The following is a 72,089-nucleotide window of genomic DNA, read 5'->3' on the forward strand; positions in this document are numbered from 1 at the left end:
GGTCTAGTAATTTCTTTGTTCTACGATCTTGATTAGTCAAGAGGAAAACAAATAATTTTTATTAAGTAAATGATAGTGACGATACGTCTCTTAGTTTGTAGTCACTGAAGAGTTTTGATTAATCAACGAGGAAATCATATTGTTTCTTTACGATTTTGATTAGTCGAGAGGAAAACAAATATTTTTTATTAAGTAAATGATAGTGATGATACCATCTTTCAGTTGAAGCCCAAATACATTATAAACACGAAGGTTAATTAATTAGTTGATGTTCGGATGATATCAAACCTACCTTCAATCATTAACAATTCTCAGTATTCTGTCCACAGTGTAAGGTTGGGAATAACGATTTGAACGTCTTTTTTGGTTCACTCAAATTAGATATAAAACGGAGAAGTTTCAGTCAAAACAAGATACCCGACGTGATGATGTAGCAGCAAAATTGACATCGTGGACCAATCAAATTCAAAACAAGATAGTTGACGTGATGATGTGGTGACAAAATTGATGATGTGGTGACAAAATTGATGGAAAAGCGGGCAAAATTGAAATCATGGACTAATCGAAGTATGACATTTATAACTTTGGCCGAGTAACAAATGGTGGAATTTTCAATTGCTTTAAACTAAAATAAAAGTTGTTACTATTTCAATGAAAACTAGTTTTCTTGAATTTTAAAATTATTTAAATTATATTTATAATATTTCAATTAGAATTATAAAACTTTCTAATTACTTTGTAACCCACATGTTTTTCATTAATATTTTTTTATATTATATTATTACATACTTGGCTCATTATTGTCGAGATAATGGTATTATATATATATATATATATATATATATATATATATATATATATATATGAAACATGTGGTCTATAATTTTTTAAGATAAATTTAAAAATAAATAAATATTATTTTTCGTGTTTCACGTTAGTTATTGGTCCGTATCAATTTCTATTTTTACAACTTCATCCCTATTTAAACTCATCACCTCTTCATATTTTTCAGAACAAACACACACAACATGGAACATAATACACAATTTCCATAGTTTTCTCAACTTCATCACTATTTAAACTCATCAACTCTTCATATTTTTCAGAACACAACACACACAACATAAAACACAATACACAATGTCCATAGTTTTCTCGATCTAAAATTTTTGTTTAAAAGCCTCATTCTATTTCTCTCATCACCTCTTCATATTTTTCAGAACACAGCAAACAACATAGAACACAATACACAATTTTCATAGTTTTCTCGATCTAAATTTTTTGTTTAAAAGCCTCATTTTATTTCTCTCATCACCTCTTCATATTTTTCACAACACAACACACACAACATAGAATACAATACACAATTTCCATAGTTTTCTCGATTTAAAATTTTTGTTTAAAAGACTCCATTGTTCCTCTCTCAAAAGCTTCCAATTCTATTTCTTGTTTATCTTATTCTTGAGAGACATGTCTATTGTATTGTGAGAAAATTGTAAATTTATTACTTCAGAGAGACGTGTGGTGTTGCTCTCTCCAAAGCTTCCAATTCTATTTCTCTCATCACCTATTCATATTTTTCCGAACACAACACACACAACATAGAATACAATACACAATTTCCATAGTTTTCTGGATCTAAATTTTTTTGTTTAAAAGCCTCCATTGTTGCTCTCTCCAAAGCTTCCAATTCTATTTCTTGTGTATCTTATTTTTTAGAGAGATTGAGAGAGATGCTTCCAATTCTATTTCTCTCATCACCTCTTCATATTTTTCAGAACACAACACACACAACATAGAACACAATACACAATTTCCATAGTTTTATCGATCTAAAATTTTTGTTTAGAAGCCTCCATTGTTGCTCTCTCCAAAGCTTCCAATTCTATTTCTCTCATCACCTCTTCATATTTTTCAAAACACAATACACAATTTCCATAGTTTTCTCGATCTAAATTTTTTGTTTAAAAGCCTCATTCTATTTCTCTCATCACCTCTTCATATTTTTCAGAACACAACACATACAACATAGAACACAATACACAATTTTCCATAGTTTTCTGGATCTAAAATTTTTGTTTAAAAGCCTCTATTGTTGGTCTCTCCAAAGCTTCGAATTTTAAACTTATTTATCTTATTCTTGAGAGATATAGAGAGTTGTCTATTGTATTGCGAGAAAATTGTAAATCTATTACTTCAAAGAGTTGTGGTGTGTTTCGATCTAAAATTTTTGTTTAAAAGCCTCCATTGTTGCTCTCTCCAAAGCTTCCAATTCTATTTCTTGTTTATCTTATTCTTGAGAGAGATCTATTGTATTGTGAGAAAATTGTAAATCTATTACTTCAGAGAGTTATGGTGTGTTTCTATAAGATTTCAGACAGTTGTACCGGTTTGATCTTGAGTCGTGGAAACGATTGAGTTTGCTCTTGAACTCGTAAAAATAATGGTATACCAGTTTGATCCTGAGCCGTGGAAAGGATTGAGTTTGTTCTTGCACTCGTAAAAGGAGCGGTGTAGCGGTTCGGCTCGGGCTCTGATCCGAGGAAAGAGTCAGAAAGTTTTATTCAAATTCCCAAGAGGCGCTTGGGTAGTGGAGTATGTCGAGTTTGACCCAAACACTATAAAACTAAGGTGTTATATTTTCTAACCCTTTTCCTATTTAAATTCCTTTTTCTATTTAAATTCTAAATTATTGTTAATTTTTATGGCATGGTATCAAGTTTTATTGTTATTAAAAAAAAAAAAAAAAAATTATTGTTGAAACCCTGTTCACCCATCTAGGGTTGTCATATCGATCCAACAAGCTCTCCATACAAACTAAATTAAACAGAGGAATTTGCATCTCAATCATGTAAAATTGATGGAATGAGAAAAGAGAATAAGGAAATAGAAAGTTATCCTGTTTTGTTGTCGTTTTGGAAGTTCCCTTCCCTTGAGCTCTCACGTCCACCTCTTTGCCCTAATCAATCCTTGTTGGTCTCCTTTTTCTTCTGCTGTCAATAGTTGCTAGATTAGGATTTTCTTCTTCTTCTCTGGTTTCACAGCAGCGAACGCTGCTGCAGTCTAATCCGATTTCTCTCCCCAAGTGTGGCCCCTCCGCTGCTGCTGTCTAATCCGATTTCTCTCCCCCAAGTGTGGCCCCTCCCTATTTTAGGTATCCTTTTCCTTTTATAATGCTTGTTTCTTCTAATTTAGGGCTGAGAAAGGATAAAATTGTCCACCTACGATGTTTCTAATTTGGTAGCCAATGATCCACATGGACGGCTGATGTGGATTAAAATTTCCAGGTCATCCCCGAAAAGTTTACTTTCCGGATTGCTTCATCATCAAGGTCCGCAATTTAATTTCAGATTTGCTGATTACTTAAGCATCAAGGTCTGCAATTTATTTCTAGATTTGCAAGCAATGTTGTTTCCAGATTTGCTATAGCATCATGATTTCAGCATAAATGTTCTAGAATTTTACCAAATAGCTCAATTAAGCTCGATTTATGAAAATTAATCTTCTTTTCATATTAACCACAATTGGCTATTTCATGTATACTAATTAGAATGGAGCAATTAATGAGAAAATGGTGAGTATAAGTGCAAAATTAACTGTAAAAAGACTTGATATAACTCTACTTTTGGAGAGTTATCAAATAACGAAAAAAAAAAAAAGAAGAAAAAAAACAAGGTTGAAAATTACCAAAAGAAGAGACGAGGAGCAATATCATCGCAATAATGAAAGCAAAGTTGAGACTAAGTTTGTTTGCGATTATGTTGTATTGTAAATGGTTTGATGGGATGAGGTTCGTTTCATTGTTGTCCATCCCATTGTATAATCTTTGGGACAATATTCAATTAATTTGCTAATATGAATTTTAGAAATACAACATTAAATGGGATGTTATGAATTTAATACACTAAGATTACCATTTACAAACTTAATGTAAAGACCACAAAAGAGATGCAAGTAATGAATTGGGATCAAGTTTTTATTTCTTCCAAAGGATGGAAAGAATTAAAAAAAAATATATATATCATTTTAATCTCACCCCTAAGAAATATTTTTCGGGTTGACCGGTTACAACAGCCCAAGTCCACCGCTAATAGATATTGTCTGCTTTGATCTGTTACAATAGTCCAAGCTTACTGTTAACAAAAATTGTCTTCTTTGATATGTTACAACCGTCCAAGCCCACCGCTAAAAAATATTGTCCGTTTTGAGCCGTTACATATTGCTCTCAACCTCACGGTTTTAAAACGTGACTGCTTGGGAGAAGTTTCTACGACATTATAAGGAATGTTTCGTTCCCCTCTCCAACCGATGTGAGATCCTACAGTTATATTTTTATTATACTTCGAAGTTTAGTTTTCATTTGGTTATTGGTTCGAATATTTTACATTTTACTCCTAATTGTCACTGATGCTCAGTTTGGTCTTTAGCATTATCTTTTGGTTAATTAATTTAAAATAATTATGATGCTGATCCTTTTTGTATCATATCGAAGAGATTCCTAGGTTCGGGCAGAAGAAGCAATGTCACTCGATCACTATCAAACTGACTGCAATCTTTTTTGTCCGTGAAGATCCCAATCCAAACAGAGCGCCTTCTACTTCTAATAGGTCATGAACTAGATCAGAATCATTCTCATCGAGTCCATAAGAAGTGTTCCCATTTTATTTATCGGGTTCGGATAGAGACCAAAGGTCTTGAACGATCGATCCAGCAGAACAACTCAAAAAATAAAAAAGTATCGTTAATTTCTTCATAAATTTTTTTAAAAATTTATTTAATTCATTTAAACATTTATAGATATTAACATTTTACAAACCAAAACATCCTAATTAGTAAAATTTCATGGATGAAAATGTAAATTATGTGTAACGTCTCTAATATTAAGGTATGCAATATACATATTAGGAGAGTTTTCAAATGTTTTCATGAAACCTTGGAGCCTTTATAGAAATATTTCAAATATTTACTTGACAATAAAATTTAAATTAATAGTTATGAATCATGTTTTTAACAGAAAAAAATGTTAGGAAGAGAATGACTTTAAAAAAACACCATAAGTGACCCTATTGTTAAGATAAAAAAATACACACATGTAAGTCTTTCAATGTCTAATGGGACCTAAAATCATATTCTGGTTTTAGGCTTATTTAAGACAAGGTCGTAGTACCGGACTAGTGAGGAAGGTGAAAACATCAACCATGTGATGACTCCAGTATTTTTGTGTATTAAAATGCATCTACTTCAATTTTTTTTATGTTTTCGGGTATAGACAAGGTCGTGGCACGCGAGAGGGACGAGGAGATTGAACTGATTCTGATCTTTTAATAACTTTCATAGTATTGTAATTTTTTGTTTAATGAATTGTGCTCATCTTATAGAGTGAAAATTCAAAATTAAGTTGTAGTCTTGTTGTTCGTTGTTCGCTGCCACCACAGATTCCTTTCTCTCCCGCACATAATCCCACACTAAAAGAGAGAGCATAGAGCTTTGACTGGTCCTACTAACACAAAGTAAAGACTTGAGCATGAAGTGGCTAATCAAGAATGCTCTGTTTTTAGTTGACAGATTTGGATTTTCGGCAGCAAAGACATTTGCCTGTAAGATATATGACAACTAAAGTATAACTACTCAAGCCCTCCACTAAGAGATATTGTCCGCTTTGGCTTGATATGTATCGTCGTCAGCCTCATGGTTTTAAAATGTGTCTAGGAAGAGGTTTCCACACCCTTGTGAGGAATGTTTCGTTCCCCTCTCTAACCAATGTGGGATCTCACAATCCACCCCTTTGAGGGCCTAACGTCCTCGCTAACACACCGCCCGGTGTTTGGCTCTGATACCATTTATAACAGCCAAGCCCAACTTTGTCTGCTTTGGACCATTACAAATGGTACGAAAGCCAGTCACCAGACGACGCAAAGACTAGTCGGAGTAAGGCTAGACCCTCTCCATAGTAGATGCGTCATAAAACCTTGAGGCTGACGACGATACATGACGGACCTATAAAACGTTCTATAAAACGACAGAATTCACGCAGTCATCTCTCATCTACCTCAATCGCTCATCCACAATAATCATACTCGAACTCATAAATCATAAATGAAAAGTAATTTTTCAATTTAATCTAATATATAATATTGAAATACATGGTTTTATCACAGTCTTATTCATTGTGTAAAGCATATTGCAATGAAAATAATGGTATTTATTGAATAGTTGTTGAGAGCCACTTCTTAGTTTTGAGTGGTATCACTGATGTTGTCATGGTGGAAGCTGAAGTGCGGCGACGGGCTCTTAGGTACGCAAAAACACAGCCCAAATTTACACTCACAAACCTTAGGATTAAAGCAATCTTGGACAGTGTTGCACGTAATATGAATATGACTTCCTTGTATTCCCAATGGTTTGCTTGTCATTGTTCATCAAACAAAGTAATACTCAAATTAATATCAAAATCAATCTAATGACTCAAAAAATTCTATCAACCCAACCCAACCTGTGCGGTTCGAGTTAGGTTATGAACTTATTTGGACTAAATTCAAATAACTGAAAACTTTTATGATTGAGTTGGTTTAAGGGTTCTCCTGAAACTAGATGGATTGACTGAACCAATCTGGTTCGAGTTCAGTTATGAACTTATTTGGACTAGATTCAAATAACTGAAAACTTTTATGAGTGAGGTTGTTTATGGGTTCCCCAAAACTAGATTGAACCAAAACCATCTAAATTGATTGTTAATTTTAAAATAAACATTTTTGTGTACAATAAAATTATATATACGTATTTATTTTATTTCATGATTATTTATTTTCTACTAGATCCGGTAAAAGTGTTTATATATATGTATTTATTTTATTTCATAATTATTTATTTTCTACCAGATCTGGTTAAAGTAATTTTTTAAAACATATGTTGAATTGAGTTTTACTGGTTCGTTCTTTCGTAACCCTAAAACTTATTAGTTTGAATCTTTGTACAATCAAACTTACGTTTAATTTTAAGATATACATGTTTGCTCACAAAATTGAATTGCAAATGGTAACCAAACGTATGAAAATAATAAACATATATTTTACAAACTAATTTTTATTTTTATCAAAATAAAAAAAATTGAATAAATAACTCGAACTACCTGAACCAACTATCTATCCCAAAAAATTTATGGTCGAGTTGGGTTGAGTTGGATTCATTATATAACAAGGGTTGTTTATGCTGAAAAATTTATAATGCAAATAATTGGGTTCGGTCTAGAAAATCTCATAATCTGACCTGACCCAACTCAACCCTCAAACACTTATACATTTTTTAATAACTACAAGATACCTGTATCGAAGACGGTGAAGAACAAGATGATTGCACTTGTACATTTTGAGAAATACTCAGGAAGTGACCCCACTATTGGGATTAAATGCAATAAACATGCGAATGCAATGACGGGACCTATCATATCAGTCTTTTTCCCCACGATACTATATTAATGGGCAACTTAGATGTGTGTCATATACTCTACACACAACCCATACGTGCAAGTACAAGCTCATTAGATAGTTCGTACACCGCTGGACCCCTTTTCTTGTTGGACAAGCGTACTCTGGTAGCTCCTTATGCTGGACACCCATTAGAATTAATAACCGTAATTGCAGCATTATCTAAAACATAATAATACTTCATCTGTCTAGTGGTGTATGTGTCCGTACCCTCGTGATGGAATAGGGGTATCCCCCAATGCATGAGCATAATGCATGAAGTCTCGATTAGGGTCGAGAAATGCACACATGCAAATATGAGTTCGTGTCTAGTGGCATAAAACATCATGTCTTGGCTTTGGCTCTAATTTCATTTTTTGGTGGATTTGGATGCATTGTACTTTTCTACACACTGCCCACACACATGCTCCCCGCTTGGGTTCTAGATGCTCTATTTTATTTTTTTATATTGAGGAACCTAAACCAAAGCTTGAGAGATAGTCATAAATATAATAATGAGGGATGTATATGCTCTCTATAAGAGAGGAGCAAAGATGTTCCCCAAACCGACTAGATTCCATAAGGGAATTGAACGTTATGTCCATGATAGATCTCACCTGAACCGTCTCATCATAATATAATAATTATAATCGTAATCATAATATAAATAATTATGACAATAATTTTTAGATAACTCTCTTTCTCTCTCTTTCTCTCTTTCTTGTCCTTCTAAATTGAGCATTTTTTAAAGGTTACTACTATATCAAGCTACTCTTTCTTTTTAAATAGAAACTAACTGCAGACGAGAGTGTGTATGAACTATGGAGCTATAGAGTTCGAGATAGAGTCGAGTCTCGATTTTTGACTCATGATGTCTTTGTCATGTATATGATTCTTTATGATATGTTGTTATATGAATAATTTGTTGCATTAAATAGCTTCATGTGGAACGAGCATGTCAGTGTATCTTGTATTCGTATGATATACTGTGACCCGAAACCTTAAGAGGCACACGAACTAAACAAAAATATCGTTTATTTATTATGAGAATCTAAATACAAGGTCACATCGATCAAGTTCTTTATGATCATCTTCATTATATTGATTAGTTGTTTTGAGGCACTTCTTTGATCTCCTTGTTGTCTTCTAAATGAATGTTCTTACTCATCTTGTGAGAGTTGGAGTTGAAGTTGAAGGGATGCTTCTTGCCATGACAAAAGCAGATGTTTAATTTACAATCACAAAACACATTATCCCTACAATCATCTACAGTCCTGCATGAAATACCTTTAAGATAGTTGCCTTTTGTGCCTAATGGTTTGGTTGTACCTGCATACGTAAATAATTTTCAATCAAATTTGAGCCATCTAGTCACGTATAATCAAAGAGTACTAAATTTCAACTCGATGTCTAGGATTCTTAGCATTTGAAGGCTCCGACATTCTCCTGCAACATGCTCACGTTACCTAGTCCTCGGTTCTAAGAGGGAAGACAGTCCCGACATACCAACATGTTTTGTTCTCACTAACATACTGAGAAGTCATCCAACATAATGAAAATTACGCTTAATTTTTTAGGTCATGTGATTGAGCCATTGAAATGAAATTTACACGTTGTTTGTATCTACTAGGAGAGGTGTCGCCTAATACCGTTTATAACACCACATGCATAGGATTCATATAAGGATTCATAATCTGAAGTCGATACTTGATGGCACCGACATTAATCTTATGCAACCCTAGCGACATGGTCAAGTTATTCACACCTAGTTTCTAAGAGGTGAAGAATATCACCAAAGACTCACATGGGTCATTTCGACATGATTTGATCTCAATCATATGCTTCTTAGGAAATTTTCTAGGAGGATACCCAAAAACAATTGCTTCCTGAAAAACACACTTAATTTTAAAGTTCCTACAGATTGAAACTCTTTTTATATATATATATATATATATATATATATTTAATTTATAATACCTCGCGCAGAAGATTTAGATCAAGATTCGAAATTCAGATTCAACATCTGATGGCCTCGACATTCCACTCTGACAAGATCACATTACTTACTCCTTGTTTCTAAGAGTGAAAACTATCCCCACAGATCAACACGAATCATTTCAACATATTATATCCTCACTCAACATATAATTAATCCATGAAAAACACACATAAAGTTATATATACAATTCGTAATATCTATACATACAATTATTTTATCAACATTTCCCTCAATATTATCATAAAATTTAAATATAGGCTTTTAAAATGAAGAACAACAAAACAGAAGAAAAATAAATGAGATTGAAAGTTATCAAAAGAAGAGACGAGGAACAATATCATCGCAACAACGAAAGCCAAGTTGAGACTAAGTTTGTTTGCTATTATGTTGTATTGTAAAATGGTTTGATGGGGGTGAGGTGAGTTTCATTGTTGTCCATCCCATTATGGGACATTCAATTACTTTACTAATGTTTGATTTTAGAAATACAACATTAAATGGGATGTTATTTATTTAATACAAGAAGAAATATTATGATTAACAAAATTAACCTACCAGATCACAAAAGGGATGCATGTAATGAATTGGGATCATTTTAATCATTAATAACTACAACATATTTTAAACCTGTATTGATTATGGCGAAGAACAAGATGATTGTAGCTAGGAAAGAGAACTTGATAGAAATGTTCTTGTCCATGACTTTGGAAGGGATTTTAGAGATTTTTTGGTGATGATAATTTTGTGTCTTCAATTTTGTACCCAAAACTTTTATATAATTGAGGAATATTTGCTAAATTAGGTAATATGAAACCAAAATATGGTATGATAACCCAAATGGGAATAACTAAAAAGACTAACCTACAATAATCAACCAATGAATTTTTCAAAATTTGATGGTAATGATCCTATATTTTGGATGTGATTCAAATAGAAATATTTTTGACCTCTAAACAAATATTTCAAACCTTTATTTTTAATGGTAGAATGAATATTGAAAAATACTACCGAGGTGACCCCATAGTTACTCTTGTAAAACGAAATTAAAAGAGAGAAAAATATAATAAATGTTGGATTTAGCACAAAAGATTTCGTTCTATAGCCTCCATAGGAGAAGCCAACAATCGTTTATATGTCCTTTTCATTACTGTAAATTTTTTTTTAATGATAGAATGAATATTGAAAAATACTCAAGAAGTGACCCCACTATTAAGGTCGGGAAATGTACGTATGCAAATATGATTTTGTGTCTTGTGGATTAAAACATCATGTTTTCGCTTTGGCTCTAATTTCATTTATCGGTTGATTTGGATGCATTGTACTTTTCTACACACTCCCCACACGCATGCTCTCCGCTTGGGTTCTAGATGTTCTACTTTATTTTTCTATTGAGGATAAACCTAAACCATAACTCGAGAGATAGTTGTCCATATAATAATGAGGGATGTATAAATTCCCAAGAAGAGAGGAGCAGAGATGATCCCCATACCAGCTAGATTCCATAAGGGAATTGAATGTTGGGTCTACGGTAGATCTCACCTAAACCGTCTCATCATAATATAATAATCGCAATCATAATATAAATAATTATAACAATAATTTTTAGATTACTCTCTTTCTTGTCCTTCAAAATTGAGCATTTTCTAAACATTGTTACTATATCACACTACTCATCTTTTTAAATATAAACTAACTACACACCCGAGACGAGAGTGTGCATGAACTATTGGAGCTAAAGAGTTCGAGATAGATTCGAGTCTCGATTTTTGACTCATGATGTCTTTGTCATGTATATGATTCTTTATGGTATGTTGTTATGAATAATTTGTTGCATTAAATAGCTTCATGTGGAACGAGCATGTCAGTGTATCTTGTATCGTATGATATACTATGACCCGAAACCTTAAGAGGCACACGAACTAAACAAAAATATCGTTTATTTATTATGAGAATCTAAATACAGGGTCACATCGATCAAGTTCTTTATGATCATCTTCATTATTTTGATTAGTTGTTGAGAGGCACTTCTTTGATCTCCTTGTTGTCTTCTAAATGAATGTTCTTACTCATCTTGTGAGACTTGGAGTTGAAGTTGAAGGGATGCTTCTTGCCATGACAGAAGCAGATGTTTAATTTACAATCACAAAAAACATTATCCCTGCAATCATCTGAAGTCCTGCATGAAATACCTTTAAGATAGCTTCCTTTTGTGCCTAATGGTTTGCTTGTACCTGCATACATAAACAATTTCCAATCAAATTTGAGTAATCTAGTCACGTGTTGTAACACCCTAAAAGTGAAGGAAAGCCACCTATGCATGACCCAAAAGATCCCAGGAAAGAAATTATGAGAATTAAGCAAGGAAACGAGACTTAGTGATATGAACCAAGAGACATCAATCATACAATATACTTCAATGAAGATGTGAAGAAAAAGTTGTCAAAATTATCAAAAGATATTTCAACTCATGCTACATTGAAGAAGAATGAAGTTTGATTGTTGTAAATTTTGGGTGGGTTACAATTTAGAGTAATTTAGAGTTATTGTATTTTTAGGTTACATTTACATAATGGCTCATTATGACCATTAAGTATAAATGTTACAACTCTTGGAATGCCTTTAGTAGTTTCATTTTGAGGCTATATAAAGCCATGTATGTTGTATTTGTAAGAAGACTTGGAAAATATATTAAAAGAAGTATTTGTGCTTTCTTTAGCCAATGGCTAAGTTTCTTTGCAATTGTATGTAGTTTAGATTGCATGTAGAATCATTCAAGCTCCACATGATCAATCTTGCTTGTGGAATGATTCGAATCCCAAACAAGTGCTTGAGATATTTGATCAACAAGAGTCATTCAAGCTAGACATGATCGATCTTGCTTGTGGAGTGATTCGAATCTCAATCAAGTGTTCTTGCCTTGAGATATTCGATCAACAAGGTAATCCGAATCTTACCCCCCTTGTAGTTGATTCCTTATCTTATCATTTGGTATCAGAGCTTCAGGCTCAAGATCGGATATATGTTTCCTTTGCATTTCTTCTCAATTTGATTTTTATTTATTTTTATCTTTTTAATTTTTAATCGACCCAAAGTTCAAAATTCAATCTTTGCTCTATTTAAAATTTTGATAGGTGAGAATGAGAGCTTCATTTGTGTAAACGAGTGTAAAAAGAGTGGCCTAAAATTCCTTGAGCGTATACTCGTGAGAGAGTGTTGTGAGGTCCTTCGTATTTCCATAACTTATTTTTTGCAGCAAAGTTACACAAATAGATTCGAGGACGAATCCTCTTGAAGAAGTGGAGAATGATATGAACCAAGAGACATCAATCATACAATATACTTCAATGAAGATGTGAAGAAAAAGTTGTCAAAATTATCAAAAGATATTTCAACTCATGCTACATTGAAGAAGAATGAAGTTTGATTGTTGTAAATTTTGGGTGGGTTACAATTTAGAGTAATTTAGAGTTATTGTATTTTTAGGTTACATTTACATAATGGCTCATTATGGCCATTAAGTATAAATGTTACAACTCTTGGAATGTCTTTAGTAGTTTCATTTTGAGGCTATATAAAGCCATGTATGTTGTATTTGTAAGAAGACTTGGAAAATATATTAAAAGAAGCATTTGTGCTTTCTTTAGCCAATGACTAAGTTTCTTTGCAATTCTGTGTAGTTTAGATTGCATGTAGAATCATTCAAGCTCGACATGATCAATCTTGCTTGTGGAATGATTCGAATCTCAAACAAGTGCTTGAGATATTTGATCAACAAGAGTCATTCAAGCTAGACATGATCGATCTTGCTTGTGGAGTGATTCGAATCTCAATCAAGTGTTCTTGCCTTGAGATATTCGATCAACAAGGTAATCCGAATCTTACCCCCCTTGTAGTTGATTCCTTATCTTATCATTTGGTATCAGAGCTTCAGGCTCAAGATCGGATATATGTTTCCTTTGCATTTCTTCTCAATTTGATTTTTATTTATTTTTATCTTTTTAATTTTTAATCGACCCAAAGTTCAAAATTCAATCTTTGCTCTATTTAAAATTTTGATAGGTGAGAATGAGAGCTTCATTTGTGTAAACGAGTGTAAAAAGAGTGGCCTAAAATTCCTTGAGCGTATACTCGTGAGAGAGTGTTGTGAGGTCCTTCGTATTTCCATAACTTATTTTTTGCAGCAAAGTTACACAAATAGATTCGAGGACGAATCCTCTTGAAGAAGTGGAGAATGATATGAACCAAGAGACATCAATCATACAATATACTTCAATGAAGATGTGAAGAAAAAGTTGTCAAAATTATCAAAAGATATTTCAACTCATGCTACATTGAAGAAGAATGAAGTTTGATTGTTGTAAATTTTGGGTGGGTTACAATTTAGAGTAATTTAGAGTTATTGTATTTTTAGGTTACATTTACATAATGGCTCATTATGGCCATTAAGTATAAATGTTACAACTCTTGGAATGTCTTTAGTAGTTTCATTTTGAGGCTATATAAAGCCATGTATGTTGTATTTGTAAGAAGACTTGGAAAATATATTAAAAGAAGCATTTGTGCTTTCTTTAGCCAATGACTAAGTTTCTTTGCAATTCTGTGTAGTTTAGATTGCATGTAGAATCATTCAAGCTCGACATGATCAATCTTGCTTGTGGAATGATTCGAATCTCAAACAAGTGCTTGAGATATTTGATCAACAAGAGTCATTCAAGCTAGACATGATCGATCTTGCTTGTGGAGTGATTCGAATCTCAATCAAGTGTTCTTGCCTTGTGATATTCGATCAACAAGGTAATCCGAATCTTACCCCCCTTGTAGTTGATTCCTTATCTTATCACTTAGTAAGTCATTTCTATACCCTAAGGAGTAATCTTAAGGACTTAAGACCTTTGGAGAATGATTGGAATGAAAGCATAAGCGAAAGGGACGAAAATGTCATTTTTCCAATATCAAGGATCTTGCGAGATTTTTAATTCCTTATCTAGAAGGAATTTCAAGATGTTCAAGACCGGAGAAATGACCAACAAGAGATGAAGAATTTTTAGGAAAATTATGGATTTTTTGAGAAAATAATAATAAAATATTCGAAAAGTGGCAAATTACCAAAATACCCTTGAAGTTAAGGATAATTACGGATTTACCATTCTGCTAAAAAATCAGAACCTTCACAGTGCCTTTTGCACAAAATCCTTCGAATGTCGAGACTCAGCCGTTGGATCACCTCCAAACTTGTATATATTCTAGAAAACTCACGGATCGTCACATCCAACGGCTAGGATTCAAAACCAACGTCAGTGAGGCTCTGATCGAATAGATATTTTCAACGGATTTTCTAGAAAATCCAACCGACAATTCACGATGATTCTGGAGCTCCCAATGTTGGTTTAAGTTTTCCCTATAAATTCTGTAGTTGGGGCAATCATTTGGAACAAGAATCGAGCAAGGTCGAGCACCTAGTTGTTGGCAATAAGTGTTTAGATTTTTGGTCTCCTACTCTCAGGCTTCTTCCAAATTCGAGAGCAATTCTCCACCATTTCCTTTCAAACATGTTCCTATAGCTTCTAAACAACATTACCCACAAGTTTTACGAAGGAATAGAGTCCTGAAAGTGCCTAGAAACCATTCGCCCAATCCAATCTGCCATTAAAAAGCTTCAAGAAAAATTCAAAATTCCAATCCAAGGATATAAAATTATTCTTCGAGCAAGGACAACCCCAATAGGTTTCTGCACCTCCAAGGAATGTTTTCATAGAAGACCGCGAAGAGAAATAACCTCAGGAACGTTCCCAATTGAAGAAAATCCGTTTCGGGCTCAAATTAGAGGTAAGTGTCGAATTCCTATCTACGGCCACTTTTTCTTCAACCTAAGGATTCCTTTAGCTTCAGAAAAAAGAAGATGAGTAACTTTGATGAAGGAATAAAGAGCTGAAACGTCAAAGAACAAGATACCCAAGAGAATGTAAATTGGAGGCGTCGGGTAACTTGCAGACCGAGAGTGATTTCTCAAAATTAAGGTCCTACACTCAAAGTCATTCCTCCAAACTAATTCCTTTAGGTTAAGGGAACAATAAGGAAGAGGTTTCGTGACGAAATCGAGCCTAAAAAACCCCTAGAATCGGCTACCCAATAAGAAATCCTCTGTTTTTACTCCAGCGAGAAATCATATTTTGGACGAAATTTGGAAGCAAATATCTTAGGCTACAATCCGATGAGAAGGTATAAAATCAATCCCTAGCTCTTCCTTGTAACACCTTCTTTAAGTTTTATGAAGGAATGGAGGGGACAAACAGTGTGATAGGAGTTGGGGAGGGCGAGTTTACGACGGCGGCGCGAACGGTCGCACGCGCCTTCTCCCCGTCTGGAGGAAGAAGACGATGATGTGGGCGGTTCAGTTGAACTGGCCATGTCAACCGAAAACTCAACCTTCCCTCGGTTTTTCTAAATTTTAACCCCCTTCCAGATGGATTCTCATGAAAAACTCTATGGTTCCAGAAAGTAGACATAATAAGGAGTGTGTGAAAGGAAAGTTGAGGTAAATCGGGTACCGGAAGGTCAAGAACAGAGGTCCTGAATGTCGACACGAGGTAAGTAGCCACCTTGGATTTTTTTGTTAAGAAATACTTGCAGGAATCGCTTGGATTTTCATATGAACACCAAGTACGAACTAGGATTAGATGAAAGAAAAACTCAAAGAACCGCGAGTTAAGACCTTAAACCTATCAAATTGCTCGGTAATTAGGTAACATTAGAATAACCCACTAGATGAACTCCGCTGCCTATAAAATTTTAATTCTGAGCATATTATAGCATTTTGAGGTTCTAAATGAAGTTTAGTAGTCATTAGATAAGGATAAGTGGGTAAACCAAGAAATGGTGCAAAATGACCATAATGCCCCTAAGGATATCTACCTACAGGTCAGAACTGACCTAGATGACCTCCAAATGCTATGAAACCCTGAAGTAGATCCTATTTTATGATGTTTGATGATTTTGTAAAGTTGAAAGGCATTGGAACACGTTAAGTAGCAAAACCAAGAATTAGGGGTGAAATGGCCAAAATGTCCCTAGGACTCTTATGAGATTTCAAGGTCTATACGTGCTCCGGATGATTTGCTACTTCTTATAAGGTCGATTATGAAGGACATGAAGATAAGTTTGAGGTTTCAAGTTGATTGGAGTAAGTTTGGAACCTAAACCAAGTTAGGATCCAAGAAACACCTAAAGGAAATACCACAAGACTTCAGACTCTTCTAGAACCCTCTAAAGAACTCTCTAAGAATCTATGACCTTCTAGAACAACTTACACTAAGATGGGTTCATATGGTTACAAATACAAGTTACAACTTATGTCTCAAGTTATTAAGGCCTTAGAAACTTACAAGATTAAGAACCAAGAACAAACAACACACAAGCTTTACAACTACCCAAGTAAGAAGAATTCCAGGTACCACTCAAGGACGAGGGATCAAGGTCCCCAAACTCAAAAACAGAAACTCAAGAATGCTAGGTAATACTCTAATCATGTCCAAAGTGATCCATGACCTCCCACCAAGCGGTGCCCAATAATTCCTCTTCTAGGTGGGATGCATTGCACCATGTTTCCTTTGCAGGATGTCATGCCTCAAGTTTCCCTCACCTATTAGAGATGCCCTGCAGACTTGCAGGATGCGATGTTCAAGTATGCACCGAGCAAGTGACCTTTATGGTCTATCAAGGGGAGTAGTCTAAGGTCACGGAGGAACAAGAAGAGAGTAAGTTACCTTAGCCACGAATCAAGAACCTCCTAAGACCATCCACGGTACAGCATGTTCATGACTTAGACTACGCTACTTGGAACGCATGAAGCCTTTAGCGTAGGTAAGCAGACTGTATTATAGGGCAAGCCCTTGATGCAGTATTAAGACTACATCGCTTGGAACGTAAGAAGCTTTGGATGTAGGATTTCAGACTATGTCGCTTGGAACGCATGAAGCCTTGGGCATAGGTTAAGCAGACTGTATTATAGGGCAAGCCCTTGATGTAGGTTTTCAGACTATGTCGCTTGGAACGCATGAAGCCTTGGGCATAGGTTAAGCAGACTGTATTATAGGGCAAGCCCTTCATGCAGTTTTAAGACTACATTGCTTGGAACGTAAGAAGCCTTGGATGTAAGTTTTTAGACTATGCCGCTTAGAATGCATGAAACCTTGGGCATAGGTTAAGCAGACCATATCGAAGGGCAAGCCCTAAGATGCGGTAAGACTACGTCGCTTGGAACGCATGAAGCCTTGGACGTAAGTTAAAGCTGTGTCGCTTAGAACGCATGAAGCCTTGGACGCAAGATTCTCAGGTACATGTCTAGTGCCGTAAATCCTAGGGGAAGTGTCTTGGAGAACGAATCAATAATAGAACAAGAACCAAGAATACCAAGAACAAGAGAAAGATAAAGGACTAGAACATGGATCAAGATCCTAGTTCTAGGGACAAGAACCAGGAACAAATGACCAAGAACCAAAAACCATAGTGCTAAGGCCCTTAAAGGAAAACCAAGGTTTTAGGGTTTAAGAACCAAGGTCCTCAAGAAAGATCAAGATAAGAACCCTAAGTCAAGAACAAGAATTAAAGGTGCTTAAGTACTTAAAACAAGAACAAGATCAAGAACAAGCAAGAACAAAGAATGTGGTACCCTAGCATATCAAGGACACGATTAAGAGCCTACAAGTAGGCTACTTACTGAGTCTTGTACTCATTCCTTATTCTCCAATTTTTTTCCCGGTAATAAGGAGCTGGTCGAGGTCGGGAGCGGAATCTGGAGCAGGTGCCATAGACTAACCTCACCTGTCGTCTCAACCCTTTTATTTTAAAATGTTTTGCGTCTGTTCCTTATTCTGTCTTTTAACTATTATGTTGTATTTTAAATTACTAATGTGCGCACACTATTTTGGTATAATGTAAATTATGTTTTAAATTTTAATGATTTTATTTCGCAAAAAAAATTACGGGTCTTTTTGAGCCATCGCATCAGCCATGTCCTTACAGAGAACTTCATTTGTGTAAATGAGTGCAAACAATGGCCATCAATTCCTTGAGTGTACACGTGAATAAAGTGTTGAGTGTTCACGTGATAAAGTGTTGTGAGGTCTTTTGTATTTTCTTAACCTACTTTTGCAGCAAAGTTTTACAAATAGATTCGACCATGAATCCTCTTGAAAAAGTGGAGAATGATACGAATCAAGACATCTCAATCATGGAATGCTTATAAGGAAATATAAGCTTAAGGAAGATGAGTTTTATTTATCCTAGTTTCAAATTTTTTTTGTGGATCTCACTAATGTATTTTATGAATTTTATTCACATTTAGGTTAGAATTACGGTAACAACAAGGAAAAAAATAAAAGAGTTAGCGATCTCGTGGGAGCAACCACCCTCGCATCAGAAATCTCGCAATAGACATAAATGCATTTTATGACTTTTTATTTCCTTAATGCATTTTCAGTGAGCGCCAAAGATCTAGTAGAAGTAGAAAATAGGCCAAAGAGACAAAACTGATAGACTTTTGGATCCAGGTTCAACACGGGTGGCCCAACAAGCACTAAATCACTCCCAGCAGCGCACGACCTGAAAAGGACACTCTTCGAGAAATGCATGTGTGACCTGACAAACTAGTCATGCTCTTCTCATGTGCAGCGCACACGCTTCCCACGTCAGTCGCAACTCACACGACTCGTGTGTCAACTCCATCATCATTTGTTTTCTAGTTTTTGGATATATATGTTTATTATCATTTCTTATATGTTTTCGATTTATTTACGAATTTTATTTTTATTATGTAAGTCCATGGGATTGATGGAACATTTAAAATGAATACTTCCACATAAAAAGATCACATCATGCATATGGTATGACTCTATTTTAGTAAAAAAAAATAAGATCGTTACATTTTCATAGTGGTTAATTATAGTCCTAAAAGTATGAATGACACAACTCTTAAAATTTCTCATTTTCATAGTGGCTAACTATAGTCCTAAAAGTATGAATGATACAACTCTTAAAATTCCTAGTGGAAGGTTAAGGGTTTCATGTTGAGGCTATATATAACCACTTATGTTGTCTTGTAGACTTGAAAAAGGTAGTAAAAAGATCATTTATGCCTTCTTTTAACTAAGTAATAAGTTTTTTTTTGTAATGCTATGTAGTTTAGGTTGTATGTTTAGTATCATCTAAGCTTGACATGATCGATCTTGCCTGCGGAGTGATTCAAATCTCAAACAAGTATTTTTTTTCTCTGAGATATTCAATCAACAAAGTAATTCGTTATCATGAAGCATGATTTAACTTCGATTTGATGACGAAGACGCCTCGTGGAGGGACACTGAAAGAAGGACAATCAAACCAAAAAAGATAGGTGAGTGATGTGTGGTTCGCTGCCACTTTTATGTATTATAGGATAAGTAGTGTCCCTTATTTTTGCTGACTATGTTATTTCACATGTAGTATGATGATATCAAAGCGAGGTTTCAATCGTGGGACCTGTGAGTTATGGGCCCACCACGCTTCTGCTGATATTAATCATTTTTATCTCTAGCTTTCATCATAGATGTTTAGTTCACTTATGGCAAACTTTGAGACAGTATATAAAAAGGTATTAACGGCCCTTCAACCCTTATATCTATCTCCATGACTTGAGACATTCTAACTTTACTTTTGATATTTCTACTACTTTTTCTATTTTTGTGCTACTTTTTTTTTTTTTTTATAGTAGTATGATAGGGTGTCCTTTGCTTTTCTTCGTCGCCAGATAGCTTTCATCTATGCTTTCCGTTATGATGTTCGATGATTTGAGTAGACTGTGAGTCTTACCTGATTGGGGGGCTCTCATCTACAATGAGATGCAACGTGTTGTGTCGCACATGATTAAACATGCATGCATAGGCGGCGTGTGTGGTCAAACAAGTTTGAATTCCACATAAGTGATGTTTGAATTCCGAAGGAAAATCCTGCCCAAGGTCCAACAAAGCCACAAAGCCGGGTGAAAAATGTGAATGGGGATTGAGTACTCCTAAAGGTTTTAAAAAAATAAAAATAAATGATAGTTATGGGATTAGGAACCAATCCCTTTTTAAACCAGAGACTAAATCTAGCACCTTGGACCACTAAGCCAAACTATCCCAACAATTGTGTTTGGACTACTAAGATAGTCGAGCTATCTCAAGACATGAGATTGCATCACGATGCATGGGTCGTGTTGTTGGGAACCGAGATGACCATGAGATGCAATGTTGTTGTGTTACAAATGATTGAACATGCACGCATAGGCGGCGTGTGCGGTCAAATAAGTTTTAATTCTACATTATTCATGTTTGAAACCCGTAGGCAAACCCTGCCTAAGGTCCAACAAAGCCACAAAGCCACAAAGCTAGATGAAAAATATGAAAGGGAATTAAGTACTCCTTAAGGTTTGTCATGATCGTGTCAAGATCACAAAGCCGCACATTTGAAAAAGTATTGACTTTGACACGATGCACTGGTCGGAGTTTGGCTAGACTCTCTCCATATTAGATGCGTTTTAAAACCACGATGTTAACAACGATAAATAAAAAGTCAAAACAAATAATATGTGTTCGCAGCGGGCACGAGGCTTTACAAAAAATTAAAATAAATGACAGCTATGGGATTTGAATCCATGCCCTTTTGAACAAGAGTCGAAGTCTAACACCTTAGACAACTCGGCCAAACTATCCCGATGAATGTGTTTGGACAAATCAAGATGGTCGAGCTATCTCGAGACATGAGATTACAATACGATGCATGGGTTGTGCTGTTGGGAACCGAGATGATGATGAGATGCAACAATGTTGTGTCGCACATGATTGAACATGCACGCATAGATGGCGTGTGTGGTCAAACAAGTTTTAATTCCACATTATGTTTGTTTGAATGCGGAAGAAAAATGTGAATAGAGGTTGAGTACTCCTTTAGATTTTTCGTGAGCGTGACAAGATCACGAGACACTGGTTGGAGTTGGGTTAGAATCTCTTCATAATAGACGAGTTTTAAAACCATACCCTTTTAAACTAGAGCCCAAATCTATCTGGCATCTTAAACCACTCGACTAAACTGTACGATGTAGAGATAGCAATACGATGCATGGGTCGGACGATGAGATTGAAAAAGTATGATTATGACAGTTGTGGGATTTGAACCCACGCCCTTTTGGACCAGAGCCTAAATCTAGCGCCTTAGACCACTCGGCCAAACTGTCCCAACAAATGTGTCTAGAAAAACCAAGATGATCGAGTATCTCAAGACATGAGATTGCATCACGATACATGGATCGTGTTGTTGGGAACCGAGATAATGATGAGATGCAACATTGTTGTGTCGCACATGATAGAACATGCACGCATAGGCGGCGTGTGTGGTCAAACAAGTTTTGATTCCACATAAGTGATGTTTCAACGTTGAAGGCAAACCTTGCCTATGGTATAACAAAGCCACAAAGCCGAGGTGAAAAATGTGAATGGAGATTGTGTACCCCATAAGGTTTTTGGCTAGCGTGTCAAGATCACGAAGCCGCACATTTGAAGAAGTATGACCGTTACACGATGCACTGGTCGGAGTAGGGCTAGACTCTCTCTATAGTAGACGCGTTTTAAAATCATGAGGTTTTTATAATATGTGCTAGCAGCGGGCTTGAAGGTTTACAAAAAATGAAAATAAATGACAGCTGTGGCACCTTATTCCACTTGGCCAAACTGTCCCGAGGGATGTGTCTACACAACCAAGATGGTCAAGCTATCTCGAGAAGCTATCTCGAGACTTGAGATTGCATCACGATGCATGGGACGTGTTGTGAGGAACCGAGATGACGATGAGATGCAACGTTGTTGTGTTGTACACAATTGAACATGCATGCATAGGCAGCATGTATGGTGAAACAAGTTTTGATTCCACATAAGTGATGTTTGAATGTTGAAGGTAAACCTTGCCTCCCCATAAGGTTTTTGGTGAGCGTGTCAAGATTAGAGGCCGCACATTTGAAGAAGTATGACTGTTACACGATGCACTGGTCAAAGTAGGGCGAAACTCTCAATATGAGTTGGACAGCACCCAAAGAATATTTAAAAGAGTATTATACCAACCTTGTAGTTGATGGGAATGCTATTTATTGTTGGTATCAGAGCCAGGTTTCGATCCTGGGACCTGTGGGTTATGGGCCCACCACGCTTCCGCTGCGCCACTCTGATTTGTTAATTAATATCATTTTGATCCCCAACAGATGCTTTTAAAACCGTGAGACTCACGACGATACGTAACGGGCCAAAGTAGACAATATTTGCTGGCGGTCGACTTGGCTATTACATAACCTAAATCGCCATAAGTGAATTCATTCCAAGGAATCTTATGCTTACACTCTTCATTGAGAGCGGTAGTTATCCTTCGAGAAATATACTTTGGAAGTCCTTCAATTAAGCGCATCATCCATAATTAAAGGGTACTATCATATCTTGTCATAACCTTAGTTACAATTATATCTTTGTACCATCAGAAGTAGCTAACTTTTCACATCTTATAATCATAAGAATTTTCTCAAACGTTCAGTGTGGATTTCTAGTTTTCCTACGACAAACTTTAAGACAATTATAAAAGGGTATTAATAGTTATTCAACACTTATATCATTCTCCATAACTTGAGATATTCCAATTTCACTTTTTATATTTGTACTTCTCTTTCTATAGTAGTATGGTTGAGTATCCTTTGCTTTTCTTCGTCGGAGATATGCTTCTCCAACCCATCCTTGAGTACTCCTGTGAAACCAAAAGTTACAATTTGAGCAATAGCATGGTCAAACTTACCTCGAAGACTATAGGCGCTAGCTCCCATCAACATTTTGTTGATTACATTTACGACTAGATGACCGAATAGACCATCTATATTCCACTTATGTATGAATGTTCCTTCATAGGTGGATTGAGTCATTTGAGTTTTTTCTTCGAACGGAACATCGGGGAAAGAGGGCTTAGGATACCAATTTTACTTCATCTAGTTTTTTGGACTTTGTTCTCTAATTTAACAATTTTTTTTTTATGAGGTCTAGTTTTTTTGGGCATCTTTTCTTCTTTGGAGAAATCATTTTTAAAATTTTTGAGGTCGTTCTCATATGGTTCATTATGACACTAAAAGTTTAATTAATTAAGGTTCTATCAAAATTGAAAGATTGTTTAGCTTTTCTTCAATCAGAGCAAGTGCCTCTTCTGTTGAGAATAGCTGGTATGAATAAAAGAACTTTCCTCAACTTTTGCGAATCTCATGCCATTAATATTTGCAATAGTTTTTTTTTATTTCTTTTGTTGTTGTTTTTCCTTGATTTTTTCTTCATCTTCTTAACTTGTCTTGCAATGGTTGAGAGAATCTTGTTTGAGAAGTTATTTTGATGTTGGATATTTAGGATATCCTTCGAGGTTGTAATGCATTTTTAAGGAATTCTTTATCAGTGGACAATTCATTTGTGATAATATCGATCTGGTTGAAGATAGATGTAGTATCCAATTCGGTTTGAGTTGGAGATCTGGGATTGCCCTCATAATCGACTAAAACTACTTCTTTGTTGTAATCAACCGGCTCTATTTGCATAGACTTTGACATGTTGATTTTTTATGGAGATCTCGAGATTCATGAGGTACTAGATCTCGAGCTTAAGAATCTTTACCTTTGGAAAGAAAATTTAATTTTCATTGAATTTTACATTTACGCTTTCCATCATCATGTTCGATGACTTGAGCAAACTGTGGGTCTTTCTTGATTGGAAGGCTCACATATTTAAGGATCCACGTAGAATTCTTAGTAATCTGATCCCATGAAAGAGTTTTGGAAACAGGTTGACGATTTCTCCAGATTTAACTCTATGAGCATAGTAAGTTGTGGGGGAGACATTTGAATGCTTCTGATAAGATGTTAAGGTTCTCTATGTGAACGTCAAACATGAGGGCAGAAAGGATATGACGATCCTTTAACGAAAAGTAAATAGTTTTGATATGTCTTTCGACAAATGGTCATTTACAAGATCTGCCACAAAGGAAAAACACTGAATTTCTCAACTCAATGTCTAGGCTACTAGCATTTTTAGCCCAGACATCTTCGGTAGGTGATTTTTAAAAGATTCTTCACGGGTCCGCCTCAATCAGTTTAGCGTCTTCTCCTTCCATCATTGAAGAAGAACACACAATATATGACCTTAATGATCGTTCTTAGATTCACATCCTCAAGGTTTGTAACAACAAACGCCACCGACCACAATTGTCATTTGAAAATGATGATTCCTTCGACACTATGAGTCATTTGAAAATTTTATATTCCATCATCAAGTTTTTGGCATGATTATTAGATTATGACATGTTTAACAAGATTTGCGTGAGGATTTTTATATGGTTGCAATGGCACATTACCCCTGTCCTATAAAATGTGGCCCTTATTTTCATATTTTTCCAAGCCACGATTTATGCCTGAGCTAATGATTGATCTTAATCTTAAAATAGATAACATTTTCTATGGTTGATGAAAGAAACAAGAAAGTAAGAGATGGCATAGGTGTGCCAATATTTCTCCCCAACCCATGGTGAGTATAAGTACAAAATTAACTGTAAAAAGACTTGATATAACTCTACTTTTGGAGAGTTATCAAAAAAACGAAAAAAAAAAAAAAAGAAGAAAAAAAAACAAGGTTGAAAATTACCAAAAGAAGAGACGAGGAGCAATATCATCGCAATAATGAAAGCAAAGTTGAGACGAAGTTTGTTTGCGATTATGTTGTATGGTAAATGGTTTGATGGGATGAGGTTCGTTTCATTGTTGTCCATCCCATTGTATAATCTTTGGGACAATATTCAATTAATTTGCTAATATGAATTTTAGAAATACAACATTAAATGGGATGTTATGAATTTAATACACTAAGATTACCATTTACAAACTTAATGTAAAGACCACAAAAGGGATGCAAGTAATGAATTGGGATCAAGTTTTTATTTCTTCCAAAGGATGGAAAGAATTAAAAAAAATATATATATATCATTTTAATCTCACCCCTAAGAAATATTTTTCGGGTTGACCGGTTACAACAGCCAAGTCCACCGCTAATAGATATTGTCTGCTTTGATCTGTTACAATAGTCCAAGCTTACTGTTAACAAAAATTGTCTTCTTTGATATGTTACAACCGTCCAAGCCCACCGCTAAAAAATATTGTCCGTTTTGAGCCGTTACATATTGCTCTCAACCTTGCGGTTTTAAAACGTGACTGCTTGGGAGAAGTTTTTAAGACATTATAAGGAATGTTTCGTTCCCCTCTCCAACCGATGTAAGATCCTACAGTTACATTTTTATTATACTTCGAAGTTAGGTTTCATTTGGTTATTGGTTCGAATATTTTACATTTTACTCCTAATTGTCACTGATGCTCAGTTTGGTCTTTAGCATTATCTTTTGGTTAATTAATTTAAAATAATTATGATGCTGATCCTTTTTGTATCATATCGAAGAGATTCCTAGGTTCGGGCAGAAGAAGCAATGTCACGCGATCACTATCAAACTGACTGCAATCTTTTTTGTCCGTGAGGATCCCAATCCAAACAGAGCGCCTTCTACTTCTAATAGGTCATGAACTAGATCAGAATCATTCTTATCGAGTCCATAAGAAGTGTTCCCATTTTATTCATCGGGTCCGGATAGAGACCAAAGGTCTTGAACGATCGATCCAGCAGAACAACTCAAAAAATAAAAAAGTATCGTTAATTTCTTCATAAATTTTTTTAAAAATTTATTTAATTCTTTTAAACATTTATAGATATTAACCTTTTACAAACCAAAACATCGTAATTAGTAAAAATTCATGGATGAAAATGTAAATTATGTGTAACGTCTCTAATTTTAAGGTATGCAATATACATATTAGGAGAGTTTTCAAATGTTTTCATGAAACCTTGGAGCCTTTATAGAAATATTTCAAATATTTACTTGACAATAAAATTTAAATTAATAATTATGAATCATGTTTTTAACAGAAAAAATGTTAGGAAGAGAATGACTATTTAAAAAAACACCATAAGTGACCCTATTGTTAAGATAAAAAAATACACACATGTAAGTCTTTCAATGTCTAATGGGACCAAAAATCATATTCTGGTTTTAGGCTTATTTAAGACAAGGTCGTAGTACCGGACTAGTGAGGAAGGTGAAAACATCAACCATGTGATGATTCCAGTATTTTTGTGTATTAAAATGCATCTACTTCAATTTTTTTTACGTTTTCGGGTATAGACAAGGTCGTGGCACGCGAGAGGGACGAGGAGATTGAACTGATTCTGATCTTTTAATAACTTTCATAGTATTGTAATTTTTTTTTTTTAATGAATTGTGCTCATCTTATAGAGTGAAAAGTCAAAATTAAGTTGTAGTCTTGTTGTTCGTTGCCACCACAGATTCCTTTCTCTCCCGCACATAATCCCACACTAAAAGATAGAGCATAGAGCTTTGACTGGTCCTACTCACACAAAGTAAGGACTTGAGCATGAAGTGGCTAATCAAGAATACTCTGTTTATTGTTTTTAGTTGAAAGATTTGGATTTTCGGCAGCAAAGACATTTGCCTGTAAGATATATGACAACTAAAGTATAACTACTCAAGCCCTCCACTAAGAGATATTGTCCGCTTTGGCTTGATATGTATCGTCGTCAGCCTCATGGTTTTAAAATGTGTCTATTAGGAAGAGGTTTCCACACCCTTGTAAGGAATGTTTCGTTCCCCTCTCCAACCAATGTGGGATCTCACAATCCACCCCTTTGAGGGCCTAACGTCCTCGCTAACACACCGTCCGGTGTTTGGCTCTGATACCATTTGTAACAGCCAAGCCCAACTTTGTCTGCTTTGGGCCATTACAAATGGTACGAAAGACAGTCACCAGACGACGCAAAGACTAGTCGGAGTAAGGCTAGACCCTCTCCATAGTAGATGCGTCATAAAACCTTGAGGCTGACGACGATACATAACGGCCCTATAAAACGTTCTATAAAACGACAGAATTCACGCAGTCATCTCTCATCTACCTCAATCGCTCATCCACAATAATCATACTCGAACTCATAAATCATAAATGAAAAGTAATTTTTCAATTTAATCTAATATATAATATTGAAATACATGGTTTTATCACAGTCTTATTCATTTGTGTAAAGCATATTGCAATAAAAATAATGGTATTTATTGAATAGTTGTTGAGAGCCACTTCTTAGTTTTGAGTGGTATCGCTGATGTTGTCATGGTGGAAGCTGAAGTGCGGCGACGGGCTCTTAGGTACGCAAAAACACAGCCCAAATTTGCACTCACGTTAGGATTAAAGCAATCTTGGACAGTGTTGCACGTAATATGAATATGACTTCCTTGTATTCCCAATGGTTTGCTTGTCACTGTTCATCAAACAAAGTAATACTCAAATTATATCAAAATCAATCTAATGACTCAAAAAATTCTATCAACCCAACCCAACCTGTGCGGTTCGAGTTAGGTTATGAACTTATTTGGACTGAATTCAAATAACTGAAAACTTTTATGATTGAGTTGGTTTAAGGGTTCTCCCGAAACTAGATGGATTGACTGAACCAATCTGGTTCGAGTTCAGTTATGAACTTATTTGGACTAGATTCAAATAACTGAAAACTTTTATGAGTAAGGTTGTTTACGGTTCCCCAAAACTAGATTGAACCAAAACTAGCTAAATTGATTGTTAATTTTAAAATATACATTTTTGTGTACAATAAAATTATATATACGTATTTATTCTATTTCATGATTATTTATTTTCTACTAGATCCGGTAAAAGTGTTTATATATATGTATTTATTTTATTTCATAATTATTTATTTTCTACCAGATTGGTTAAAGTAATTTTTCAAAACATATGTTAAATTGAGTTCTACTGGTTCGTTCTTTGGTAACCCTAAAACTTATTAGTTTGAATCTTTGTACAATCAAACTTACGTTTAATTTTAAGATATACATGTTTGCTCACAAAATTGAATTGCAAATGGTAACCAAACCTATGTAAACATATATTTTACAAACTAATTTTTATTTTTATCAAAATAAAAAAAAAATGAAGAAATAACTCGAACTACCTGAACCAACTATCTATCCCAAAAATTTATGGTCGAGTTGGGTTGAGTTGGATTCATTATATAACAAGGGTTGTTTATGCTGAAAAATTTATAATGCAAATAATTGGGTTCGGTCTAGAAAATCTCATAATCTGACCTGACCCGACTCAACCCTCAAACACTTATACATTTTTTAATAACTATAAGATACCTGTATCGAAGACGGTGAAGAACAAGATGATTGAACCTAGGAAAGCGAACTTATAGAAATGTTCTTGTCCATGACTAAGAGATTTTAGAGCTTTTTGGGGGCTGATAATTCTACCCAAACTCTTATATAATTGAGAATATTTACTCCTTTCCAAATTAGGTAATATGAAACCAAAATATGGTGATAACTAAAATGGGAAGATTAAAAAAAAAAAAAAAAAACAAAAAAAACTAATGTACAAATCAATGAATAAATTTATTTAAGGTCGTCACTGTATAAATATCATTAACATTGAATGCGGAAATACTTTATTTAAACTTTCATAAGACGACATCTTCATTTTAAGATACAGTCATTTTCTTACGTGTTTTGAAAACACTTTTAAAAACGACACAACAAAAGAATAAATAAAATAAATAAACGTTTAAATTAAAAGCATCTTATTCTAGCCTAAGTCTAAGAAAATAATACAACTACCCTATGCATGTGCCATGGTCTCGAATTACAATGTCGTCGTCAGCCGTACAGAAATGCCTTGCCTTAACTTGAAATAGAGGTAACACGTGGCTTGAGTATTTTGAGAAATACTCAGGAAGTGACCCCACTATTGGGATTAAATGCAATAAACATGCGAATGCAATGATGGGACCTATCATATCAGTCTTTTTTCCCACGATACTATATTAATGGGCAACTTAGATGTGTGTCATATACTCTAACACAGCCCATACGTGCAAGTACAAGCTCATTAGATAGTTCGTACACCGCTGGACCCCTTTTCTTGTCGGACAAGCCTACTCTGGTAGCTTCTTACGCTGGACACCCATTAGAATTAATAACCGCAATGGCAGCATTATCTAAAACATAATAATACTTCATCTGTCTAGTGGTGTATGTGTCCGTACCCTCGTGATGGAATAGGGGTATCCCCCAATGCATGAGCATAATGCATGAAGTCTCGATTAGGGTCGAGAAATGCACACATGCAAATATGAGTTCGTGTCTAGTGGCATAAAACATCATGTCTTGGCTTTGGCTCTAATTTCATTTTTTGGTGGATTTGGATGCATTGTACTTTTCTACACACTGCCCACACACATGCTCCCCGCTTGGGTTCTAGATGCTCTATTTTATTTTTTTCTATTGAGGAACCTAAACCAAAGCTTGAGAGATAGTCATAAATATAATAATGAGGGATGTATATGCTCTCTATAAGAGAGGAGCAAAGATGTTCCCCAAACCGACTAGATTCCATAAGGGAATTGAACGTTATGTCCATGATAGATCTCACCTGAACCGTCTCATCATAATATAATAATTATAATCGTAATCATAATATAAATAATTATGACAATAATTTTTAGATAACTCTCTTTCTCTCTCTTTCTCTCTTTCTTGTCCTTCTAAATTGAGCATTTTTTTTAAAGGTTACTACTATATCAAGCTACTCTTTCTTTTGAAATAGAAACTAACTGCACACCGGAGACGAGAGTGTGTATGAACTATGGAGCTATAGAGTTCGAGATAGAGTCGAGTCTCGATTTTTGACTCATGATGTCTTTGTCATGTATATGATTCTTTATGATATGTTGTTATATGAATAATTTGTTGCATTAAATAGCTTCATGTGGAACGAGCATGTCAGTGTATCTTGTATTCGTATGATATACTATGACCCGAAACCTTAAGAGGCACACGAACTAAACAAAAATATCGTTTATTTATTATGAGAATCTAAATACAGGGTCACATCGATCAAGTTCTTTATGATCATCTTCATTATATTGATTAGTAGTTTTGAGGCACTTCTTTGATCTCCTTGTTGTCTTCTAAATGAATGTTCTTACTCATCTTGTGAGAGTTGGAGTTGAAGTTGAAGGGATGCTTCTTGCCATGACAAAAGCAGATGTTTAATTTACAATCACAAAACACATTATCCCTGCAATCATCTGCAGTCCTGCATGAAATACCTTTAAGATAGTTGCCTTTTGTGCCTAATGGTTTGGTTGTACCTGCATACGTAAATAATTTTCAATCAAATTTGAGCCATCTAGTCACGTATAATCAAAGAGTACTAAATTTCAGCTCGATGTCTAGGATTCTTAGCATTTGAAGGCTCCGACATTCTCCTGCAACATGCTCACGTTACCTAGTCCTCGGTTCTAAGAGGGAAGACAGTCCCGACATACCAACATGTTTTCTTCTCACTAACATACTGAGAAGTCATCCAACATAATGAAAATTACGCTTAATTTTTTAGGTCATGTGATTGAGCCATTGAAATGAAATTTACACGTTGTTTGTATCTACTAGGAGAGGTGTCGCCTAATACCGTTTATAACACCACATGCATAGGATTCATATAAGGATTCATAATCTGAAGTCGATACTTGATGGCACCGACATTAATCCTATGCAACCCTAGCGACATGGTCAAGTTATTGACACCTAGTTTCTAAGAGGTGAAGAATATCACCAAAGACTCACATGGGTCATTTCGACATGATTTGATCTCAATCATATGCTTCTTAGGAAATTTTCTAGGAGGATACCCAAAAACAATTGCTTCCTGAAAAACACACTTAATTTTAAAGTTCCTACAGATTGAAACTCTTTATATATATATATATATATATATATATATATATATATATATATATATATATATATTTAATTTATAATGCCTCGCGCCGAAGATTTAGATCAAGATTCGAAATTCAGATTCAACATCTGATGGCCTCGACATTCCACTCTGACAAGATCACATTACTTACTCCTTGTTTCTAAGAGTGAAAACTATCCCCACAGATCAACACGAATCATTTCAACATATTATATCCTCACTCAAGATATAATTAATCCATGAAAAACACACATAAAGTTATATATACAATTCGTAATATCTATACATACAATTATTTTATCAACATTTCCCTCAATATTATCATAAAATTTAAATATAGGCTTTTAAAATGAAGAACAACAAAACAGAAGAAAAATAAATGAGATTGAAAGTTACCGAAAGAAGAGACGAACAATATCATCGCAACAACGAAAGCCAAGTTGAGACTAAGTTTGTTTGCTATTATGTTGTATTGTAAAATGGTTTGATGGGGTGAGGTGAGTTTCATTGTTGTCCATCCCATTATGGGACATTCAATTACTTTACTAATATTTGATTTTAGAAATACAACATTAAATGGGATGTTATTTATTTAATACAAGAAGAAATATTATGATGAACAAAATTAACCTACAAGATCACAAAAGGGATGCATGTAATGAATTGGGATCATTTTAATCATTTGAAAAAAAAAGATATATCATTTTTATAACTACAACATATTTTAAACCTGTATCGATCACGGCGAAGAACAAGATGATTGCAGCTAGGAAAGCGAACTTGATAGAAATGTTCTTGTCCATGAGTTTGGAAGGGATTTTAGAGATTTCTGGGTGATGATAATTTTGTGTCTTCAATTTTGTACCCAAAACTTTTATATAATTGAGGAATATTTGCTAAATTAGGTAATATGAAAGGGAAATATGGTATGATAACCCAAATGGGAATAACTAAAAAGACTAACCTACAATAATCAACCAATGAATTTTTCAAAATTTGATGGTAATGATCCTATATTTTGGATGTGATTCAAATAGAAATACTTTTGACCTCTAAACAAATATTTCAAACCTTTATTTTTAATGGTAGAATGAATATTGAAAAATACTCCGGAGGTGACCCCATAGTGACTCTTGTAAAACGAAATTAAAAGAGAGAAAAATATAATAAATGTTGGATTTAGCACAAAAGATTTCGTTCTATAGCCTCCATAGGAGAAGCCAACAACTGTTTATATGTCCTTTTCATTACTATAAATTTTTTTTAGTGATAGAATGAATATTGAAAAATACTCAAGAAGTGACCCCACTATTAAGGTCGGGAAATGCACGTATGCAAATATGATTTTGTGTCTTGTGGATTAAAACATCATGTTTTCGCTTTGGCTCTAATTTCATTTATCGGTTGATTTGGATGCATTGTACTTTTCTACACACTCCCCACACGCATGCTCTCCGCTTGGGTTCTAGATGCTCTACTTTATTTTTCTATTGAGGATAAACCTAAACCATAACTCGAGAGATAGTTGTCCATATAATAATGAGGGATGTATAAATTCTCAAGAAGAGAGGAGCAGAGATGATCCCCAGACCAACTAGATTCCATAAGGGAATTGAAAGTTGGGTCTACGGTAGATCTCACCTAAACCGTCTCATCATAATATAATAATCGCAATCATATTATAAATAATTATAACAATAATTTTTAGATTACTCTCTTTCTTGTCCTTCAAAATTGAGCATTTTCTAAACATTGTTACTATATCACACTACTCATCTTTTTAAATATAAACTAACTGCACACCCGAGACGAGAGTGTGCATGAACTATGGAGCTATAGAGTTCGAGATAGATTCGAGTCTCGATTTTTGACTCATGATGTCTTTGTCATGTATATGATTCTTTATGGTATGTTGTTATGAATAATTTGTTGCATTAAATAGCTTCATGTGGAACGAGCATGTCAGTGTATCTTGTATTCGTATGATATACTATGACCCGAAACCTTAAGAGGCACACGAACTAAACAAAAATATCGTTTATTTATTATGAGAATCTAAATACAGGGTCACATCGATCAAGTTCTTTATGATCATCTTCATTATTTTGATTAGTTGTTGAGAGGCACTTCTTTGATCTCCTTGTTGTCTTCTAAATGAATGTTCTTACTCATCTTGTGAGACTTGGAGTTGAAGTTGAAGGGATGCTTCTTGCCATGACAGAAGCAGATGTTTAATTTACAATCACAAAAAACATTATCCCTGCAATCATCTGAAGTCCTGCATGAAATACCTTTAAGATAGCTTCCTTTTGTGCCTAATGGTTTGCTTGTACCTGCATACATAAACAATTTCCAATCAAATTTGAGTAATCTAGTCATGTGTTGTAACACCCTAAAAGTGAAGGAAAGCCACCTATGCATGACCCAAAAGATCCCAGGAAAGAAATTATGAGAATTAAGCAAGGAAACGAGACTTAGTAAGTCATTTCTATACCCTAAGGAGTAATCTTAAGGACTTAAGACCTTTGGAGAATGATTGGAATGAAAGCATAAGCGAAAGGGACGAAAATGTCATTTTTCCAATATCAAGGATCTTGCGAGATTTTTAATTCCTTATCAAGAAGGAATTTCAAGATGTTCAAGACCCGAGAAATGACCAACAAGAGATGAAGAATTTTTAGGAAAATTATGGATTTTTTGAGAAAATAATAATAAAATATTCGAAAAGTGGCAAATTACCAAAATACCCTTGAAGTTAAGGATAATTCTGCTAAAAAATCAGAACCTTCATAGTGCCTTCTGCATAAAATCCTTCGAATGTCGAGTCTCAGCCGTTGGATCACCTCCAAACTTGTATATATTCTAGAAAACTCACGGATCGTCACATCCAACGGCTAGGATTCAAAACCAACGTCGGTGAGGCTCTGATCGGAATAGATATTTCCAACGGATTTTTTAGAAAATCCAACCGACAATTCACAATGATTCTGGAGCTCCCAATGTTGGTTTAAGTTTCCCCTATAAATTCTGTAGTTGGGGCAATCATTTGGAACAAGAATCGAGCAAGGTCGAGCACCTAGCTGTTGGCAATAAGTGTTTAGATTTTAGGTCTCCTACTCTCAGGCTTCTTCCAAATTCGAGAGCAATTCTCCACCATTTCCTTTCAAACTTGTTCCTATAGCTTCTATACAACATTATCCACAAGTTTTACTAAGGAATAGTGTAATAGCCCAAAAATAAATAAATAAATAAATAAATAAATAAACAAATAAAAATAATTATAAAAAAAAAAAATAGTTAAAATAATAAAATAATAAATAAATAATTAATTAATTAAAAGAAGAAAAACATTTGGTAACCGATCCCTCCTCCTCCCTTCAATCTCTCATCACTCCTTCCCTAAAAATAAATCTGGCAACAAATCACTAATCTCTTTTCTATAAAAACAACGGCAGATTTACCCAGAATTCTTCCTTCCTACAAAAACAAATAGAAAAAGAAAACAAAAGGTTTAAGCAGACTAGCTCCGCCCCAGGAGATATGTCATTTGAAGAGGTCAGTATATTAAATCTTCCTTTTATTTTATTAAATAATATTAATTTGGTTACAATTATTTAGTTTTATATTAGAGATTAAATGAAAAGAATTCTGTATGAGTTTTGGAAATCAAAACCAATTATATTTTAGATCTACTTTGTTGCAATGATTTAGATCTACTGAATTGTTGCAATGATTTAGGTGGTAATTTTATATGAATTATAGGAAAAGAATATAAGGAAATAAGAAAAAAAATGAGATAGAGATAGAAATACAGAACAATGTTAACTGAAAAGAAAAATAATAATAAAAATAAAAAGGGAAGATTTGGAAGTAAGAATAGATTAACGAAATTGAATAATACCTTCTTAAAAATAATTACAGAAGAAGAGGAAAGATTGAGGAAAGATTTGTTGAACAGGATTTAACAGTAAAACAGGAAATATCAGAGTGCAGTGAGCTCCTTTAAATTTTGTCTAACTGGCCAATCTAAATTAGAGAAATAATTTTATAGAGTTCAAACTTGAAATTGATGTCATGAACTCATATAGATTGACTCAGATTTCAAAGGACGGAATCGAACTTTCATTAAAGATATATTTGTGACAACGACTTAAGCTAGCCAGGTAAGTGACCTTACTATCGGCGTGGTTATATTTGATGTTGACACGTGCCCTGTGATTCTGCACGTGTCATATATATTGATATGTGTGAATTGTCTGTGGATTGATATGCTTCCTATATGTTATGTTATGTTATAATATGTGGTTTGTATGATAATAATTATGGTACGATGTGCTCAAGGATAGGTTTGAGATAGGGTACGAGAAGGATGCACAAAACGAAATGTAACGATAGGAGTGAGATACGTTCATGAAACGTTAGAGTTAGGTTACATACCGGAGTGCTATGTATAGGAGAGATTGATGAAGGAATACGGTTAGCTTATGGGTAGAAAGGGATAGGTTTGTGATAGATTGATAGAACGATATCATTAGGGTACATTCTTGTGACGATATGACTAAGGTACGTCACGTAATGATATGTCGGTGATAGGTATAAGAACGTTAAGACTGTGGTAAGTTAGAAAATGATATGACTATGAAGTGTTTGCGTTATTGACTCGGTTATGATATGATACATTGTATGCTAGATTATTGTTCTTAAGTACGAAATCATGTGAACGTGAATGTATGTTATTTATGCTGCTTAGTTGATGTATATGAATGCATGTGACGATGTGTGGCCCTTATACGATTATGGCTTGTTGTATGAGTATTGAAATGTGATTGAATGAATTGTATAACATGAAATACGGTAAATTGCATGGTACATAACCCCGCTAGGAATATGTATGATATGTAACGAAATGAGAATGAGAATGACATGTAAGCATGAAAACGTGACACGGAGTTATGTTCATTAAATGATGACTGTAGGACTAGTGGGACCTCATGCATATTGTGTGATCATGCATTTGGGGGATACCCCTATACCATCACGAGGGTACGGACGCGTACATCCAAATGGCAGGACAACGATCGTTATGCCCTGCATAGCGCTGTCGTGACGGTTTTAGTTTTAACAGGTCCCGGTGGGCCCCCAGAGCATGCCCACCGGCTAGGGACAGTGGCCCAGCGGTGTGCGAACTAGTTGGTAAGCTCATACTCGCACGTATGGGCTGCGTGTAGAGTATATGGTACACGTCCACGATTACCTGTTAGGATTACACCGTAGGGAAAATGAAACGAAACGAAACGAAAAAGAAACGAAACGAAACGAAAGATAGGTCCCATCATTTCATTGCATGTGATTGTTGCATCTAACCCCAATAGTGGGGTCACTTATTGAGTATTTCTTTAAATACTCAGGCCATGTGCTACTACATTTTTCAGGTTAAGGCAAGACATTCCTGTACGGCTGACGACGGCATCGCAACTCGAGATCATGGCACATGCATATGATAGTGGTATTTATTTTCTTAGACTTAGGATAGAATAGGATGTTTTAAACTTAAACGCTTATTTATTTTATTTCGGGTCTTTTGTTGTGTCGTTTTAAAGATGTTTTCGAAACACGTAAGTCCATGGCTGTGTTTTTAAGTTAAAGGTTATGTTTTATGGAATTTAAATGAAGTCTTCCGCATTCAATGTTTATGGTATGTATACAGTAGCGACCTTAAATTAAGTAGAAAATTTCGGGACGTTACAAATAGAGTCCTGAAAGTGCCTAGAAACCATTCGCCCAATCCAATCTGCCATTAAAAAGCTTCAAGGAAAACTCAAAATTCCAATCCGAGGATATACAAGTATTCTTCGAGTAGTGCACGACCTGAAAAGGACACTCTTCGAGAAATGCATGTGTGACCTGACAAACTAGTCATGCTCTTCTCATGTGCAGCGCACACGCTTCCCACGTCAGTCGCAACTCACACGACTCGTGTGTCAACTCCATCATCATTTGTTTTCTAGTTTTTGGATATATATGTTTATTATCATTTCTTATATGTTTTCGATTTATTCACGAATTTTATTTTTATTATGTAAGTCCATGGGACTGATGAAACATTTAAAATAAATATTTCCACATAAAAAGATCACATCATGCATATGGTATGACTCTATTTTAGTAAAAAAAAATAAGATGGTTACATTTTCATAGTGGTTAATTATAGTCCTAAATGTATGAATGACACAACTCTTAAAATTTCTCATTTTCATAGTGGCTAACTATAGTCCTAAAAGTATGAATGATACAACTCTTAAAATTCCTAGTGGAAGGTTAAGGGTTTCATGTTGAGGCTATATATAACCACTTATGTTGTCTTGTAGACTTGAAAAAGGTAGTAAAAAGATCATTTATGCCTTCTTTTAACTAAGTAATAAGTTTTTTTTTGTAATGCTATGTAGTTTAGGTTGTATGTTTAGTATCATCTAAGCTTGACATGATCGATCTTGCCTGCGGAGTGATTCAAATCTCAAACAAGTATTTTTTTTCTCTAAGATATTCAATCAACAAAGTAATTCGTTATCATGAAGCATGATTTAACTTCGGTTTCATGACGGAGACGCCTCGTGGAGGGACACTGAAAGAAGGACAATCAAACCAAAAAAGATAGGTGAGTGATGTGTGGTTCGCTGCCACTTTTATGTATTGTAGGATAAGTAGTGTCCCTTATTTTTGCTGACTATGTTATTTCACATGTAGTATGATGATATCAAAGCTAGGTTTCAATCGTGGGACCTGTGAGTTATGGGCCCACCACGCTTCTGCTGATATTAATCATTTTGATCTCTAGCTTTCATCATAGATGGTTTAGTTCACTTATGGCAAACTTTGAGACAGTATATAAAAAGGTATTAACGGCCCTTCAACCCTTATATCTATCTCCATGACTTGAGACATTCTAACTTTACTTTTGATATTTGTACTACTTTTTCTATATTTGTGCTACTTTTATTTTTTTATTTTTTTTTTATTATTATTTTATTATTATTTTTTTTTTATTATTTTTTTTATTTATTATTTTTTATAGTAGTATGATAGGGTGTCCTTTGCTTTTCTTCGTCGCCAGATAGCTTTCATCTATGCTTTCCGTTATGATGTTCGATGATTTGAGTAGACTATGAGTCTTACCTGATTGGGGGGCTCTCATCTACAATGAGATGCAACGTGTTGTGTCGCACATGATTAAACATGCATGCATAGGCGGCGTGTGTGGTCAAACAAGTTTGAATTCCACATAAGTGATGTTTGAATTCCACATAAGTGATGTTTGAATTCTGAAGGAAAATCCTGCCCAAGGTCCCACAAAGCCACAAAGCCAACGCCACAAAGCCACAAAGCCACAAAGCCACAAAGCCACAAAGCCACAAAGCCACAAAGCCACAAAGCAGTGAAAAATGTGAATGGGGATTGAGTACTCCTAAAGATTTTAAAAAAATAAAAATAAATGACAGTTATGGGATTAGAAACCAATCCCTTTTTAAACCAGAGACTAAATCTAGCACCTTGGACCACTAAGCCAAACTATCCCAACAATTGTGTATGGACTACTAAGATAGTCGAGCTATCTCAAGACATGAGATTGCATCACGATGCATGGGTCGTGTTGTTGGGAACCGAGATGACCATGAGATGCAATGTTGTTGTGTTACAAATGATTGAACATGCACGCATAGGCGGCGTGTGCGGTCAAATAAGTTTTAATTCCACATTATTCATGTTTGAAACCCGTAGGCAAACCCTGCCTAAGGTCCAACAAAGCCACAAAGCCACAAAGCTAGATGAAAAATATGAAAGGGAATTAAGTACTCCTTAAGGTTTGTCATGATCGTGTCAAGATCACAAAGCCGCACATTTGAAAAAGTATTGACTTTGACACGATGCACTGGTCGGAGTTGGGCTAGACTCTCTCCATATTAGATGCATTTTAAAACCACGATGTTAACAACGATAAATAAAAAGTCAAAACAAACAATATGTGTTCGCAGCGGGCACGAGGCTTTACAAAAAATGAAAATAAATGACAGCTGTAGGATTTGAATCCATGCCCTTTTGAACCAGAGTCGAAGTCTAACACCTTAGACAACTCGGCCAAACTATCCCGACGAATGTGTTTGGACAAATCAAGATGGTCGAGCTATCTCGAGACATGAGATTACAATACGATGCATGGGTTGGCTGTTGGGAACCGAGATGACGATGAGATGCAACAATGTTGTGTCGCACATGATTGAACATGCACGCATAGATGGCGTGTGTGGTCAAACAAGTTTTAATTCCACATTATGTTTGTTTGAATGCGGAAGAAAAACTCTGCCTAAGGTATAACAAAGCCATAAAGTCGAGTGAAAAATGTGAATAGAGGTTGAGTACTCCCTTTTAAACTAGAGCCCAAATCTATCTGGCATCTTAAACCACTCGACTAAACTGTACGACAGATGTAGAGATAGCAATACGATGCATGGGTCGGACGATGAGATTGAAAAAGTATGATTATTATGACAGCTGTGGGATTTGAACCCACGCCCTTTTGGACTAGAGCCTAAATCTGGCGCCTTAGACCACTCGGCCAAACTGTCCCAACGAATGTGTCTAGAAAAACCAAGATAATCGAGTATCTCAAGACATGAGATTGCATCACGATACATGGATCGTGTTGTTGGGAACCGAGATAATGATGAGATGCAACATTGTTGTGTCGCACATGATAGAACATGCACGCATAGGCGGCGTGTGTGGTCAAACAAGTTTTGATTCCACATAAGTGATGTTTCAACGTTGAAGGCAAACCTTGCCTATGGTATAACAAAGCCACAAAGCCGAGGTGAAAAATGTGAATGGAGATTGTGTACCCCATAAGGTTTTTGGCTAGCGTGTCAAGATCACGAAGCCGCACATTTGAAGAAGTATGACCGTTACACGATGCACTGGTCGGAGTAGGGCTAGACTCTCTCTATAGTAGACGCGTTTTAAAATCATGAGGTTTTTATAATATGTGCTAGCAGCGGGCTTGAAGGTTTACAAAAAATGAAAATAAATGACAGCTGTGGCACCTTATTCCACTTGGCCAAACTGTCCCGAGGGATGTGTCTACACAACCAAGATGGTCAAGCTATCTCGAGAAGCTATCTTGAGACTTGAGATTGCATCACGATGCATGGGACGTGTTGTGAGGAACCGAGATGACGATGAGATGCAACGTTGTTGTGTCGTACACAATTGAACATGCATGCATAGGCAGCGTGTATGGTGAAACAAGTTTTGATTCCACATAAGTGATGTTTGAATGTTGAAGGTAAACCTTGCCCAAGGTCCAACAAAGGCAGGTAAAAAATATGAATGTAGATTAAGTACCCCATAAGGTTTTTGGTGAGCGTGTCAAGATTAGAGGCCGCACATTTGAAGAAGTATGACCGTTACACGATGCACTGGTCAAAGTAGGGCGAAACTCTGAATATAGTAGACGCATTTTAAAACAATGAGTTGGACAGCACCCAAAGAGTATTTATTAAAAAGAGTATTATACCAACCTTGTAGTTGATGGGAATGCTATTTATTGTTGGTATTAGAGCCAGGTTTCGATCCTAGGACCTGTGGGTTATGGGCCCACCACGCTTCCGCTGCGCCACTCTGATTTGTTAATTAATATCATTTTGATCCCTAACAGATGCTTTTAAAACCGTGAGACTCACGACGATACGTAACGGGCCAAAGTAGACAATATTTGCTGGCGGTCGACTTGGCTATTACATAACCTAAATCACCATAAGTGAATTCATTCCAAGGAATCTTATGCTTACACTCTTCATTGAGAGCGGTAGTTATCCTTCGAGAAATATACTTTGGAAGTCCTACAATGAAGCGCATCATCCATAATTAAAGGGTACTATCACATCTTGTCATAACCTTAGTTACAATTATATCTTTGTACCATCAGAAGTAGCTAACTTTTTGCATCTTATAATCATAAGAATTTTCTCAAACGTTCAGTATGGATTTCTAGTTTGCCTACGACAAACTTTAAGACAATATATAAAAGGGTATTAATGGCTATTCAACACTTATATCATTCTCCATAACTTGAGATATTCCAATTTCACTTTTTATATTTGTACTTCTCTTTCTATAGTAGTATGGTTGAGTATCCTTTGCTTTTCTTCGTCGGAGATATGCTTCTCCAACCCATCCTTGAGTACTCCTGTGAAACCAAAAGTTACAATTTGAGCAATAGCGTGGTCAAACTTACCTCGAAGACTATAGGCGCTAGCTCCCATCAACATTTTGTTGATTACATTTACGACTAGATGACCGGATAGACCATCTATATTCCACTTATGTATGAATGTTCCTTCATAGGTGGATTGAGTCATTTGAGTTTTTTCTTCGAACGGAACATCGGGGAAAGAGGGCTTAGGATACCAATTTTTCTTCATCTAGTTTTTTGGACTTTGTTCTCTAATTTAACAATTTTTTTTTATGAGGTCTAGTTTTTTTGGGCATCTTTTCTTCTTTGGAGAAATCATTTTAAAATTTTTTGAGGTCATTCTGATATGGTTCATTATGACACTAAAAGTTTAATTACTTAAGGTTCTATCAAAATTGAAAGATTGTTTAGCTTTTCTTCAATCAGAGCAAGTGCCTCTTCTGTTGAGCCGAGACTAATTACTTTGTCTAAAATAGCTGGTATGAATAAAAGAACTTTCCTCAACTCTTGCGAATCTCACGCCATTAATATTTGCAATAGTTTTTTTTATTTCTTTTGTTGTTGTTTTTCCTTGATTTTTTCTTCAATCTTCTTAACTTGTCTTGCAATGGTTGAGAGAATCTTGTTTGAGAAGTTATTTTGATGTTGGATATTTAGGATATCCTTCGAGGTTGTAATGCATTTTTAAGGAATTCGTTATCAGTGGACAATTCATTTGTGATAATATCGATCTGGTTGAAGATAGATGTAGTATCCAATTCGGTTTGAGTTGGAGATCTGGGATTGCCCTCATAATCGACTAAAACTACTTCTTTGTTGTAATCAACCGGCTCTATTTGCATAGACTTTGACATGTTGATTTTTTATGGAGATCTCGAGATTCATGAGGTACTAGATCTCGAGCTTAAGAATCATTACCTTTGGAAAGAAAATTTAATTTTCATTGAATTTTACATTTACGCTTTCCATCATCATGTTCGATGACTTGAGCAAACTGTGGGTCTTTCTTGATTGGAAGGCTTACATATTTAAGGATCCAGGTAGAATTCTTAGTAATCTGATCCCATGAAAGGGTTTTGGAAACAGGTTGACGATTTCTCCAGATTTAACTCTATGAGCATAGTAAGTTGTGGGGGAGACATTTGAATGCTTCTGATAAGATGTTAAGGTTCTCTATGTGAACGTCAAACATGAGGGCAGAAAGGATATGACGATCCTTTAACGAAAAGTAAATAGTTTTGATATGTCTTTCGACAAATGGTCATTTACAAGATCTGCCACAAAGGAAAAACACTGAATTTCTCAACTCAATGTCTAGGCTACTAGCAGTTTTAGCCCAGACATCTTCGGTAGGTGATTTTTAAAAGATTCTTCAAGGGTCCGCCTCAATCGGTTTAGCGTCTTCTCCTTCCATCATTGAAGAAGAACACACAATATATGACCTTAATGATCGTTCTTAGATTCACATCCTCAAAGTTTGTAACAACAAACGCCACCGACCACAATTGTCATTTGAAAATGATGATTCCTTCGACACTATGAGTCATTTGAAAATTTTATATTCCATCATCAAGTTTTTGGCATGATTATTAGATTATGACATGTTTAACAAGATTTGCGTGAGGATTGTTATATGGTTGCAATGGCACATTACCCCTGTCCTATAAAATGTGGCCCTTATTTTCATATTTTTCCAAGCCACGGTTTATGCCTGAGCTAATGATTGATCTTAATCTTAAAATAGATAACATTTTCTATAGTTGATGAAAGAAACAAGAAAGTAAGAGATGGCATAGGTGTGCCAATATTGCTCCCCAACCCATGTGTCGAATGTTGGATCATGCACCCGCTATCAAGAAAGTATGTCGTAAATGGTTTAGCATGTACACGGGAGAGTCTGATGCTCAAGAGAATCTAGATGGATGAATGTTTGAAATGTCCTAATGAGATGATCGACACATGGGTGAGTTCCCAACATATGGTTTGAGCAAACTAAGATGGTCATGCATCATATCATGATGCATGGATCGTGTTGTTGGGAAATGATATGACAATGAGAAGCAACGTTGTTGTGTTGCGCACGATTGAACATGCATGCGCAGGCGATGTGTGTGGTCAAACAAAATTGAATTCCACAAAAGTGATGTTTGGTTGTCGAAGGCAAGCAATGACTAAAGCTAGACTTGTAGCTCAAGGTTATTGTCAGGAGGAAGGTATAGACTATGAAGAAACTTTTGCACCTGTTGCTAGATTATAAGGTATTAGAATGTTACGTGAATTTGCTTCTTACAAAAATTTTATATTATATCAAATGAATGTGAAAAGTGCATTCTTAAATGGTTATATTATGGAGGAAGTTTATGTAAAACAACCTCCTGAATTTGAAAATTTTGACTTTCGACGTCATGTCTATAAGTTGAAAAAGGCTCTTTAGGGCTTAAACCAAGCTCCAAGAGCTTGGGACGATAGACTTAGTAATTTTCTTATTGAGAATGATTTCAAAATGGGTAAGCTCGACACAACTCTCTTTATTAAAATTAAAGAAAATGATATGTTATTAGTGCAAATATATATGGATGATATTATATTTGGTTCTACTAACCCTTCTTTATGTGAAGAATTTTCCAAATGTATGTGTAATGAGTTTGAGATGAGTACGATGGGAGAGCTCAGTTTCTTTCTTGGACTTCAAATCAAACAACTGAAAGATGGTATCTTCTTAAATCAAGAGAAGTACATCAAGGATTTACTCAAAAGGTTAATTGATGTTCGGATGATAACAAACCTACCTTATAAACATGTTAAAATCTAAATATTCAAATATACATTGTTAGGTTATGGAACCTGATGCTTATTTATAGCTTGGTCAACGGTTATATCCGTAAAACTATATTTGGTAAAGCTATATCCGGTAAAGCTATATATGGTAAATAGCTATATATAGTAGATGGTTAAATCGGGTAAAGCTATATATAGTAAATAGCTATATATAGTAGATGGTTAAATCTGGTAAAGATATATATAGTAAATTGAACTATATATATATCCCGTCCGGTAGAGCTTTGAGATGTAACTTTCTATTCTCTCTACTCTCTCTTGTTTTACATACCTGAAGTCATCAATAAAAAAAATCCTTTTAGCAAGAGTTCTCCTTGCAATTTTCTCTATCTCATTCTTTGTGTTCATCTAGATCGAGCGTGTGCGTTGTTGTGCGATCCTAACAACTGGTATCAGAGCTAGGCAAAATTCACCACGATCTTTGAAGATGGAAAGTTCAAAGATTGGAATTGAGAAGTTCGATGGATCCGATTTCGGTTTCTGGAAGATGTAGATTAAAGATTATCTGTACCAGAAAGATCTTCACGAACCTCTGTTGGGGGTGAAGCCGGATACCATGACCACGGAACAATGGAAGCTCAAGGATCGACAAGCCTTAGGGATGATCCAGTTGACGCTATCCAGAAACATGGCTTTCAACATTATCAAGGAGAAGACAACGTCAGATCTGATGAAGGCGCTGTCGAATATGTACGAAAAACCGTCGGCTATGAACAAGGTGTATTTGATGCATAGATTGTTCAATCTACAGATGTTTGAAGGTGAACGTGTTGCTGATCATATAAATGAATTCAACATGATCGTAAGTCAACTGAGTTCGGTGGAAATTAATTTCGAAGATGAAATTAAAGCATTGATTTTGATGCCATCCTTACCCGAGTCATGGGATACTGTTGTTGCCGCAATCAGCAGTTCCCGAGGATCTGATAAACTGAAGTTTGGTGAAATTCGAGATGTAGTTCTCAGCGAAAGTATTCGCAAACGAGAAACTAGAGATTCATCAGGCAATGCTCTCAGTGTTGATCGAAGGGGAAGAAGTAAACCAAAGGGCCCAAACAAAGGGCGATCAAAATCAAATAACCGAGAAAAATATCCAAATAGACCAAACGTAACGTGTTGGAATTGTGAAGAAAAAGGTCACTTTCGGACAGGTTGTACAAGACCAAAGAGGAAGCAGAATCACAAATCTGGAGATGATGATGATTCTATAAATTTAGCAGAAGACATTGGGGATGCTCTAATCCTCAGCGCGGACAGTTGGATTGAATCCTGGATTTTGGATTCAGGTGCATCTTTTCATTCATCTTCAAATAAAGAGTTGTTCTTGAATTTCAAGTCTGGAAATTTCGAGAAGGTGTATCTTGCCGACAACAAAGATTTGGAGATTAAAGGAAAAGGAGATGTCTGCATAAAAACTCCAGCAGGAAATCAGTAGACATTAAATGATGTCAGATATATTCCTGGTCTCAAAAGGAACCTGATCTCTATTGGTCAGTTGGACAGCACAAGTTATGCAACAAAGTTAGGGAAGGGTTCGTGGATGATTATGAAGGGTGCTACGGTGGTAGCACGTGGCTCAAAATCTGGAACCCTATACACCACTGCAGGGTGTATGAACATAGCTGCTGATGCTGAGAGTGCTTCAAATTCAAGTCTACAGCACAATAGACTTGAACCGATGAGCGCGAAAGGAATGAAGAGGCTGGCTGCGAAAGGAGTTTTAGAAGGTCTGAAATCTGTTGATGTGGGTCGTTGTGAGAACTACGTTATGAGCAAGCAGAAACGAGTTAGCTTCACAAGGACCGCCAGAGAGTTGAAGAAAGTGCGGTTGGAAATGGAACCAGATGTGGAGCAAGGTTCCAAGACCATGAAGCAAGTGGGAGTTGAGCTTGAGTTGCAGGAAAACTCACTTACTGAGGTTATAGTAGATACTCATGAAACTCCTGAGACGACTGCTGAGGAACCAGATGTTGAGCAAGATTCCAAGACCACGAAGCAAGTGGGAGTTGAGCTTGAGTTGCAGGGAAACTCACCTAGTGATGTTGTAGCAGATACTCAAGAAACTCCTAAGACTACTGCTGAGGAACCAGATGTGGAGCAAGGTTCCAAGACAACAAAGCAAGTGAGAGTTGAGGTTGAGTTGCGGAGAAAATCACCAAGTGATTTTGTAGCAGATACTCAACAAACTCCTGAGGTTGTTGCGGAGGAATCAGCAGTGGAACAAGTGACACCTGAACTGGTGTTGAGAAGATCATCCTGTACTATCAGAGTACCAAATATGCATGTACCTTCATTACACTATTTTTTGTTGATGAAAGGGAACCACAACCCTTTGATGAGGCCCTACAGTTGGAGGATACAACCAAGTGGGAGCAAGCCATGGATGATGAGACGTCTAGGCTTAAAAAATGCGTTGTACTGAGGCTGAGTACGTGGCAATAGTTGAAGCTGGAAAGAAGACGATATGGATGACTGACTATCTGGAAGAATGGGAAAGAAGTAGCACGAAGATATTCTTTACAGAGATAGTCAGAGTGTCAAACAGTTGGCGAAGGAACCCGGTCTATCATTTCAAGAGAAAACACAGAAGACGATACCATTTCACTTGCAGGTTAGTGAAATAGGGTGATGTGTTTGGAGAAGATAGAGTGAGCAAAGAATCCAGCAAACATTTTGACAAAATGTGTTGATGTTGGAATATTGAGGTTGTGCAAAGCCTCAATTGATATGGTGCCATGAAGACCATGAAGAAGCTCATGGTCATTTGAGAATGAAATTCTTGGTTGACTAGATCAGTCTCCAAGTGAGAGAATTGTTAGGTTATGGAGCCTGATGCTTATTTATAGCTTGGTCAACGGTTATTATCCGGTAAAGCTATATTTGATAAAGCTATATCTGGTAAATCTATATATAGTAAATAGCTATATATAGTAGATGGTTAAATCTGGTAAAGTTATATATAGTAAATTGAACTATATATATATCCTGTCCGGTAGAGCTTTGAGATGTAACTTTCTATTCTCTCTACTCTCTCTTGTTGTACATACCTGAAGTCATCAATAAAAAAAATCCTTTTAGCCAGAGTTCTTCTTGCAATTTTCTCTATCCTATTCTTTGTGTTCATCTAGATCGAGCGTGTGCGTTGTTGTGCGATCCTAACATACATTCGTGTTTATAATGTATTTGGGCTTCTTTGAGCCCATTAATTTTTAATAGTATGACCCAGTCCAGACCGTTAGTAAATGGCGCCGTTTACATCCGTGCAAATCAGACGAATTACCGCAATACTTTTTTACCATTTTCTCCTCCGTAAATAAAACGCAACTGTCCAACGTTCCCGTAAATCTCTATATAAACCAAGAGCGGGAACTTGAAGGAGATTTAAAGAAGGCGAAATTTGAGCGTGGCCTTTGAGTTTTCTCGACAAGAAATGCAACGAGTCAGTTGTTGGAATTTCTCGGTGGCTCACGAATCACAAGCAATCAGGTATGTCGGATGGATAATCTTTCAGAAAACGAAACGATTTCCTCTTTAATCGGTAATCGTGATCTCTTGGTTCCCTAGTTCGTAATCACTATACGATTTTGATTCTTCGATGAGGAAATCAAATAGTCTCTTTAGTTGAATATCTTGAATGCTAGGTCTTATAGTTTCTTCAATGTCGTTTATTAGTTGACGAGGAATATAACTCACTAATATTGATAGTGATTGCTACGAGTATGATTCGTCGAGAGGAAACTAAATAGTTTATTAAATAAATGAATCGTTGATTTATCTTTCAGTAAATCAAAGGATTTCTTCTTTAATCGGTAATAAAAGTCGTAATCACCTAGGATTTTGATTCGTTGAGGAAATCAAATAGTTTCTACAATTAATTAAGAGTCACGAACGACAGGTCTTATGATTTCTTTACTGTACGATTTTGACTAGTCGACGAGGAAACCAAACAGTTCTCTAATATAATGATAGTGATTACTAGGTCTAGTAATTTCTTTGTTCTACGATCTTGATTAGTCAAGAGGAAAACAAATAATTTTTATTAAGTAAATGATAGTGACGATACGTCTCTTAGTTTGTAGTCACTGAAGAGTTTTGATTAATCAACGAGGAAATCATATTGTTTCTTTACGATTTTGATTAGTCGAGAGGAAAACAAATAGTTTTTATTAAATAAATGATAGTGATGATACCATCTTTCAGTTGAAGCCCAAATACATTATAAACACGAAGGTTAATTAATTAATAAATGTTCGGATGATATCAAACCTACCTTCAATTATTAACAATTCTGAGTATTCTGTCCATAGTGTAAGGTTGGGAATAACGATTTGAACATCTTTTTTGGATCACTCAAATTAGATATAAAACGGAGAAGTTTCAGTCAAAACAAGATACCCGACATGATGATGTAGCGGAAAAATTGACATCATGGACCAATCAAATTCAAAACAAGATAGTTGATGTGATGATATGGTGACAAAATTGATGATGTGGTGACAAAATTGACGGACCAGCGGGCAAAATTGACATCATGGACCAATCGAAGTATGACATTTATAACTTTGGTAGAGTAACAAATGGTGGAATTCTCTCATCACCTCTTCATATTTTTCAGAACACAGCACACAACATAGAACACAATATACAATTTTCATAGTTATCTCGATCTAAATTTTTTGTTTAAAAGCCTAATTTTATTTTGTTTAAAAGCCTCATTTTATTTCTCTCATCACCTCTACATATTTTTCACAACACAACACACACAACATAGAACACAATATACAATTTCCATAGTTTTCTCGATCTAAAATTTTTGTTTAAAAGACTCCTTTGTTGCTCTCTCAAAAGCTTCCAATTCTATTTCATGTTTATCTTATTCTTGAGAGAGATGTCTATTGTATTGTGAGAAAATTGTAAATTTATTACTTCATAGAGTTGTGGTCTTGCTCTCTCCAAAGCTTCCAATTCTATTTCTCTCATCACCTCTTCATATTTTTCAGAACACAACACACGCAACATAGAATACAATACACAATTTCCATAGTTTTCTCGATCTAAAATTTTTGTTTAAAGCGTCCATGGTTGCTCTCTCCAAAGCTTTCAATTCTATTTCTTGTTTATTTTATTATTGAGAGAGATGTCTATTGTATTGTGATAAAATTGTAAATCTATTATTTTAGAGAGTTGTGGTGTTGCTCTCTCCAAAGCTTCCAATTCTATTTCTCTCATCACCTCTTAATATTTTTCAGAACACAACACACACAACATAGAATACAATACACAATTTCCATAGTTTTCTGGATCTAAATTTTTTTGTTTAAAAGACTCCATTGTTGCTCTCTCCAAAGCTTCCAATTCTATTTCTTGTGTATCTTATTCTTGAGAGACCAATTCTATTTCTCTCATCACCTCTTCATATTTTTCAGAACACAACACACACAACATAGAACACAATACACAATTTCCATAGTTTTATCGATCTAAAATTTTTGTTTAGAAGCCTCCATTGTTGCTCTCTCCAAAGCTTCCAATTCTATTTCTCTCATCACCTCTTCATATTTTTCAGAACACAATACACAATTTCCATAGTTTTCTCGATCTAAAATTTTTGTTTAAAAGCCTCATTCTATTTCTCTCATCACCTCTTCATATTTTTCAGAACACAACACATACAACATAGAACACAATACACAATTTCCATAGTTTTCTCGATCTAAAATTTTTGTTTAAAAGCCTCTATTGTTGCTCTCTCCAAAGCTTCCAATTCTATTTCTTGTTTATCTTATTCTTGAGAGAGATTGAGAGAGATGTCTATTGTATTGCGAGAAAATTGTAAATCTATTACTTCAAAGAGTTGTGGTGTGTTTCGATCTAAAATTTTTGTTTAAAAGCCTCCATTGTTGCTCTCTCCAAAGTTTCCAATTCTATTTCTTGTTTATCTTATTCTTGAGAGAGATCTATTGTATTGTGAGAAAATTGTAAATCTATTACTTCATAGACTTGTGGTGTGTTTCTATAAGATTTCAGACAGTTGTACCGGTTTGATCTTGAGCCGTGGAAACGATTGAGTTTGCTCTTGAACTCGTAAAAGGAGCGGTGTAGAGGTTCGGCTCGGGCTCTGATCCGAGGAAAGAGTCAGAAAGTTTTATTCAAATTCCCAAGAGGTGCTTGGGTAGTAGAGTATGTCGAGTTTGACCGAAACACTATAAAACTAAGGTGTTATATTTTCTAACTCTTTTCCTATTTAAAATCCTTTTTCTATTTAAATTCTAAATTATTGTTAATTTTTATTGCATGGTATCAAGTTTTATTGTTATTAAAAAAAAAAATTATTGTTGAAACCCTGTTCACCCCTTCTAGGGTTGTCATATCCATCCAACAAGCTCTCCATACAAACTAAATTAAACAGAGGAATTTGCATCTCAATCATGTAAAATTGATGGAATGAGAAAAGAGAATAAGGAAATAAAAAGTTATCCTGTTTTGTTGTCGTTCTGGAAGTTCCCTTCCCTTGAGCTCTCACGTCCACCTTTTTGCCCTAATCAATCCTTGTTGGTCTCATTTTCCTTCTGCTGTCAATAGTTGCTGGATTAGGATTTTCTTCTTCTTCTCTGGTTTCACAGCAGCGAACGCTGCTGCTGTCTAATCCGATTTCTCTCCCCAAGTGTGGCCCCTCTGCTGCTGCTGTCTAATCCGATTTCTCTCCCCTAAGTGTGGCCCCTCCCTATTTTAGGTATCCTTTTCCTTTTATAATGCTTGTTTCTTCTAATGTAGGGCTGAGAAAGGATAAAATTGTCCACCTACGATGTTTCTAATTTGGTAGCCAATGATCCACATGACTGCTGATGTGGATTAAAATTTCCAGGTCATCCCCGAAAAGTTTACTTTCCGGATTGCTTCAGCATCAAGGTCTGCAATTTATTTCCAGATTTGCTGATTGCTTCAGCATCAAGGTCTGCAATTTATTTCTAGATTTGCAAGCAGTGTTGTTTCCAGATTTGCTATAGCATCATGGTTTCAGCATAAATGTTCTAGAATTTTACCAAATAGCTAAATTAAGCGTACAATTAAGCTCGATTTATGGAAATTAATCTTCTTTTCATATTAAACCACAATTGGCTATTTCATGTATACTAATTAGAATAAATGGAGCAATTAATGAGAAAATGGTGAGTATAAGTGCAAAATTAACTGTAAAAAGACTTGATATAACTCTACTTTTGGAGAGTTATCAAAAAACGAACAAAAAAAAAAAAAAAAAAAGAATAAAAAGAAACAAGGTTGAAAATTACCAAAAGAAGAGACGAGGAGCAATATCATCGCAATAATGAAAGCAAAGTTGAGACTAAGTTTGTTTGCGATTATGTTGTATTGTAAATGGTTTGATGGGATGAGGTTCGTTTCATTGTTGTCCATCCCATTGTATAATCTTTGGGACAATATTCAAACAAAAATATCGTTTATTTATTATGAGAATCTAAATACAGGGTCACATCGATCAAGTTCTTTATGATCATCTTCATTATATTGATTAGTTGTTGAGAGGCACTTCTTTGATCTCCTTGTTGTCTTCTAAATGAATGTTCTTACTCATCTTGTGAGACTTGGAGTTGAAGTTGAAGGGATGCTTCTTGCCATGACAGAAGCAGATGTTTAATTTACAATCACAAAAAACATTATCTCTGCAATCATCTGAAGTCCGGCATGAAATACCTTTAAGTTAGCTTCCTTTTGTGCCTAATGGTTTTCTTGTACCTGCATACATAAACAATTTCCAATCAAATTTGAGTAATCTAGTCACGTGTTGTAACACCCTAAAAGTGAAGGAAAGCCACCTATGCATGACCCAAAAGATCCGAGGAAAGAAATTATACGAATTAAGCAAGGAAACGAGACTTAGTAAGTCATTTCTATACCGTAAGGAGTAATCTTAAGCACTTAAGACCTTTGGAGAATGATTGGAATGAAAGCATAAGCGAAAGGGACGAAAATGTCATTTTTCCAATATCAAGGATCTTGCGAGATTTTTAATTCCTTATCTAGAAGGAATTTCCAGATGTTCAAGACCGGAGAAATGACCAACAAGAGATGAAGAATTTTTAGGAAAATTATGGATTTTTTGAGAAAATAATACTAAAATATTCGAAAAGTGGCAAATTACCAAAATACCCTTGAAGTTAAGGATAATTACGGATTTACCATTCTGCTAAAAAATCAGAACCTTCACAGTGCCTTCTGCACAAAATCCTTCGAATGTCGAGTCTCAGCCATTGGATCACCTCCAAACTTGTATATATTCTAGAAAACTCACGGATCGTCACATCCAACGGCTAGGATTCAAAACCAACGTCGGTGAGGCTCTGATCGGAATAGATATTTCCAACGGATTTTCTAGAAAATCCAACCAACAATTCACGATGATTCTGGAGCTCCCAATGTTGGTTTAAGTTTCCCCTATAAATTCTGTAGTTGGGGCAATCATTTGGAACAAGAATCGAGCAAGGTCGAGCACCTAGCTGTTGGGCAATAAGTGTTTAGATTTTGGGTCTCCTACTCTCAGGCTTCTTCCAAATTCGAGAGCAATTCTCCACCATTTCCTTTCAAACTTGTTCCTATAGCTTCTAAACAACATTCCCCACAAGTTTTATGAAGGAATAGAGTCCTGAAAGTGCCTAGAAACCATTCGCCCAATCCAATCTGCCATTAAAAATCTTCAAGGAAAACTCAAAATTCCAATCCAAAGTATACAAGTATTCTTCGAGCAAGGACGACCGCAATAGGTTTCTGCACCTCCAAGGAATGTTTTCATAGAAGACCGCGAAGAGAAATAACCTCAGGAACGTTCCCAATTGAAGAAAATCCGTTTCGGGCTCAAATTGGAGGTAAGTGTCGAATTCCTATCTACGGCCACTTTTTCTTCAAATTAAGGATTCCTTTAGCTTCAGAAAAAAGAAGATGAGTAACTTTGATTAAGGAATAAAGAGTTGAAACGTCAAAGAACAAGATACCCAAGAGATTGTAAATTGGAGGCGTCGGGTAACTTGCAGACCGAGAGTGATTTCTCAAAATTAAGGTCCTACACTCAAAGTCATTCCTCCAAACTAATTCCTTTAGGTTAAGGGAACAATAAGGAAGAGGTTTCGTGACGAAATCGAGCCTAAAAAACCCCTAGAATCGGCTACACAATAAGAAATCCTCTGTTTTTACTCCAGCGAGAAATCATATTTTGGACGAAATTTGGAAGCAAATATCTTAGGCTACAATCTGATGAGAAGGTATAAAATCAATCCCTAACTCTTCCTTGTAACACCTTCTTTAAGTTTTATGAAGGAATCGAGGGGACAAACAGTGTGATAGGAGTTGGGGAGGGCGAGTTTACGACGGCGGCGCGAACGGTCGCACGCGCCTTCTCCCCGTCTAGAGGAAGAAGACGATGACGTGGGAGGTTCAGTTGAACTGGCCATGTCAACTGAAAACTCAACCTTCCCTCGGTTTTTCTCAATTTTAACCCCCTTCCAGATGGATTCTCATGAAAAACTCTATGGTTCCAGAAAGTAGACATAATAAGGAGTGTGTGAAAGGAAAGTTGAGGTAAATCGGGTACCGGAAGCTCAAGAACAGAGGTCCTGAATGTCGACAACGAGGTAAGTAGCCACCTTAGATTTTTTTGTTAAGAAATACTTGCAGGAATCGCTTGGATTTTCATATGAACACATAGTACGAACTAGGATTAGATGAAAGAAAAACTCAAAGAACCGCGAGTTAAGACCTTAAACCTATCAAATTGCTCGGTAATTAGGTAACATTAGAATAACCCACTAGATGAACTCCGCTGCCTATTAAATTTTAATTCTGAGCATATTATAGCATTTTGAGGTTCTAAATGAAGTTTAGTAGTCATTAGATAAGGATAAGTGGGTAAAGCCAGAAATGGTGCAAAATGACCATAATGCCCCTAAGGATATCTACCTACAGTTCCTGACCTAGATGACCTCCAAATGCTATGAAACCCTGAAGTAGATCCTATTTTATGATGTTTGATGATTTTGTAAAGTTGAAAGGCATTGGAACACGTCAAGTAGCAAAACCAAGAATTAGGGGTGAAATGGCAAAAATGTCCCCAGGACTCTTATGAGATTTCAAGGTCTATACGTGCTCCGGATGATTTGCTACTTCTTATAAGGTCGATTATGAAGGACATGAAGATAAGTTTGAGGTTTCAAGTTGATTGGAGTAAGTTTGGAACCTAAACCAAGTTAGGATCCAAGAAACACCTAAAGGAAACACCACAAGACTTCAGACTCTTCTAGAACCCTCTAAAGAACTCCCTAAGAATTTATGACCTTCTAGAACAACTTACACTAAGATGGGTTCATATAGTTACAAATACAAGTTACAACTTATGTCTCAAGGAATTAAGGATCTTAGAAACTTACAAGATTAAGAGCCAAGAACAAACAACACAAGCTTTACAACTACCCAAGCAAGAAGAATGCTATGTACCACTCAAGGACGAGGGATCAAGGTCCCCAAACTCAGAAACAGAAACTCAAGAATGCTAGGTAATACTCTAATCATGTCCAAAGTGACCCATGACCTCCCACCAAGCGGTGCCCAATAATTCCTCTTCTAGGTGGGACTCCTTGCACCAAGTTTCCTTTGCAGGATGTCATGCCTCAAGTTTCCCTCACCTATTAGAGATGCCCTGCCGACTTGCAGGATGATGTTCAAGTATGCACCGAGCAAGTGACCTTTATGGTCATCAAGGGGAGTAGTCTAAGGTCACGGAGGAACAAGAAGAGAGTAAGTTACCTTAGCCACGAATCAAGAACCTCCTAAGACCTCCCACGGTACAGCATGTTCATGACTTAGACTACGCTACTTGTAACGCATGAAGCCTTTAGCGTAGGTAAGCAGACTGTATTATAGGGCAAGCCCTTGATGCAGTATTAAGACTACATCGCTTGGAACGTAAGAAGCCTTGGATGTAGGATTTCAGACTATGTCGCTTGGAACGCATGAAGCCTTGGGCATAAGTTAAGCAGACTGTATTATAGGGCAAGCCCTTGATGTAGGTTTTCAGACTATGTCGCTTGGAACGCATGAAGCCTTGGGCATAGGTTAAGCAGACTGTATTATAGGGCAAGCCCTTCATGCAGTTTTAAGATTACATCGCTTGGAACGTAAGAAGCCTTGGATGTAAGTTTTGAGACTATGCCGCTTAGAATGCATGAAACCTTGGGCATAGGTTAAGCAGACCATATCGAAGGGCAAGCCCTAAGATGCGGTAAGACTACGTCGCTTGGAACGCATGAAGCCTTGGACGTAAGTTAAAGCTGTGTCGCTTAGAACGCATGAAGCCTTGGACGCAAGATTCTCAGGTACATGTCTAGTGCCGTAAATCCTAGGGGAAGTGTCTTGGAGAACGAATCAATAATAGAACAAGAACCAAGAATACCAAGAACAAGAGAAAGATCAAGGACTAGAACATGGATCAAGATCCTAGTTCTAAGGACAAGAACCAGGAACAAATGACCAAGAACCAAAAACCATAGTGCTAAGGCCCTTAACGGAAAACCAAGGTTTTAGGGTTTAAGAACCAAGGTCCTCAAGAAAGATCAAGATAAGAACCCTAAGTCAAGAACAAGAATTAAAGGGGCTTAAGTACTTAAAACAAGAACAAGACGAAGAACAAGCAAGAACAAAGAATGTGGTACCCTAGCATATAAAGGACACGATTAAGAGCCTACAAGTAGGCTACTTACTGAGTCTTGTACTCATTCCTTATTCTCCAATTTTTTTCCAGGTAATAAGGAGCTAGTCGAGGTCGGGAGCGGAATCTGGAGCAGGTGCCATAGACTAACCTCACGTGTCGTCTCAACCCTTTTATTTTAAAATGTTTTGTGTCTGTTCCTTATTCTGTCTTTTAACTATTATGTTGTATTTTAAATTACTAATGTGCGCACACTATTTTGGTATAATGTAAATTATGTTTTAAATTTTAATGATTTTATTTCACAAAAAAATTTACCCATCTTTTTGAGCCATCGCATCAGCCATGTCCATACAGAGAGCTTCATTTGTGTAAATGAGTGCAAACAATGGCCAACAATTCCTTGAGTGTACACGTGAATAAAGTGTTGAGTGTTCACGTGATAAAGTGTTGTGAGGTCTTTTGTATTTTCTTAACCTACTTTTGCAGCAAAGTTTTACAAATAGATTCGACGATGAATCCTCTTGAAGAAGTGGAGAATGATATGAATCAAGACATCTCAATCATGCAATGCTTTTAAGGAAATATAAGCTTAAGGAAGATGAGTTTTATTTATCCTAGTTACAAATTTTTTTTGTGGATCTCACTCATGTATTTTATGAATTGTATTCACATTTAGGTTACATTTACGGTAACAACAAGGAAAAAAAGAAAAGAGTTAGCGATCTCGTGGGAGCAACCACCCTCGCATCAGAAATCTCGCGATAGACATAAATGCATTTTATGACTTTCTATTTCCTTAATGCATTTTCAGTGAGCGCCAAAGATCTAGTAGAAGTAGAAAACAGGCCAGAGAGACAAAACCGATAGACTTTTGGATCCAGGTTCAACACGGGTGGCCCAACAAGCACTAAATCACTCCCAGCAGCCCACGACCTAAAAAGGACACTCTTCAAGAAATGCATGCGTGACCTGACAAACTAGTCATGCTCTTCTCATGTGCAGCGCACACGCTTCCCACGTCAGTCGCAACTCACACGACTCGTGTGTCAACTCCATCATCATTTGTTTTCTAGTTTTTGGATATATATGTTTATTATCATTTCTTATATGTTTTCGATTTATTTACGAATTTTATTTTTATTATGTAAGTCCATGGGACTGATGAAACATTTAAAATGAATATTTCCACATAAAAAGATCACATCATGCATATGGTACGACTCTATTTTAGCAAAAAAAAATAAGATTGTTACATTTTCATAGTGGTTAATTATAGTCCTAAAAGTATGAATGACAAACTCTTAAAATTTCTCATTTTCATAGTGGCTAACTATAGTCCTAAAAGTATGAATGATACAACTCTTAAAATTCCTAGTGGAAGGTTAAGGGTTTCATGTTGAGGCTATATATAACCACTTATGTTGTCTTGTAGACTTGAAAAAGGTAGTAAAAAGATCATTTATGCCTTCTTTTAACTAAGTAATAAGTTTTTTTTGTAATGCTAGGTAGTTTAGGTTGTATGTTTAGTATCATCTAAGCTTGACATGATCGATCTTGTCTGCGGAGTGATTCAAATCTCAAACAAGTATTTTTTTTCTCTAAGATATTCAATCAACAAAGTAATTCGTTATCATGAAACATGATTTAACTTCGATTTGATGACGGAGACGCCTCGTGGAGGGACACTGAAAGAAGGACAATCAAACCAATAAAGATAGGTGAGTGATGTGTGGTTCGCTGCCACTTTTATGTATTGTAGGATAAGTAGTGTCCCTTATTTTTGTTGACTATGTTATTTCACATGTAGTATGATGATATCAAAGCTAGGTTTCAATCGTGGGACCTGTGAGTTATGGGCCCACCACGCTTCTACTGATATTAATCATTTTGATCTCTAGCTTTCATCAGAGATGTTTAGTTCACTCATGGCAAACTTTGAGACAGTATATAAAAAGGTATTAACGGCCCTTCAACCCTTATATCTATCTCCATGACTTGAGACATTCTAACTTTACTTTTGATATTTGTACTACTTTTTCTATATTTGTACTAATTTTTTTTTTATTATTTTTTTTTATAGTAGTATGATTGGGTGTCCTTTGCTTTTCTTTGTCGCAAGATAGCTTTCATCTATGTTTTCCGTTATGATGTTCGATGATTTGAGCAGACTGTGAGTCTTACCTAATTGGGGGGCTCTCATCTACAATGAGATGCAACGTGTTGTGTCGCACATGATTAAACATGCATGCATAGGCGGCGTGTGTGGTCAAACAAGTTTGAATTCCACATAAGTGATGTTTGAATTCCGAAGGAAAATCCTGCCTAAGGTCCAACAAAGCCACAAAGCCGGGTGAAAAATGTGAATGGGGATTGAGTACTCCTAAAGGTTTTAAAAAAATAAAAATAAATGACAGTTATGGGATTAGAAACCAATCCCTTTTTAAACCAGAGACTAAATCTAGAACCTTGGACCACTAAGTCAAACTATCCCAACAATTGTGTTTGGACTACTAAGATAGTCGAGCTATCTCAAGACATGAGATTGCATCACGATGCATGGGTCGTGTTGTTGGGAACCGAGATTACCATGAGATGCAATGTTGTTGTGTTACAAATGATTGAACATGCACGCATAGGCGGCGTGTGCGGTCAAATAAGTTTTAATTCCACATTATTCATGTTTGAAACCCGTAGGCAAACCCTGCCTAAGGTCCAACAAAGCCACAAAGCCACAAAGCTAGATGAAAAATATGAAAGGGAATTAAGTACTCCTTAAGGTTTGTCATGATCGTGTCAAGATCACAAAGCCGCACATTTGAAAAAGTATGACTTTGACACGATGCACTGGTCGGAGTTGGGCTAGACTCTCTCCATATTAGACGCGTTTTGAAACCACGATGTTAACGACGATAAATAAAAAGTCAAAACAAACAATATGTGTTAGCAGCGGGCACGAGGCTTTACAAAAAATTAAAATAAATGACAGCTGTGGGATTTGAATCCATGCCCTTTTGAACCAGAGTCGAAGTCTAGCACCTTAGACAACTCGGCCAAACTATCCCGACGAATGTGTTTGGACAAATCTAGATGGTCGAGCTATCTCGAGACATGGGATTACAATACGATGCATGGGTTGTGCTGTTGGGAACCGAGATGACGATGAGATGCAACAATGTTGTGTCGCACATGATTAAACATGCACGCATAGACGGCGTGTGTGGTCAAACAAGTTTTAATTCCACATTATGGATGTTTCAATGCGGAAGAAAACTCTGCCTAAGGTATAACAAAGCCATAAAGTCGAGTGAAAAATGTGAATAGAGATTGAGTACTCCTTTAGATTTGTCGTGAGCATGACAAGATCACGAGACACTGGTTGGAGTTGGGTTAGAATCTCTTCATAATAGACGAGTTTTAAAACCATACCCTTTTAAACTAGAGCCCAAATAGGGCATCTTAAACCACTCGACTAAACTGTACGACAGATGTGCCTTGACAAACCAAGATAGTCAAGCTATCTCTAGACATGAGATTGCAATACGATGCATGGGTCGGACGATGAGATTGAAAAAGTATGATTATGACAGCTGTGGGATTTAAACCCACGCCCTTTCGGACCAGAGCCTAAATCTGGCGCCTTAGACCACTCGACCAAACTGTCCCAACGAATGTGTCTAGAAAAACTAAGATGATCGAGTATCTCAAGACATGAGATTGCATCACGATACATGGATCGTGTTGTTGGGAACCGAGATAACGATGAGATGCAACATTGTTATGTCGCACATGATAGAACATGCACGCATAGGCGGCGTGTGTGGTCAAACAAGTTTTGATTCCACATAAGTGATGTTTCAACGTTGAAGGAAAACCTTGCCTATGGTATAACAAAGCCACAAAGCCGAGGTGAAAAATGTGAATGGAGATTGTGTACCCCATAAGGTTTTTGGCGAGCGTGTCAAGATCACGAAGCCGCACATTTGAAGAAGTATGACCGTTACACGATGCACTGGTCGGAGTAGGGCTAGACTCTCTCTATAGTAGACGCATTTTAAAATCATGAGGTTTTTATAATATGTGCTAGCAGCGGGCTTGAAGGTTTACAAAAAATGAAAATAAATGACAGCTGTGGGACCACGCCCCTTCAAACCAAAGCCTAAATCTGGCACCTTAGACCACTTGGCCAAACTGTCCCGAGGGATGTCTCTACACAACCAAGATGGTCAAGCTATCTCGAGAAGCTATCTCGAGACTTGAGATTGCATCACGATGCATGGGACGTGTTGTGAGGAACCGAGATGACGATGAGATGCAACGTTGTTGTGTCGTACACAATTGAACATGCATGCATAGGCAGCGTGTATGGTGAAACAAGTTTTGATTCCACATAAGTGATGTTTGAATGTCGAAGGTAAACCTTGCCTGAGGTCCAACAAAGCCACAAAGCCACAAAGCCAGGTAAAAAATATGAATGTAGATTAAGTACCCCATAAGGTTTTTGGTGAGCGTGTCAAGATTAGAGGCCGCACATTTGAAGAAGTATGACCGTTACACGAATGCACTGGTCAAAGTAGGGCGAAACTCTCAACATAGTAGACGCATTTTAAAACCATGAGTTGGACAGCACCCATAGAGTATTTAAAAGAGTTTGGTGAAGTTCCTAATTTAAAATTCTTTTCTTGATGGGAATGTTATTTATTGTTGGTATCAAAGCCATATTTGTCTTTGAGTATGAGTATTCCTGTAAAGCCAAAAATTATACCAACCTTGTAGTTGATAGGAATGCTATTTATTGTTGGTATCAGAACCAGGTTTCAATCCTGGGACCTGTGGGTTATGGGCCCACCACACTTCCGCTGCGCCACTCCGATTTGTTAATTAATATCATTTTGATCCCTAACAGATGCTTTTAAAACCGTGAGACTCACGACGATACGTAACGGGCCAAAGTAGACAATATTTGCTGGTGGTCGACTTGGCTATTACATAACCTAAATCACCATAAGTCAATTCATTTCAAGGAATCTTATGCTTACACTCTTCATTGAGAGCGGTAGTTATCCTTCGAGAAATATACTTTGGAAGTCCTTCAATGAAGCGCATCATCCATAATTAAAGGGTACTATCATATCTTGTCATAACCTTAGTTACAATTATATCTTTGTACCATCAGAAGTAGCTAACTTTTTGCATCTTATAATCATAAGAATTCTCTCAATGTACTGCTCTTGGGATAGATTTAATGTGCCAGCAGATCTATCTCGAGAAATTTTCATCCCAAGGATCTGCTTCGCTGCACCTAAATCTTTCATCTCAAATACTGAAGACAAGCTTGCCTTCAGGTGCTTTCTCTCCCTCATACTAGATCCAGCAATTAGTATATCATCCACATACAGGAGTAGAAACACATAAGAATCAGTGTATTTCTTGAGGTAGCAACACTGATCCTTTTCACTTCTGTGGAAACCACTCTTGCTCATGAAGGAGTCAAACTTCTTGTACCATTGTCTCGGTGCTTGTTTCAGTCCATACAAGCTCTTATTGAGCTTACACACCATGTGCTCCTTGCTTGGAGCTGCAAATCCTTCGGGTTGTTGCATATAGATCTCCTCATCTAGATCTCCATGTAAAAATGCCGTTTTTACATCCATTTGCTCAAGGTGCAAATTCTCCGATGCAACAATACTCAGTAGAATTCGGATAGTAGTTAATTTCACAACTGGAGAAAAGATCTCAGCATAATCAATGCCTTTTCTTTGTGAATATCCTTTAACTACTAACCGAGCCTTAAACCTCCTTCTGCCATCTGGTTCAACCTTGATTTTGAACACCCATTTGTTCAACAGAGCTCTCTTTCCTGTAGGCAACTCAGTCAGCACCCACGTATTATTCCTTTCAAGTGAGCTCATCTCATCATCCATGGCTTGCTCCCACTTGGTTGAATCTTCCACTTGTAGGGCCTCATCAAAGGACTCTGGTTCTCCTTCGTCAGTCAACAACAGATAGTGTAATGAGGTTGAATATCTGTCTGGTGCTCTGGTAGTTCTGGATGATCTTCTCAACACCTGTTCAGGTGCAACTTGCTCCACGTCTGGTTCTTCAGCAATAGGATCAGGAGTTTCTTGAGCTTCTGTTGTACCATCACTGCGTGAATTTTCTTGCCACTCAAGTTCAACTCCCACTTGCTTCGTAGTCTCAGAGTTTATCTTCTCTCTGTCCTTGTACATGACATTTTCATCAAAGGTCACATCACAGTGTCTTAGGATCTTCCTATTTTTCTCATCCCAAAACCTGTACCCGAACATGTTAGAGCCATAGCCTATGAAGTAGCATTTCACAGCCTTAGCATCAAGCTTATCTCTCTTCTTTGGATCAACATGAACATACGCAGTACAACCAAAGGTTCTCAAGTGAGAGTACTTGAGTTCTTTTCCTGTCCATACTTCTTCGGGCAATTTGAACTTCAAGGGTACTAACGGCCCTCTATTAATCAAATATGCTGCTGTGTTCACAGCATCAGCCCAGAATGTCTTTGGCAATCCAGAATGAATCCTCATGCTTCTTGCTCTCTCATTCAATGTTCTGTTCATCCTTTCTGCAATACCATTTTGTCTTGCTTTACCGGGAATTGTTCTTATTAATCTAATTCTCTCAGCTGCACAAAATGTTATAAACTCTGATTTGTTGTACTCTCCTCCATTATCAGACCTCAAGCATTTGATCTTCAAGCCGGTCTGATTTTCAACTTCAGCTTTCCACTTCTTGAAGGTGGTAAACACATCTGACTTGTGTTTCAGAAAGTAAACTCATACCTTCCTACTGAAGACATCGATGAAGGTAACGTAGTACCTTGATCCACCAAGTGATGAGACTGGAGATGGTCCCCAAACGTCTGTATGGACCATTTCCAATCGTACTTTCTTCGGTTCTCTGGCAGCCTTTGTGAAACTAACTCGTTTCTGTTTGCCCATAACGCAGCTCTCACAAAGACCCATATCAACAGATTTTAAGCCTTCTAAAGCTCCTTTCGCAGTCAGCATCTTCATTCCTTTAACGCTCATATGTCCAAGTCTATTGTGCCATAGACTTGAATTGGAAGCACTCTCAGCAGCAGCAGTCATGTTTATACACTCTGCAGTAGTGTATAAGGTTCCGGATTTTGTGCCACGCGCAACAACCATGGCGCTCTTCACAATTTTCCAGGAACTCTTTCCAAACTCTGCTGCATAGCCTGTGCTATCCAACTGACCAATAGAGATCAGGTTCTTCTTGAGACCAGGAATGTATCTGACATCTTGTAATGTCCATTGATTTCCTGCTGGAGTTTGAATGGAGACATCTCCCTTTCCTTCAATCTCCAAGGTTTTGTTGTCGGCAAGATACACCTTCCCGAAATTTCCTGATTTGAAATTTCGAAACAATTCCTTACTTGGAGACGAATGGAACGATGCACCTGAATCCAAAATCCAGGATTCAGCTGGGCTATCCACACTAAGGATTAAAACATCCTCAGCATCTTCTGTTGTGTATATAAAATCATCATCATCTTCAGATTTATGATTCTGCTTTTTCTTTAGTTTTGTACGATCTGTCCGAAAGTGTCCTTTTCCCCCACAGCTCCAACACGTTACGTTGGGTTTGTTTGAAGATTTTCACCGGTTCTTTGATTTTGAACGCCCATGTTTGTTTGAGCTCTTTGATTTGCTTCTTCCCCTTCGATCAACACAGAGAGCATTGCCTGATGAATCTCCAGTTTCCCGTTTGCGAATACTTTCGCTGAGAACTACATCTCGAATTTCATCAAACTTTAATTTATCAGATCCTCGGGAACTGCTGATTGCGGCAACAACAGTATCCCATGACTCGAGTAAGGATGACATCAAAATCAACGCTTTAATTTCATCTTCGAAATTAATTTCCACCGAACCCAGTTGACTTATGATCATATTGAATTTATTTATATGATCCGCAACACGTCCACCTTCAGACATCTGTAGATTGAACAATCTACGCATCAAATACACCTTGTTCATAGCCGACGGTTTTTCATACATATTTGACAGCGCCTTCATCAGATCTGACGTTGTCTTCTCCTTGATGATGTTAAACGCCACGTTTCTGGATAGCGTCAACCGGATCATCCCTAAGGCTTGTCGATCCTTGAGCTTCCACTGTTCCATGGTTATGATATCCGGCTTCACCCCCAACAGAGGTTCGTGAAGATCTTTCTGGTACAGATAATCTTCAATCTGCATCTTCCAGAAATCGAAATCGGATCCATCGAACTTCTCAATTCCAATCTTTGAACTTTCCATCTTCACAGATCGTGGTGAATTTTGCCTTGCTCTGATACCAGTTGTTAGGATCGCACAACAACACACACGCTCGATCTAGATGAACACAAAGAAAAGGATAGAGAAAATTGCAAGGAGAACTCTGACTAAAAAGATTTTTTATTGATGACTTTAGGTATGTACAACAAGAGAGAGTACAGAGAATAGAAAAGTCTATTTCCAAAGCTTTACTTGACGGGATATATATATGGTTCAGTCTACTAAATATAGCTTTACCAGATTTAACCATCTACTATATATAGCTATGTACCATATATAGCTTTACCGGATATAGCTTCACCATATATGGCTTTACCAAATATAGCTTTACCGGATATAGCCGTTGACCAAGCTATAAATACAGGGAGCAGACTCCATAACTCAACCGGATAAAATTGTTCACCTACGATGTTTCTAATTTGGTAGCCAATGATCCACATGGACTGCTGATGTGGATTAAAATTTCCAGGTCATCCCCGAAAAGTTTACTTTCCGGATTGCTTCAGCATCAAGGTCTGCAATTTATTTCCAGATTTGCTGATTGCTTCAGCATCAAGGTTTGCAATTTATTTCTAGATTTGCAAGCAGTGTTGTTTCTAGATTTGCTATAGCATCATGGTTTCAGTATAAATGTTCTAGAATTTTACCAAATAGCTCAATTAAGCGTACAATTAAGCTCGATTTATGGAAATTAATCTTCTTTTCGTATTAATCCACAATTGGCTATTTCATGTATACTAATTAGAATAAATGGAGCAATTAATGAGAAAATGGTGAGTATTAGTGCAAAATTAACTGTAAAAAGACTTGATATAACTCTACTTTTGGAGAGTTATCAAAAAACGAAAAAAAAAAAAAAAAAGAAGAAAAAGAAACAAGGTTGAAAATTACCAAAAGAAGAGACAATGAGCAATATCATCGCAATAATGAAAGCAAAGTTGAGACTAAGTTTGTTTGCGATTATGTTGTATTGTAAATGGTTTGATGGGATGAGGTTCGTTTCATTGTTGTCCATCCCATTGTATAATCTTTGGGACAATATTCAATTAATTTGCTAATATAAATTTTAGAAATACAACATTAAATGGGATGTTATGAATTTAATACACTAAGATTACCATTTACAAACTTAGTGTAAAGACCACAAAAGGGATGCAAGTAATGAATTGGGATCAAGTTTTTATTTCTTCTAAAGGATGGAAAGAACTAAAAAAAATATATATATAAATGAAACATGTGGTCTATAATTTTTTAAGATAAATTTAAAAATAAATAAATATTATTTTTCGTGTTTCACGTTATTGGTCCGTATAAATTCCTATTTTTACAACTTCATCCCTATTTAAACTCATCACCTCTTCATATTTTTCAGAACAAACACACACAACATAGAACATAATACACAATTTCCATAGTTTTCTCAACTTCATCACTATTTAAACTCATCACATCTTCATATTTTTCAGAACACAACACACACAACATAAAAACACAATACACAATGTCCATAGTTTTCTCGATCTAAAATTTTTGTTTAAAAGCCTCATTCTATTTCTCTCATCACCTCTTCATATTTTTCAGAACACAGCAAACAACATAAAACACAATACACAATTTTCATAGTTTTCTCGATCTAAATTTTTTGTTTAAAAGCCTCATTTTATTTTGTTTAAAAGCCTCATTTTATTTCTCTCATCACCTCTTCATATTTTTCACAACACAACACACACAACATAAAACACAATACACAATTTCCATAGTTTTCTCGATTTAAAATTTTTGTTTAAAAGACTCCATTGTTGCTCTCTCAAAAGCTTCCAATTCTATTTCTTGTTTATCTTATTCTTGAGAGAGATGTCTATTGTATTGTGAGAAAAATGTAAATTTATTACTTTAGAGAGACATGTGGTGTTGCTCTCTCAAAAGCTTCAAATTCTATTTCTCTCATCACCTCTTCATATTTTTCAGAACACAACACACACAACATAGAATACAATACACAATTTCCATAGTTTTCTGGATCTAAATTTTTTTGTTTAAAAGCCTCCATTGTTGCTCTCTCCAAAGCTTCCAATTCTATTTCTTGTGTATCTTATATTTTAGAGAGATTGAGAGAGATGCTTCCAATTCTATTTCTCTCATCACCTCTTCATATTTTTCAGAACACAACATACACAACATAGAACACAATACACAATTTCCATAGTTTTATCGATCTAAAATTTTTGTTTAGAAGCCTCCATTGTTGCTCTCTTCAAAGCTTCCAATTCTATTTCTCTCATCACCTCTTCATATTTTTCAAAACACAATACACAATTTCCATAGTTTTCTCGATCTAAAATTTTTGTTTAAAAGCCTCATTCTATTTCTCTCATCACCTCTTCCTATTTTTCAGAACACAACACATACAACATAGAACACAATACACAATTTTCCATAGTTTTCTGGATCTAAAATTTTTGTTTAAAAGCCTTTATTGTTGGTCTCTCCAAAGCTTCGAATTTTAAACTTATTTATCTTATTCTTGAGAGATATAGAGAGATGTCTATTGTATTGCGAGAAAATTGTAAATCTATTACTTCAAAGAGTTGTGGTGTGTTTCGATCTAAAATTTTTGTTTAAAAGCCTCCATTGTTGCTCTCTCCAAAGCTTCTAATTCTATTTCTTGTTTATCTTATTCTTGAGAGAGATCTATTGTATTGTGAGAAAATTGTAAATCTATTACTTCAGAGAGTTGTGGTGTGTTTCTATAAGATTTCAGACAGTTGTACCGGTTTGATCTTGAGCCGTGGAAACGATTGAGTTTGTTCTTGAACTCGTAAAAAGAACGGTATACCGGTTTGATCCTGAGCCGTGGAAAGGATTGAGTTTGTTCTTGCACTCGTAAAAGGAGCGGTGTAGCGGTTCGGCTCGAGTTCTGATCCGAGGAAAGAGTCAGAAAGTTTTATTCAAATTCCCAAGAGGCGCTTGGGTAGTAGAGTATGTCGAGTTTGACCCAAACACTATAAAACTAAGGTGTTATATTTTCTAACCCTTTTCCTATTTAAATTCCTTTTTCTATTTAAATTCTAAATTATTGTTAATTTTTATGGCATGGTATCAAGTTTTATTGTTATTAAAAAAAAAAAAAATATTGTTGAAACCCTGTTCACCCCTTCTAGGGTTGTCATATCGATCCAACAATCTCTCCATACAAACTAAATTAAACAGAGGAATTTGCATCTCAATCATGTAAAATTGATGGAATGAGAAAAGAGAATAAGGAAATAGAAAGTTATCCTGTTTTGTTGTCGTTTTGGAAGTTCCCTTCCCTTGAGCTCTCATGTCCACCTCTTTGCCCTAATCAATCCTTGTTGGTCTCCTATTCCTTCTGCTGTCAATAGTTGCTGGATTAGGATTTTCTTCTTCTTCTTTGGTTTCACAGCAGCGAACGCTACTGCTGTCTAATCCGATTTCTCTCCCCCAAGTGTGGCCCCTCCCTATTTTAGGTATCCTTTTCCTTTTATAATGCTTGTTTCTTCTAATTTAGGGCTGAGAAAGGATAAAATTGTCCACCTGCGATGTTTCTAATTTGGTAGCCAATGATCCACATGGACTGCTGATGTGGATTAAAATTTCCAGGTCATCCCCGAAAAGTTTACTTTCCGGATTGCTTCAGCATCAAGGTCTGCAATTTATTTTCAGATTTGCTGATTGCTTCAGCATCAAGGTCTGCAATTTATTTCTAGATTTGCAAGCAGTGTTGTTTCCAGATTTGCTATAGCATCATGGTTTCAGCATAAATGTTCTAGAATTTTACCAAATAGCTCAATTAAGCATACAATTAAGCTCGATTTATGGAAATTAATCTTCTTTTCATATTAAACCACAATTGGCTATTTCATGTATACTAATTAGAATAAATGGAGCAATTAATGAGAAAATGGTGAGTATAAGTGCAAAATTAACTGTAAAAAGACTTGATATAACTCTACTTTTGGAGAGTTATCAAAAAAACGAAAAAAAAAAAAGAAGAAAAAAAAACAAGGTTGAAAATTACCAAAAGAAGAGACGAGGAGCAATATCATCGCAATAATGAAAGCAAAGTTGAGACTAAGTTTGTTTGCGATTATGTTGTATTGTAAATGGTTTGATGGGATGAGGTTCGTTTCATTGTTGTCCATCCCATTGTATAATCTTTGGGACAATATTCAATTAATTTGCTAATATGAATTTTAGAAATACAACATTAAATGGGATGTTATGAATTTAATACACTAAGATTACCATTTACAAAGTTAATGTAAAGACCACAAAAGGGATGCAAGTAATGAATTGGGATCAAGTTTTTATTTCTTCCAAAGGATGGAAAGAATTAAAAATATATATATATATCATTTTAATCTCACCCCTAAGAAATATTTTTCGGGTTGACCGGTTACAACAGCCCAAGTCCACCGCTAATAGATATTGTCTGCTTTGATCTGTTACAATAGTCCAAGCTTACTGTTAACAAAAATTGTCTTCTTTGATATGTTACAACCGTCCAAGCCCACCGCTAAAAAATATTGTCCGTTTTGAGCCATTACATATTGCTCTCAACCTCACGGTTTTAAAACGTGACTGCTTGGGAGAAGTTTCTACGACATTATAAGGAATGTTTCGTTCCCCTCTCCAATCGATGTGAGATCCTACAGTTACATTTTTATTATACTTCGAAGTTTAGTTTTCATTTGGTTATTGGTTCGAATATTTTACATTTTACTCCTAATTGTCACTAATGCTCAGTTTGGTCTTTAACATTATCTTTTGGTTAATTAATTTAAAATAATTATGACTATTTAAAAAAACACCATAAGTGACCCTATTGTTAAGATAAAAAAATACACACATGTAAGTCTTTCAATGTCTAATGGGACCTAAAATCATATTCTGGTTTTAGGCTTATTTAAGACAAGGTCGTAGTACCGTACTAGCGAGGAAGGTGAAAACATCAACCATGTGATGACTCCAGTATTTTTGTGTATTAAAATGCATCTACTTCAATTTTTTTTATGTTTTCGGGTATAGACAAGGTCGTGGCACGCGAGAGGGACGAGGAGATTGAACTGATTCTGATCTTTTAATAACTTTCATAGTATTGTAATTTTTTGTTTAATGAATTGTGCTCATCTTATAGAGTGAAAAGTCAAAATTAAGTTGTAGTCTTGTTGTTCTTTGTTCGCTGCCACCACAGATTCCTTTCTCTCCCGCACATAATCCCACACTAAAAGAGAGAGCATAGAGCTTTGACTGGTCCTAGTAACACAAAGTAAGGACTTGAGCATGAAGTGGCTAATCAAGAATGCTCTGTTTATTGTTTTTAGTTGAAAGATTTGGATTTACGGCAGCAAAGACACTTGCCTGTAAGATATATGACAACTAAAGTATAACTACTCAAGCCCTCCACTAAGAGATATTGTCCGCTTTGGCTTGATATGTATCGTCGTCAGCCTCATGGTTTTAAAATGTGTCTATTAGGAAGAGGTTTCCACACCCTTGTAAGGAATGTTTCGTTCCCCTCTCCAACCAATGTGGGATCTCACAATCCACCCCTTTGAGGGCCTAACGTCCTCGCTAACACACCGCCCGGTGTTTGGCTCTGATACCATTTGTAACAGCCAAGCCCAACTTTGTCTGCTTTGGGCCATTACAAATGGTACGAAAGCCAGTCACCAGACGACGCAAAGACTAGTCGGAGTAAGGCTAGACCCTCTCCATAGTAGATGCATCATAAAACCTTGAGGCTGACCACGATACATAACGGCCCTATAAAACGTTCTATAAAACGACAGAATTCACGCAGTCATCTCTCATCTACCTCAATCGCTCATCCACAATAATCATACTCGAACTCATAAATCATAAATGAAAAGTAATTTTTCAATTTAATCTAATATATAATATTGAAATACATGGTTTTATCACAGTCTTATTCATTTGTGTTGAGAGCCACTTCTTAGTTTTGAGTGGTATCACTGATGTTGTCATGGTGGAAGCTGAAGTGCGGCGACGGGCTCTTAGGTACGCAAAAACACAGCCCAAATTTGCACTCACAAACCTTAGAATTAAAGCAATCTTGGACAGTGTTGCACGTAATATGAATATGACTTCCTTGTATTCCCAATGGTTTGCTTGTCACTATTCATCAAACAAAGTAATACTCAAATTAATATCAAAATCAATCTAATGACTCAAAAAATTCGATCAACCCAACCCAACCTGTGCGGTTCGAGTTAGGTTATGAACTTATTTGGACTGAATTCAAATAACTGAAAACTTTTATGATTGAGTTGGTTTAAGGGTTCTCCCGAAACTAGATGGATTGACTGAACCAATCTGGTTCGAGTTTAGTTATGAACTAGATTCAAATAACTGAAAACTTTTATGAGTGAGGTTGTTTATGGGTTCCCGAAAACTAGATTGAACCAAAACCATCTAAATTGATTGTTAATTTTAAAATATACATTTTTGTGTATAATAAAATTATATATACGTATTTATTTTTTTCATGATTATTTATTTTCTACTAGATCCGGTAAAAGTGTTTATATATACGTATTTATTTTATTTCATAATTATTTATTTTCTACCAGATCTGATAAAAGTAATTTTTCAAAACATATGTTGAATTGAGTTCTATTGGTTCGTTCTTTGGTAACCCTAAAACTTATTAGTTTGAATCTTTGTACAATCAAACTTACGTTTAATTTTAAGATATACATGTTTGCTCACAAAATTGAATTGCAAATGGTAACCAAATGTATGAAAATAAATAAACATATATTTTACAAACTAATTTTTATTTTTATCAAAATAAAAAAAAATTGAATAAATAACTCAACTAACTGAACCAACTATCTATCCCAAAAAAATTTATGGTCCAGTTGTGTTGAGTTGGATTCATTATATAACAAGGGTTATTTATGCTGAAAAATTTATAATGCAAATAATTGGGTTCGGTCTAGAAAATCTCATAATCTGACCTGACCCGACTCAACCCTTAAACACTTGTAAATTTTTTAATAACTACAAGATACCTGTATCGAAGACGGTGAAGAACAAGATGATTGAACCTAGGAAAGCGAACTTATAGAAATGTTCTTGTCCATGACTAAGGGATTTTAGAGCTTTTTGGGGGCTGATAATTCTACCCAAACTCTTATAGAATTGAGAATATTTACCCCTTTCCAAATTAGGTAATATGAAACCAAAATATGGTATGATAACTAAAATGGGAAGATTAAAAAAAAAAAAAAAAAAAAAAAAACTAATGTACAAATCAACCAATGAATTTATTTAAGGTCGTCACTGTATAAATATCATTAACATTGAATGCGGAAATATTTTATTTAAACTTTCATAAGACGACATCTTCATTTTAAGATACAGCCATGTTCTTATGTGTTTTGAAAACACTTTTAAAAACGACACAACAAAAGAATAAATAAAATAAATAAACGTTTAAATTAAAAGCATCCTATTCTAGCCTAAGTCTAAGAAAATAATACA

At 35.9% G+C, this 72,089-nt stretch overlaps 3 non-coding genes across 3 annotated transcripts; all 3 read right to left on the reverse strand.

Annotated features, from left to right (window-relative positions):
- Positions 1-21,626: 21,626 nt before the first annotated feature.
- On the reverse strand, positions 21,627-21,706 carry TRNAL-UAG (transfer RNA leucine (anticodon UAG)). Its single transcript has one exon. It is a non-coding gene; the product is annotated as a tRNA-Leu (tRNA).
- Positions 21,707-22,619: 913 nt separating this feature from the next.
- TRNAM-CAU (transfer RNA methionine (anticodon CAU)) lies at positions 22,620-22,691 on the reverse strand. Its single transcript has one exon. It is a non-coding gene; the product is annotated as a tRNA-Met (tRNA).
- Positions 22,692-59,807: 37,116 nt separating this feature from the next.
- TRNAL-UAG (transfer RNA leucine (anticodon UAG)) lies at positions 59,808-59,887 on the reverse strand. The gene has a single exon. It is a non-coding gene; the product is annotated as a tRNA-Leu (tRNA).
- Positions 59,888-72,089: the final 12,202 nt, after the last annotated feature.

Source organism: Cucurbita pepo, unplaced genomic scaffold (genome assembly GCF_057944985.1).
Source record: "Cucurbita pepo subsp. pepo isolate OVF unplaced genomic scaffold, ASM5794498v1 scafford_13, whole genome shotgun sequence".
NCBI lineage: Eukaryota > Viridiplantae > Streptophyta > Magnoliopsida > Cucurbitales > Cucurbitaceae > Cucurbita > Cucurbita pepo.